This window comes from Equus caballus, chromosome 5 (assembly GCF_041296265.1).
Source record: "Equus caballus isolate H_3958 breed thoroughbred chromosome 5, TB-T2T, whole genome shotgun sequence".
Classification (NCBI taxonomy): domain Eukaryota; kingdom Metazoa; phylum Chordata; class Mammalia; order Perissodactyla; family Equidae; genus Equus; species Equus caballus.
In genome coordinates this window covers 15,540,483-15,591,622 of record NC_091688.1, presented here as the reverse complement: position 1 = coordinate 15,591,622, position 51,140 = coordinate 15,540,483, and the positions used below count along the sequence as shown (strand labels likewise).

Below are 51,140 nucleotides of genomic sequence, written 5' to 3'. Positions count from 1 at the left end.
CTTTGTCCCTCAAAGGTGCTCTCTCCTGCATGAAAAAATTACCTTAGTGGTCACTTGCAAAACGCACACCAAAAGAAAATACACCCCCATCTGGAGGAAAGTGCACAGAATCTGTGGCTTTCCCCAGTCCAGGCTGTACGACCACAGGAAATCTTGAAACCTCTCTGAACTTTTCTCATCTACGAAATGGGAGTACCTTCCTCTCAAGAATGTTGAGATAATGCGTATACAACCTTTAGCGCGTGGCCAGACACAGAGTAAGACCTACATAAAGAAGTTGGGCAATATTATCATAGTCAGATAAGGTATACGAGCAGGCTTTATTGTAAATCTAGGACAAGAGGGATTTATAAATAACACGTTATCAAAATCAAGTATTGAAAGTAGAGGAAAGATAAAAGAATTGCGCAAATCAAGCACTACTCAGTAGCCTAGAAACCTAACCGCCCTCCTAGGAGGGAGCAATCAGCTCCTCCCGCAAAATCCTTAGCGGCCAACCGAGAAAACACCAGTTCTCCTCCCCCGCCCCTAAAGCCCCGCCCCCAGTGTCGCCTGACGCGCTGCTCAGGCCTGCGGACGAGGGGCGGGGCCGACCCTGATCACGTGAGCGCGGGTGCGGAAGTGCTACAGCGGGCGGCGTTCGTGGTTGGCCGGGCCGAGGCCCCGGGGGCGGGGTCAGGCCGGCCGGACGCGCCGGGAAGAGCCGGGGGAGGAGGCAGCGCCGGAGTCAGGGATTCGGTCTGCCGAGGCGGCCGAGCGCTGGACCGGCGGCGGGCCGGTGCACCTGGCCTGCGCGCCCCCGCTGCTCCGGGTCCCCCGGGCCGAGGCGCCGGTGGCTGCTGAGGGAGGCCAGCGGGGTGTGCGGAGGGAGGCCAGGAGGGCGCGGGCGCCCTGTGCACGAAGCAGGTGTGAGGCGGCCGGGGGCCGGGACGCCATGTCCATGGAGGACCCCTTCTTTGTGGTGAAAGGGTGAGTGTCGCCGAGGACTCCGCTGGAGGCGGCCAGCCCGCACCTCCCCGCTCTGCTCTCTGTTGGGGGAGGGGAGACAAGTTGAGGCTGGGGAGGGGGCGGTGGGGACGGCGTAGCCTTGAGGGCCATGACCAAGCGTCGAGACATCCCTCCCCGTCCTACCTGGACTGTGAAACCCGTGTCCCCAACCAAGCCCCTGGGGAGGATGTCCCCTTGGCCTGTGCGCTGCGGTACAACTTATCCGGGCGTCGAGGGGTCCGGCAGCTCTGCAGGTGGGGAGGGAGACACGGGTCCCAGCCCCAACTGGGGCGGTAGCGGAGCACGGGGCCCTGCTTCGAAGGAGGGAAAACAGCATCTGGGCAGGAAAAGGGAAATGGCCCTCCTGAGCTTTGTAGTTGGCCTGGACGGGGGTGCGCTCCCATTGTCCATTGAGTTTGCAGCGCTCGCCCGCAGCCTGGTGAGACCACAACAAGCCCAGAGGCGTCTGAGCACGTTTGCGGGCGGGGAGGCGGGGGCGGTGTGGCTCGGGGAGGCTGGGAGCAGGGCTCCGGAAGGCAACTCAGTTCAGTGGGGGAGTTATTACTGAGTAATGCGAGGGGGGTAAAGCAGGCGCTCATACTCAGGGATGATGTTGGAAGGAAAACAAAATGCAATCAGCCAAACTAAACTTTCCTCAGCTTTCTATTAGCACCGGGATTTTCCCACAGTGCTGAAGGAAATGAGTGCTTTCTTGTTAACTCCAGATTTCATCCAGGCCTTTTGACAGCTTTCCCCCATTTCTTCTTCTAGTCGGAAAGACTAGAACTGCCTTAACTCATTTTTCCTTCTGAGCTGCCCTGACTCCATCTTTGATTGCTCGGTGGTTTGGAGATAGAAACTTTAATTGCACTTTGTGATATCAGCTTTGTAGCCATTAAACAAATGGAAGAAAGATCATTCTGATGCTGTTGTAGGTTGTCAGCTTTATGTTGTAAATGTCAAAGAAACGTAAAAAAAAATCCGAGAACTACGAAGTTCTCAGAAGATGAGTACTAATTATCATAAGGTGTCCGTTTGCCTTCAACTAGTTGCTGCTAGCTTCCTATTTCTGTAGTGGTAAAAGCTGACAAGTTGCTTGGGGCGGGGGGCTGTTTTTAAGAGTTCTCAGAAAATTTAAATGGTACTTTAGGTGAAATGCTTTACTATCCATGATACTGTAAAACTGTAAAACATATTTGTGTACTTCTTAATATTTCCCTAAAATGGGTTTTCTTCAGCTTCCTTGAATTTAGATGGGAAAATGCCAAGTTGTAGTTTTGTTAGTAATATGTGGCTCTCTATCTGGAAAAAGTGTTATATTAAAAGGCTTGATTTAGGGCTTAATTTTTAAATGTTAAAGCTGTGTTTTAAGCATTTTTCCCTTGAATGAAAGTTCTTAATGCTTAGGTTGCAAAGATTAACTCTGACAGTGGAGACCAGAGAATCAGATTTTTATTTGTTTGATTTTTAATGGAATTTGTGAAAATGCTAAATGCTCTGCCGTCTTGACACTTTTTTTCCTGATAGTACCCAGTACAGTCTGCCAATGCTTGCTCATTGATGAGATGTCACTGCTTTCTTTGAACATCAGTCCAGAGTCTTGGTTGACTTTTACATCACTTTAGCTCATGTCCTTAAGTTGTCTGAAGGAAAAGAGTCTCTCTCAGTACCTTCTGCTGCAGAAAAGTAAAATCGACCACGTGGGTGTCTCCAGACTGTTTGTGTGACAGCATATTTGGGGAGCCATGGACCTCCATTTATTAAAAGTACTGGAGATGAGTCACACAATGTGGAAAAATTAAAGATGCCTAAATTATGGCCCTTAGCCTAGGAGTTTATAGTCTAATCTGAGAAACAACTCTCTCCAAAATTAAGTAGAAATGACAGGTGGTAATGATTAAGTGCCAAAGGGAGTGCTGCAGAAGATGACAGCCCCGGAAGTTCGGAGAAGGGCAACATTAGGGATTGCAATGATTGAGAAAGCTTTTGGAGGTAGTAAAAGGTCTTGAATGAGGTTTTGAGATGAGTGGAATTTAGATAATTCAGGCCTGTCTTATCTGGACTCTTATCAGAGAGTCCCTTGTTTGGTCTTCCTGCTTCTGGACTCCTTCCTCTTTCATCTGCCCCTAGTTCTGTGGGATGAGTGTTATCCAGTAGAAATATAATGTGAGCCATGTATGCCATTTTACATTTGCTAATAGCCACACTAAAAAAGTAAAAGGAAACAGGTGAAATTAATTTTAATATCTTTAACCTCAAAGAGTCAAAATATTATTTCAACGTATAATTAATATAAAGATGAGACTTTTTTGTACCAAGTCTTCAAAATCTCGTGTGTATTTTACACTTACGGCACATCTCAATTTGGACGCTAAATTTTCATCAGGAATACTTGATCCAGGGCCAGCGCGGTGGTATAGTGGTTAAGTTTGCACGTTCTGCCTCAGCAGCCTGGGGTTCACAGGTTTGGGTCCCAGGTGGGGACCTACACGCTGCTCATCAAGCCATGCTGTGGTGGCGTTCCACATACAAAATAGAGGAAGATGGGCCCAGTCCTTAGCTCAGGGACAATCTTCCTCAAACAAAAAGAGGAAGATTGGCAACAGAGGTTAGCTCAGGGCCAATCTTCCTGACAAAAAAAAAAGAAATACTTGATCTGTATTTAGAGTATATTAAACTTACAGTTGAAAAAGTAGATTCACATACCCAAATTGTTCCAAACATACTTAAAAATTTTCCAATAACTGAATTGTGTATCAGTTTTAAAATTTAAATTAATTAAAATTAAAAATTTAGTTCCTCAGTCACACATACCTTATTTCAAGCCTTCACTACTCACACGTGGCTTCCATATTGGGCAGCACAGGTGTAGCTTTTCTAGAAGCCCAGTAGGCGTTCCCTACTTAACATCATTTAGTGGCTGCCTGTTGCCTACAGAATAAAGTGCAATTTTTCATGACCTCCAGCCCTCCTCTTCCCTCCACTCACTCTGCCCGCCCTCAGCTCAGGGCTCCAGCAACGCCAGACTCAGTACAGTGACCGTGAGCGCAGTACTGAATGCTCTGCTCCACAGGCGCCCACTCTGCCTCGTTCACCCGCTCAGCTTTCAGGATTCACTGTAAGCATCTCCACTGCTTCCGGGAAGTGCTTCCTTTGACACCTGAAACACATTGTCGCTCCTCTTCCTCTGGGTGTCTTTCATTGTTGGACTGTGAGCTCTGAGGGTTGGGACTGTTTTTCCAGGCCAGCACCTTAAATACATAGTGCAGATGTTGAATGAATACTCTTGGTGGTGGTGGTGGTGGTTCATGGTGAGAACACTACCAGCAAAGGCCCTGAGGTGAGCATTGCGTATTGAGAAATCAAGGAGAGCAGCCCAGGTGGAGTAGGAAGTTTATTTGGGGAAGTAATAATAACAGCATTTAAAGGCTGCCACTCCTATGCCAGGCATTCTGTGCTAAGTAAGCACTTTATACAGATTTTCACTTTATAAGTGAAGCTCTATGACATGGGTATTAGCCACATTTTAGAAGTGAGCGGCTGAGGGAGGACAGAGGGGTTAAGTTACTTGCCCGGGTCACACAGCTAATAAGGGATGGACCCAGGATTCAAATTTGAATTGCCTCATTTTACTGGTACTCTTAGCACCTCACAGCACAGATAGAATAGGCTCAAGGAGAGTCTCCTTTCCAACTTTTAAAGCAGGGGAATGACATGCAGTTAGGGTTTTAGGGATGTTGATTTGGTAGTGGTGATGGATGCTTCAGTGTGAGGAAGAGTTACAAAAAGGAGACCAGTAGAAAGCTGTTTTCATTTAAACATGCAATCATTAGTGCCTGAGTGTTTGAGGCTCATTTTCTGAGGCTCAGACATTGTCCATGTCTGGTTTAGCGCAGAATCCCAGCACACAGAGGAGAAGGAGCCCACAGCTGGGCAGCTGGGCTCTTAGGCAGAGGTGGCCCTACCTGGCGCAGACGTTCACAGTGGTATTTACACTGGTAGAACTCGGTCTCTGAAACCCCTGGCTCCACTGAATCTCCTCTGGCCTGCCTCTCTCCCCTCGCCCCTTCCTGAGTGTGGCCTCCCTAGTCGTCCTTTCTTGTGTGTTCTCACTGGGTGAGCTTTATGATCCCATTGCCTCCGATTCCCCCTGGGTATCGTGCACATCCCCTCCCCAGTCACTGACCCAGCTCTCTCCTGAGAGCTGTTCTGTGTTTTCTACTAAATATTCCATATCCCCCACCCTGTGGGGTGGATGTCTTCCCCTTCTTTTTCTTCTCCCCTCCCCCCCAACAAATGCCTGACCCACCCTCCTCCTCTTATCCCTCTTCACTCCTGACTCAGCTCTCTCCTTCAGTCCCGTGTCCACTTGCTCATCGTGTCCTATCAGTGCCAGCCTCTGGAATCTTCTCCTCCTCTCTAGTTTGGTTCCTCTGCCCTAGTTTGTGTCATCACCCTCTCCCTCCTGGACTCTCCTCTCACACTTGGGCTCTCAGAAGCAGCTTCTTCAGCAAGTCTGCTTGCTGTCAGTCTCTTCACACTGCTACCTGATGCGACCACAGAGACACGATCAGGGCGTTTGTCTATTCAGAATCCTTTATTCTAAAATATTTAGTGAGTGTCTGTTTTCTGCATGCTAGGAGCTGAGGCGACAGCAGTGAACAAACACGCCTGTCCTTAATGGAGCTTACATTCTAGGGACCAGACCATAAACGTGAAGGATATATGGTATGTCAGCTGGTGATGAGTTCTGTGAGAATAAGCTGGGCAAAGGGAAAGGAAATGCGTGTTCTGGGTGTAATTTTCTTTTGTGTGACTTCGGGAGGCAGTGAGGTTTGGTGGAAAGAACTGGGCTTTGGTAATCAGGCGGACCCAGGGTTGGAATCTCACTTCAGCAGTTACTTGGTCTAACTTTTGGCAAGTTGATTATCCTCTTTGAACCTGTTTCTTTATGTCCAAAATTGGCTAAAAAGTGCCTACTTTATCAGTTAGGAGGATTAAATGAATCGATGCATGTAAATTGCCCAGCACAGCTGGGAGAACATGTTAAGTGCTCAGTAAACATCCTCTTTTAAGTGTCTGTTTAATGTTTCCATCCAACCAGGCTGCCCTTTCTGAGAGGAGAGACCATGTCTGATCATTTTTTGAGTAACATTTAAAATAAAGTTAAACTGATAGATGCTTATTTTAGACAACTTAGGAAATAAAACTATAGAGAATAAAAACTTATTAAAATGCCACCATACAGAAATAATTAGTTAAAATTTTGGTGTCTTTTGGACCTTTGTTTCTATTAACAGTTTTATGTAATATTGTCCATCCGTGTTTGATTTCTTATTGTATGTCAGGGATTGTCCTTTTAATCCTTATGAAGTAGGTAGTAGTACTGTTATCATCATTTTACAAATGAAGAAAATGAAACATTAAACTTTTTCCAGTTCATATGCTTGTAAGTGGAAGGGTCAGGATTTATATATGTGTGTATTATTACTAATAATCATTTTAGAAATTGGGATAATACTGTTTTTATAATCTTTTTATCTGTATTTCCTTATATCCTTAAAATGTCTTTGAAAGGGAGTGCTTTTAATGACTACATTGTATTTCATCATATAAATATAACATAATGTAGCACCCAGAATGGAATTTGTGATGTTCCTAATTTTTCACTATTACAGTTAATGTGGTGGGAAGCCTTCTTGTCACAGGTCTTTATTGCTGCTTCAGGTTGTTTCCGTAGTCTGTATTTCTGTGGCAGAATTGCTAGTTCAGAGAGAATGCACATTTCAAAGCTTTTGATGCATATTACTGAATTGCCCTCCAGAAATACACCCCCAGTGCTTGAGGGGCCTATTTCCCTTGATCTCTTGCCACTACTGGGATTCTCATTTTAAGAAATCTTTACTAATTTGCCAGGTGAAAAATGCCACATTTGAATCCTGTCATTTTCATCTTTGTATTCAGTAGAGACTTATGCAGTGCTTGTTTGATGAGTGAACCCATTTTCAGTTTTTAGTTCTGTAGGTTTTTTTCCCTCTCTTGTTGGCAAGCTTTTAAAATTTGCAGCTTCTAATCGAACAGACAGCTAAGGAAACCACAGAGCTGAAGCTGTTGGAATATGAGAGTGTGGCCTCTCCTGCAGGTAAAAGGCGCGAATGCTGTGGCTCTTTCATATTCTGCTGATCTGGAGGCTTTATCTTCCTGAAAAGGGATAGTTTTATTTCCAGGTTCTTGGCCATGGATCAGTGGTGGGAATAATGGCATAAGTAAGCAGATGAGCGAGATGGTTGTGTTGTTGTATTCTCTAATCATCTCTTGTCGTATATTCAGCCTTTTAAACACTAGATTATGAGGTCCTTGAAGGCAAGCATCATGAGTTTTGTTCACAATGTTGAGAAAAGTGTTTGTTGGTACAGTCAATGTGAAAAAATTAATCCTTGTTTCCAGAGTAATTTTAGTGCAGTAAAATTGAATGTAAGTCAAATCTCATTGTCTACTTTTTAAAAATCAGATTCATATGTTTCATTGTGAAAAACGTTCCGAACATTTCTTATAAATTTATTGAATGCCTAATACTATATTTGGCTCTAGACATTGTAGTCTAGTTTGGAGAACACTATGCAGATATGTGAAAGAATGTATGTGAAAGACAGCATGCATTGTGTGTGAGATTTTGGAATAGAGTTGAGATGGTGTGGAGGCTGAAAACAGGACAGACCCACGGGGGAATGCTGGTCAAGGACACTTTAGTGAAGCAGGCAGCGTCTCAATCTGGGCCTTGAGATCGCGGGATGTCTGCTTTCCATTTGCAGAGGCGTAAGGACTCCCAGGCTGGGGAAGCAGCTGAACAAGATTCTAGAACCAAGAATGAGAAAAGGGAGGGTAGGAAGACCTCCTGCCAACTGAAACAGAATTTGTTTTAATGAGAAATCAGGTTGGATATTCAAGCTGGCCAGTTTGGGGGAAGAGGAAGTGTGGAGTACCCTGATGAGGAGTTTAAATTTAATGTTTCCTATCATAAATTCTTTATCAGGAGGCAATTTTAAGTAGCAGTTATATTCACTTACCTATGGTCAAACAACTTTTCAGGGCTCAAACCCAGGTCTTCTGATTCTCCTAAGGGAATAGATTTCCTAAGTCTGGAGGCTTAGTGAAGAGGGGATTGGATAGCTCTTCCTCGTGGAAGGTGTCTCATCCTCAGGCTCAGAAGGACTTGTGGCGAACAGCCAAAACGTCTGAGCCCCAGTTCTGTGATTTGTTCAGTGAGTGCAGACTGGTTATCTTGAAAGTTCCTTCCGGATTTGGAATCCAGTGATTGGGCTTGAGTAGAGGTTGTGCAAGGTAAGAAGTAAGAGGAAGAGTCAGAGATGACACTTGTCTAGACAAGTTTCGTAGCTTGGAAAACAGTGGCACTATTGACTAAAATGGGGAAGTTAAGAAAGCAGATTTTTTTTTTTCTGTTTTATCTTTTTGTTTGAATACTTGCTTTTTTGTTAGTTTGCTTTTTTGGTGTTAGTCCCGTCAGTCTATTCCAACTCCCAGCGACCCTGTGGACAGCAGAGCGGATCCCTGCCCGGTCTTTTTGCACTATCCTCTCACCTTCCAGCACTGTATCAGACAATGCTCTGCTGCTATTCACAGGGTTTTCATGGCCAATTTTTTCAGAAATGGGTGGCCAGGTCCTTCTCCTAGTCTGTCGTAGTCTGGAAGCTCTGCTGAAACCTGTCTACCACGGATGACCCTGCTGGTATTTGAAATACCGGAGGCATAGCTTTCAGCAACACAACAACATACAGCCACCACAGTATGACAACTGACAGACGGGTGGTGTGGTTCCCTGACTGGGAAATGAACCCACACCCTGGTGGTAAGAGCGCTGAATCTTAACCACTCGACCATCAGGTCTGGCTAGTTCAGTTTTAGACAAATGGAATAGTACTATAGGCAGCTAAAAGTGTAGAAATTAATCCTGGGTAAGTGGTTAGGGGCTGGAAATGCATTTGAGGAGCCATCATCTTCATGGGATGTTTTGAACCTGTGAATGTTGATGAGCACCTAGGAGCTGTAAAAAGAGTGCTAAGAACCATTGGGACCAAGTAGAGAAAGAGGAAAGAGAAAATTGGTAGAAAACTAGAAGTGCGCAATGTCACACATACACACAGGGAAGTGATTGTTTAAAGAACATAAATATGAGGGCTGTAGTGTCAAGTACATTGAAAATGAGGGTGACTTCAAGCCACTCAAGATTTTGACCGGCACTGTCATTGGTGGCAGTAGTACTATCCCAGAGGAGTTGTGGAAGCAGCAGCAGGTTGAGGTCAAAAATTGTATATAACTATAGGTAACTAAGTAAAGATGGTTTTTTTTCCCCCACAGGAGTAATTGCAAAAGGTATCATAGTGATGTTGAATTTGGAAATGGCAGTAAGGGCAAGTGAAGGGTACATGTGTTTTCCCCCTCAGATGCAAAAGATGTGGATGTGGAAGTCAAGCAGAAAAAGAGCTCCTCCCTTAGCTAGCCCAAGGGATTGGTGGTGCAATGAGGTTGGTGGAGTATGGGGTGGGTAGGAGGGCGATGTGGTTGCAGAGGCTTACAGAGCCTGGGTTTTTCAGGTTTCGTTACTAGAACGGAAACTATGTGCCTTTACTAGCTTTGCAATATATAATGAAACGGGGTCTCTCTGTAAAGAGACATGCAGAATAGGTGCTGCCCCAGATACAGGTGTTGTGACTCGACGTCATCCTCATTTTCAGTGTACTTGACACTACAGCCCTCGTATTTATTTTCTTGAAACTCTCACTTCCCTTTTTTTGTGTGTGACATTGTGCACTTCTTGTTTTTTACCAATGGCCTCCCCAATATATATCCTGTCCCATTTGCTTTTGTTAAATTATGAAGCTGGCATTCTGTCAAGCTGGTGTCCTCGTTCCTTTCACTTAAACCTGAGCAGACCTTTGTAACTGCCTAGACTGACAGAGTGAGGCGGAAATGTCACTGCTTGACTCCTGAAGCTTAAGTCATAAAAGACAACCAATACAGCTTCCACCTGCATTTTTCTGTCTTGGGACACAAGCCTGGGGTGTCCTGAGCTAACATGTGAGAAGTCCAACTACCCTGAAGCCCCTCTGCTGGAGAGATCGTGTGGAAAGACTACACAGAGACAGAGATGCTGCTGAGGAGCACCCACTCTTGCAGCCCCACCCCATTGAGTTTGTCAGCTGAGACCCCAGACATTGTGGAGCAGGGACACGCCATCCCTTCTGTGTCCGGTACGAATTCTTAACCCACAGAATCCGTAAACATGATAAATGGTTGTTTTACACCACTAAGTTTTGGGGTAATTGTTACACAACCACAGTAACTGAAACAGATGCCAATTCAGCATCTGCCAGCATGGTCAAAGAAGAAAGGAGAACTCAAAAGGATGGCGGAGTTTGCGGCTACAATTATTCTGCAATTTGTTGGCACAAGTGAATGACAAGTTCTGGGGAACTAAAGCTCCCTAATGGCTGAGATAATCCTTCCTCCCATTTTACTGACAAACTAGGTTAGATCCAAATAAGAAAACTTTATGATTTCATGGACAACTGGTTGTATGGCCTGTAGCCCTAAAGGTGGATTGGGATGGTGAGCCCGTCACCATGGTGGAACAGACTGGAATGTTGTATGGGAGAGGCTCAGCTAGCAATGGCAAGGGGTTAGCGTTGGGCTGGCTTCCAAAACAAACTAGGTTAGTCCTGCCAGTGTCAACCTTTTTTTATAAGGAATGGAAGAATCTGGTTTTGATAGCTTGAGTGACTTTATTTTTGCCCAAAAGATAACATTCTTCGAAGTGGACTGTGTTTTTGTTTTTGACAGTTGCTTACTGGGAAAAAGGCTGTGCGTTACAAGTGCTCCCACAGACATTAGGGTGGATTACAGTGCAGGACTTTTCATTCTGGTGTTCATAGGGAGTTCAGTCCCTGAGGATGTGACAGGTCCCGTGATTTTGATACACCATTTGGTGGACAGTGAGGGGGAAGAGCCTCATCCTAGTGTTTTCAGTGCTGTGGCTCTCTTTGCCCACGAAGTGTGTAAGACAGACTGACTTTGGAAGTCTATGCAGCAGATGTGGGAGCAGAAAGTCTGCTTGACTGCTGTGGAGATCCCTATCTCTCTCCTTTCAAGGAACTGAAAAAAACTTCTCTGGGTCAGGAGCTACACCTGTAATTCCTAGGAAAGTAATTAGCAAGTTTTCGGAGAAATGGTGCCAGATATAATTCTCAAAGCTGTCACTGAGCAGATAGTTATTTACCAAGAAGTTCGCTAAGCTGAAGAGCCCCAATACTTCAAGGTATACCTGGCTTCTCATGGAAAATTCTGGGTGTCAGGCTTTAATCATTGCCATTACATTGTTGGAAGAAAAACCTGAAAATAGCTAAAGCAGATTCTCCAGGAAAAAGAGGCAGTGTCTTGTGATTTTGACATTTCTGGAGACCACAGACAAAAGCAGATTGCTACTGCCTAAGGGGTCCACAGCTGCAGCCGCTCCCGCAGAGTGCCTCACAGGGTGTAGCGCTCACATGGGCAGACTGTGTCTGGCTGACAGCGCTGGGTGTGTGGGCGTGGGAAGTGCCAAACTAGCCAGTTCATAGGGAAACAACTCCCTTGCCTTTTCTAAGAAAGAGTGAAGAAAACTCTATGGGCTCTTGTCTCTCTCTTGTTAAAACCCTCAGATCTCAAACAGATAACGTGGTTATATTCTCCTTTGTTCTCTTAATTGATGTACTTGGAATGCCAAGTGATTATAAATATTGAGTTCCCATGTTTACACGTGGTTCTGAATTGAGTGGGTTGTCTCACTATTTAGAATCTCATACTCAGAAACCCCCCAGTTCTTTAGGAAATTCTGATTACCATTAATATTTGGCTTAAAAATAGGATTTGTTGGTGACGCACGTTGTTTTCTACTTTCCATTCCTGCTACTGTTTTCAGGTTCATGCTAAGGTGAAATGATGTTGGAAGAAGAAAGGTTGGGAGATGTTTTAAGCTTTGAGGGAGCCCTTAGCTGCTGCTAAGATAGGATACACTTGATACACTGCAGGTTCTGGCTTTTCTTTCTAGATCTGAAACATTGCTGACAGTTCCCACCTTTGTGATCCCTTAAAAGATCTGTCTTAGAAACGTAAAATAATGACTGCTTTGCCTTCCTAATGCCTGTGCTGTTAAATGAAAACTAAAAATGAAACTGCTTTTAAAAACTAAAGATTGAGAGTGGAATAAGCCAAGTCACTGGCTAGGCCTGTGGGGTGTTGAATGTTATTCTGGAATTGCTTTGTAGCATTTTTCTAATTCCTGTCATTTCTTTGGTTGCTTCCTCAGAACATGCTTAAGTTCTTGCATGCTTGAGGACTTCTTGGTTTCACTTTGTGCTACTATATCACATCCCCCTGTGGGCCCCCCTACTCCCTCAGATCTGAGTACTAATGTCTTAAGAGTTGTGGTTCTAAAAATGAGATCCTTGGATCCCAAGAGATTCTTGAGATCCTTTCGCAAGAGTCCCTCAGCTTAAAACGCTTTTTGTAATACTCAGCTGTTACTTGCTTTTTTCATTGTGTTGATATTTACACTGATGGTGCATAAGCTGTGGCAGGTAAAACTGCTGGTGCCTTAGTTTAAATTGAGGCAGTGGTGCCAAACCATCCTAGTAGTCATTGTATTCCTCCTTCACAGGGAAAAGAAAAGAGCTGTATTCTTTTAAGACTGTTCTTCACAAAACAGTAAAAATTATTAATTGTATCAAATCTTGATCCTCGAATACACTTCTCTTCGTTTTTTAAAAAGTTGTGGGGCTGGCCCGGTAGTTAAGTTTGTGTGCTCCGCTTTGGTGGCCTGGGTTCGGTTCGCAGGTTCAGATCCCGGGTGCAGACCTAGCACCACTCGTCAAGCCACACTGTGGAGGCATCCCATATAAGGTAGAGAAAGATTGGCACAGGTATTAGCTCAGGGCCAGTCTTTCTCTCTCTCTCTCACACACACACACACACAAACAAATGTACCTACAGTAATATTTACCCCTTTTAGAGTACAGGCCTGCGAAATTTGACGAACACATATGGTTATGTAACCACCCCTCCACAAATAAGAGAGGACAGATCCATCTCCCCTAAAAGTTTCTCTGTGTCCCTTCTAGTCCCTCCCACCATGCCCAGCACCTGGCAACTACTGATTTGTTTCCTGTCCCCATAGTTTTACCTTCTCCAGAATGTTACATAAATGGAGTCATACAGTATGTGGCCTTCTGAGTCTGGCTTCTTTAACTTAGCAGAATGCATTTGAGATTCGTCCACATTGTCACATGTATCAGTAGTTTATTCCTTCTTATGGCTGACTTGTATTCCATTGTGCAGACGTACCACGGTTTGTCCATTCACTAGGTGAAGGACATTTGGGTTGTTTCCAGTTTTGGACTATTATGAATAAAGCTGCTATAAGCATTTGCAGGTTGTCATATGAACATAAGTTTTCATGTTACCTAGGAGTGGGATTGTTGAGTCATATGGTACGTATACACTTAATTTTAAGAAACAGCCAAACTATTTTCCAAAGTGGCTGTACTGTTTTGCATTCCCACCAGTAAAGCATGTGAGTTCCAGTTACTCCCCCACCTGGTCAGCACTTGGCATTGTCAGTTTTATTTTTTGTTTTCTTTTTTAAACCATTCTAAGTATGTAGTGGTATCTCATTGTGGATTTAATTTGTGTTTTCCTAATGGCTAATGATATTGGGCATCTTTTTTGTGTGCTTAGTTGTCATCTCTGTGTCTTCTTTGGTGAAGTGACTGTTCAAATCTTTTGCCCATTTATAAATTAGATTTGTCTTTTTGTTAAGTTTTGAGAGTTTTTAAATGTATTCTAGATGTGTAAGTCCTTAATCAGATGTGCGATTCACAAATGTTTTCTCCCTGCCTTAGTTAATACACATTTTCGTATTCTATGTGACAAAATGAGAATGTACATAAAGCACTTTTGCTATATTGTAAGATACGATGGTTGTCTCCAGGAAAAGCACTTCTGTGATTGAGTTGTGAGCTCACAGAATCTCCCCACACAGAATCTCATTTTTGCTTGAAATAATGACTGACAAACTGGTTATTGAGACTTGCATATGTTCTCAAATCTCAAAATTATCCAAAAGTACTTGATATTTTCTTAAAAATGAGTGAGGTGAACCTGTCACTTCATGGAAAACAACTGACAGTATTTTTGCTGATGATAAAATTAGAAACTTTTTTAAAAGATTGGCACCTGAGTTAACAACTGTTGCCAATCTTCTTTTTTGTGTGTGTGCTTTATTCCCCAAACTCTCCCCATACATAGTTGTATATCTTAGTTGCACATCCTTCTGGTTGTGGCATGTGGGACGCAGCCTCAGTGTGGCCTGATGAGCCATGCCATGTCCGCGCCCGGAATCCGAACTGGCGAAACCCTGGGCTGCCACAGCGGAGTGCGCAAACTTAACCACTCAGCCACGGGGCAGCCCCTAGAAACTTTTTTTTTAAACAGAATTTTTGGAAAGCTTATCTCAACTACTATCATCTTGCAGATTCCCAGTACTTAGATTTTTCTGATGAGATTGGTGGTGAAATTATTATAAGGTTTTGGATATTGCATAATGAAAGGAATCAGCATTTGAAACATCTGTGATACTCAGTAAACTAATATTTTCCAAATGACCAGTACATGATGCTATAAAATCATACTTGGGTAAAAAGCCGTTTAGGATACAAGATAGAGCGATGGATTGTCATGTATGAGAGTTCACAAACTCTTGAATACAGCTTCACATTCCACATTGCAGCTAACCTCTAAGAAACTGCCACTTGTCAGGTTTTGCTATAGTGTCAAAAAAGAATATCCAGAATATCTGAAAAAAGTATTAAAATTCTCCTCCCTTTTCCAACTATATATCTATATGAGGCTGGATTTTCATCATATACTCAACTGAAAGTATGTCAGCACACTGAATGTAGAAGCAGATATGAGAATCCTACTGTCTTCTATTAAACCAGATAGTAAAGAGATTTGCAAAAATAGAAATGTTAAACAGCACCACTCTTCACTAAATGTTTTTATTTTAGAAGTTAGTTTTTGCAAAAATATGTTAACTTAGTAAGTTCATTGTAATTTTAAAATTAACTGATAAATATTTTTTAAATGTCTGTTTGAATTTCTAATATAAATAGCAATAGTTGTAGCCCACATCAATCCTAATTCTTTGAAATCTTCAGTAATTTTGAAGAAGGCAAAGGAGTCCTGAGACCAAAAAAGTTTATGGATTGCTACTTAAGAAAATTTAATTCCAGCATCCGAGTTAATGTACTGGTGGTGGAGAACATGGTATGCCCTAGCCTGTGGCTTCTTAGGATTGAGGCTTCTAGTTCTCAAAAAAAATTTATATTTACAGAATTGTCAAATTTTATATTCTTTAAAATGAGGTATCATTATAGATACCTCTTTAACTGTCTTCCATTATCAGCGATGATATTCAGCACCTATAAATACACCAAATACCTTGTACTATGGGAAGATGTGTCTGTTTCTCTATCAGATCAGCCAAAAACCTCAATAACAGTAAGGATAGTAAATTTACACCTCATTTATTTAGTCCTTCCCCTGGTATTTTCCAGTAGAGTTTCTCATTGACACTGAAAGTCTAAAGGCTGACGTGAGTGGAACAATGAGAGGGCTTGCCTAACCCATAAATTGGGTATGAACATACCTTGGTAGATTCATTTTGGCCATATAGTTCAATGATTTATTCCACCTGGGTCCAGTTGCTATTTCTCTATTTAATGCTCAGCCTTATAGCTCTCATCAGTATTCCACAGACGGAAAGTAAGGCACTTTTCTTCATTTTTTTTAGTATTTTCTCTTCTGGTACTTGAAATGTCAGAAGGAATAGGATGCATGCAAATCTGTCTTAAAGCTACAGAGAACAAACACCCTGATTGAGCACCCAGAAGAACTGATTAAGAAATCATAGAAAGGGCCAGCCTTGGTGGCCTAGTGGTTAAGTTTGGTGTGCCCCACTTTGGCAGCCTGGATTTGGTTCCCAGGCACGGACCTACACCACTTATCTGTCAGTGACCATGCTGTGGTGGCAGCTCACATACAAAACAAGGAAGATTGGCAGTGGATGTTAGCTGAGGGCAAATCTTGCTCAGCAAAAAAGAAAAAAAAAATTTAAATCATAGAAGGTTCAAAATAGATCTCTTAGTTTGGGAGCAGTAAGGTAATTATTTTGTACACAAGAGACCATGTGATTATAAAATGACTCTTTTTTGATTTTCATATGCAGTAATGTTAGATTATAACATTTAAATGGTGAATATTGGCCCAGTGGTGGGGAGAAAAGTTTTTAAAACCTTGTGATTATATCTAATCTAAAAGCATACTAGATCATGGCACTTAGTGGCCTAGTCTCACTCTCTAAACAATACACTAATCTGCTATACAGCATTGCTTAATCCAGGAAAGTAGATATATTTAAAGCTAATAATGTTTGGAAATCCTCTAATGAGATTTTGGGTTTAAAAATGTCTCAGATTAAAATACTTAACTTCTAGGGGCTGGCCTGGTGGTGTAGTGGTTAAATTTGCACTCTCCACTTGGGCGGCCCAGGGTTCACGGGTTTGGATCCTGGGAGCAGACCTAGCACTGCTCATCAGGCTGCACCGTGGTGGCATCCCACAGAAAATGGAGGAAGATTGGCACAGATGTTAGCAACAGCCTTCCTCAGGCAAAAAGAAGAAGATTGGCAACAGATGTTAGCTCAGGGCCAATCTTCCTCACTAAAACAAAACAAAACAAACTTAACCTCTAAAAAACTAGCTGTGTAAGAATAATGCTGCCTCTCCTTCCTCCCACCCCCCAAAGAAAAGCTGTGTTAGGACTTTTTCATCTTGGAAATTACTATCACACCATAGGGCAGCATGTGGAAATGTTAATGACCTCTTAGTTAATTTGTAGGATTTCTTCTTATACTACTTTTAAGTATCATCTGTTCAGAGAAAAATTAAATTTTGTCCTTCTCAAACAAACTTGATATTATAACTGCTTAAATAGTGGCTATTTTATTCTGAATGTCAGCTGAGAACATAATACTCAGACTGTTATTTTAAAGTTTTGAACTTTGGTACTTGTCTATGAGGAGCCTTCTATAAAGACTTAGAAACTTTTGGGAATGGTGGTTGCTGAAGATTGGGTGTGATCATAAATGTTAACTTAAGTCATGCGGTAACTTGTTCACAGGACATGTTGTCTGTGATTTCTCTCCTTTCCTTTCCCTTCACCTTGATGACAGAGAGGTACAGAAAGCAGTCAACACTGCCCAGGGATTGTTTCAGAGATGGACAGAGCTCCTCCAGGACCCCTCCGCGGCAACAAGGGAAGAAATCGACTGGACCACCAACGAGCTGAGAAACAACCTCCGCAGCATAGAGTGGGATCTAGAGGACCTTGATGAAACCATCAATATCCTTTTCTGTGGGGTCTGTGCCATTTGGGGCAAACAGGCAAATGAACAAGTTTTTATTCAGATGTCTCAAGTACATAGATTAGGCATTTCCTTTCATAATTGATGGATGTTGCTCTTATTTGTACCATGCCACACTTAAAATAATTGCCCAGTAAGCTAAGGTAGAGTAGCAAATTCTTCCACAGTGCATGGCAAGTCCTGCAGTTTAGAGGCAGCGTGTGCAATGGCTTTGAGCTCGGACCCTGGAGTGAGACTGAGTGTTCAAGCCCTGGCTGCACCAGTTAGACTGTGTGACTTTGGGCACGTTGCTCTGTGCTTCAGTTTCCTTTTCAGTAGAAAGTTAGGAGAACAACCAGTACCTAGCTCGTAGGTTGTTGAAAGTTTAACACATAAAGAGCTTAGAATGGTGCTTGACACACAGTGTACCAACCCTCATGGATTTTATGATGGTGGTAGAGAAGGGTTCAGGGGGCAGAGGAACAGACATTAATCAAATAGTACAATGTGTGCTTGCGGACTGAGAGAAAAGTACAGAGAGCCATGCGAGTGTCTGACATGGGGTGATAGGACCAGGCTGGGGGTGAGGCCATCTGGGGAAGCTTCACTGAAGAAGCATTTCGATTAAGAAGCAGTTAGTTTCTTGATGTAAGTGGAATGGTTTAGAACGGCAAATGAGAAAGGCCTGCAAAAGCTGTTAAAGGTGATCTGGAGTCAAAAAAGAATAGATCCAAAGTGCCCACAGGCATCTGGAAGAGCCCAGCTCAGCTGTGGTCAGACAGCTGCGGATTTGTAGTGAACCCCGTTAGCAGGGGCTCTTTCTGAACCTGGCGGGTCATTTGCACCTTGGGCATAAGGATCTTCATATAGCTGTGGGCAGAGAAAGTTTGAGCGTGATTTGTGTCAAGTTGACTATGGTTTCAGAAACGTTGGGCCAGATTTTATTGCTTGCCTGTGAGAGATTCTCTCGTTTAACATGATGTTGTTTGTTAGGCTTTTGATGATGAAATTGCTTTACCTTGACTTTTTGACCCACGCATAGTTGAAGCAAACCCTAGAAAATTCAATCTCGATGCAACCGAATTGAGTATAAGAAAAGCCTTCATCACTAGTACTCGGCAAGTTGTCAGGGTAAGAACTATGATCTTGTGTTATTTGTGTAAGAAATAGCCAAACTTCTTAGAACTCTTTCCCTTACTTGTAAACTAATAGGTCAGCTCTGAAACCACTTCTTAGTATGAATTAAATGCCAGTTTCTCACATACAATTACTCTGATTGAAAAAATATCTATCCTTAGTCTTGTCAGGCTTATTTCTTAGAGCAGAAATGAGAGCGTTTCTTGCTGGCTTTGGGAAGGTTACTTTAATGGTATCCTACTTGTCCATACCTCTCCTTCCTCCAAGCTAGTTATCTTTTTTCCCTCTTTGTTTCTTAGTGTACTATATTTCTGGACAAAAGGACGAGTTACTGTTGTAGAAACCATTTGGTTTCTTGATTGATTGGTAATCACTTTGCATTGTGAGGAGTGACTCTATTGGGTTTGGATGTCGGCCCCTTCCACCATCTGAATTGCTTCTGGAACTCTTGCAACCCATGTTACTGACATTTCCATATACAACTGCTTGACAGCCTTTCGGGAGTTATCCAGAGCAAGCAGACATGTATCAGAGTGTAAAAACCCAGTCCAAGTGAACAAATATTTAGTCTCCAATTATTTAGGTAATAACCTATTATTTAAAAACCTGAGAAAATTGCGTTTAAGTAAAACCTTGTATCATTAAGATATGTTTGTATTTTGAAACTATATGGCTAAGCCATTTGATTAGCATAACTAGATATAGGAGAACCAGCTGTCTTTAACATATGTACTAGAAAGCAGCTTCCTTGAATAAAGAGACTTGGGATCATACCAGTGCTAACATATGGCTTTTTAAGAGTCATCTTAGGCAGGAACCTTGGTATATGTTTGCCAAAGACTTTATGTCGTGTGATTTCTTTTTGAAATTATTTCAAATGGTAGATTATCACTGAACTTTAAATATTCTTGTTCCTTGTTTTATTCATCAGTTGCCCTTCTACATACATATATCTAAATTGTTTATGAATAAACCCACATTTTGATGGGGCGGTGACCCTTTTTGGTCCTCGGGTGCCCCGTCTATACAATGAGCATTTCGATTAGACACTCCTAATTTCTAGCTGGTTCAGAATGTTATCCTGATAAGGAAACATGTTGTTAGGTGACATTTTTTGATAAGGTAAATGATTCCCCAACTATTTATTTTATAAATGTAGTTTGCTTTTTAATTTTTTGTAATAGATTTCCAGAAGGAGACTTCTGTAGGTGTTGGTATTTAAATCCTACCAACCTCGCAGTGAAGCATTTATTTTTGACCTTAATCATTATATTTGTTCTTTCTGTGATGTCATGCTTGTAAATTTTGCACAGTGAAATTCAGAGGTCAATATATTGAAAGTTGTTAGTTGGTATAATTGGAAGTAAAATCCAAAGTTCGTTTTCTAATATTGGAAAAGCATTTAAAAATACTTCTTTGAGAGAAGTATTCTAAATCAAATCTGTGCTTCGAAATGTTACAGTCCTTCTAGAGTTGAGATCTGAACCATGCTCAACTATATGATCCAACTGAATATTTTGGGGGTTTTCATCATTCTTGTTTTAATTTACGACTGTTTGTTGGAAAGCTGTTACTGTTTGCCACTGGTGGGGTAACAGTAGCACCTAACTGAGCTTTTGCACATCTGATCTTAGTAAATTCTAATTGAAATCCTGTGGAAGAGAAGGAAGCGGTATTGATGCTAACTTGATTTTTAAACAATGAAAAGCACGTTGTATTGATTCAGTATTACTGCATTCAGTTAAACAGTACTTGTCTGCAGAGCTCTCTGGGTTCCAGGTGGAGGAGATTGATAGAGAGGGGTCAGAGAGTTCGCAGATTGGAGAAATGAGACGCAGGACTGAACTCAGGTTAGAGATTTGGACATCACAAGTTTATGTAAACTCTTCTGTTACTGTTGTCAGCAGGTTTTCGTAATGTTGCTCCAAAAGGGATACATTTTGATCCACAGTGTATGCCAATTGTCCTTTCTCCTTCTTAGAAAGGGAAGTTGGTGATACACTCTGTGTGTGTGTGTGTGTGTATTTATATATATTGTTGTTGTTGTTCTACCTGAAGAAATCTTTCTCCCATGTTTCTTCTCAATGTTCATTGGTTTTGTGTTTAGTAAGCCCCTTTGTTTAAAAAGAGTCTTATTGTGTATGTTTTTCCAAGCATCTTTTAAGTTTGTGCAGTTTTTTTTTTTAAAGATTTTATTTTTTTCCTTTTTCTCCCTAAAGCCCCCCGGTACATAGTTGTATATTCTTCGTTGTGGGTCCTTCTAGTTGTGGCATGTGGGACGCTGCCTCAGCGTGGTCTGATGAGCAGTGCCATGTCCGCGCCCGGGATTCAAACCAACGAAACACTGGGCCACCTGCGGCGGAGCACACGAACTTAACCACTCGGCCACGGGGCCAGCCCCAAGTTTGTGCAGTTTTTATTATCTTTTGCTGGCCATTTTTACTGAAGAGAGCAAAATATTTTTGTTTTTCTGTAAATAGCCTTGAAATTTTTGAGGTAATCATTTTTACATTTGCGGAGTTGCCTGTACATCAGATTTTGCATATGAAGTATTTGTATTATGGAAATATATTTGAGAAGTAAGGTCGAGTGACTTTAATAATGGAAGCTTTTGTGGTATATGGCAAAAGAACAGTGATTGAGAGGTGAGGAGACCTGAGTTCTAGGCTCAGCTGCGTGACCCTAATCCAGTTTCATCGCAGCGAGTCCTTTAGCCCCACTGGTTCTTAGTTTTCTTTATCGATGACCTGATCCTCACTAACATTCTCTGACTTATTTTAGCTTTCGAGGGCTATCAGAACTATACCCCCCTCCCAAAAAATCCACCCTGTTCCAACCCAAGAATTGTGTATAGTTAATTATGCATCAAGATAGAAGTGACTTTGGTTAATCAAGAAGGGTGAGGTGTTCAGTGTAGCCACAGATGATGTTGGGATGTGAGGCCTATGAGCAGGATGCCCTGGGGTTTATACTGTCCTGGTCACTCGGCTTGGAAGACAGTGTGAAATGGGAACAGGAGCATAAATAATCAGGACATTTGTTGTTCTTTTGGCAGATGAACCATATTTTATTCGTACTAACAGCTTCTTGACTGCTGTTTCTAAATTTCATATGTTAGGAAGAAGATGAGTAATTATGTTTTTGTCATGACAGGTTGTTACATAATGCTTAAAACTGTTTAAAACTGTTTAGTGACATAGCTTAAAATTCCAAATCCTGATATGAAGGTGATGTGTCTTATGGTATCTGGTGACTTTTAACCTGTGTAGGAAAAAGGCCATCCTAGAGGGGAAAGCCGTAGCTCCTTAATTGCAGCCATGGCCACATGCAAGATGCACACCACACAGCTGTTGAAGACTTCACTGACCATCAGGGCCGATGCACACACATGTGCATGCTCACTCGCACACATCCCCACCCCACATATTTTTTATTAAGGAGAGAGCATTAAAAATGAACTTGTGAATATTTATTTCATTAAACTAGTGCTTGCTCATTAAAGAAAATTAGGAAGACTTTACAAGAGGAAAAAATAGAAAAAGAAAACTAAACTCAAAATAATACACAAACACAAATCTTTGTTGCATTTTCTTGTAGTTTTCTTCTCAATATATGACAGTTGTGGTTTTACATGATTGTGATGATACTGTTATGCAATCATAAGCATTTTTTATTTTACTTTTTTAAGTTAAAAATCTATACTTATTTTTTAAATGCAAATAATTTTGATGTATGAGAGGTGAAAATGACCCTCTATTCTATAATTCCACTCCCCAGAAATAATTGCTGACAGGTTTCATATATTTTTTCCAGCCATTTTATGGACATTGGAATACACTCTTAAAAGAACTGGCATGAAGTTCTATAATTTTTTTCTATGAAAGTATATTGTGGACGTAGTCTTATATCAGTATAGACACATCTAGAGCAGTGCTGGTCCAGTAGAAGTGTACTGCAAGCCACATGCATCATTTTAGATTTTCTAGTAGTCATATTGAAAAAGGAAAAAGAAACAGGTGAACTTAATATATCTGTATTTAACCCACTATATCCCAAAGATTATCATTTAACATGTAATCAATACTATAAAAATATTAATGAAATATATATTTTTTTAATTTCTAATTTTTTTTGTGCTGAGACTTCTAAATCTGGCATGTATTTTACACATAAGCACATCTCACTTCAGACATGAAGTTTTCATTGAAGATACTTGATCTGTATTTAGAGTTTATAAAACTTACAACTGAAAAAGCAGATTTGCATACTCAATATTTTCCAGATATGCTTAAAAGTTTCCCCGTAACTGAATTTACATATCAATGAATTAAAGTTGAATACAGTAAAAAGTTGGATTCCTCAGTTGCACCAGCCCTACTTCCAGTGCTCAATCACTGCAGTCGGCCAGTAGCTGCTGTATTGGACAGAGCAGATTTAGATTATCCTTTTTAATGGTTGAGTACTTTTGTATGGGGATAATAGTTAATGTTTATTGAGTGTTTACTATGTCATTGGCCACTGTTATTCACTCTCTGTTTTATCTCTGTTAATCCCTACAGTGACCCTATAAGGTATTATCTATACAGAAGAAATGGGCACTGAGAGAAACTGAGTAATCTGCCTAACTTGGCACAGCTATTAAAAAGCATAGCTAAGTCTTGAACCCAGGTCTTTGGCGTAAAAGACCATGCTCTTAACCTGTTCTCTTACCTGGCTCTGTTATGATTTGCTTAATCATTGACCCTGTTGGTAGATACTTAGATGACTGATAATTTTTGGCAATTACAAATCATATGTCAGTGAACATCTTTGTGAATATAACCTAGATATTTGTTTAAGTAATGAAGAGTTCATTGAGAATACTCATTTTAAATACTGGTTAATATTATTAAAGTATCCTACAAAAAGACCTTATCAATTATACTTCTAATAACAGTGTCAGATTCTGTATTTCTTAATACCTTCACCGTTGCTAAGTATTACCAGTCTTTTTTTAATCTTTCCCAATCTAAATTGGGAAAAATATCTCTTAGCTTGCATTTCTTTGATTATTAGTGAGTTAGTGTGTCTTTTCATGATTGATCCTTTGTGTTTTTCTGTGAATTGTGTGTGAATATGTATGTATGTACCCCAGGTATGTACCTGCATGTATCCCAGGTGTGCAGCTTGAAGAGTTGATGAACTGATCACAACCATGGAAGCAGCACCCAGAGCATTCCAGAGCACTCCCAGCTCCCCCCACCCCTGTGAAGCCTCCTTATGCTCCTTTACAGTCGTTACTCCCCCCCCACTAACTTCTAACAGCAAAAACACATTCTACAGATAATGTTCAAAGTTCAGTTGAACTTCAAAATGACTTTTCCATACATGTGTGTTGATATTTTTAGTTATGCAAGTAATGTTCATTGTTTAAAAAAAAGACTATTAAAAAATATATTAAGTCCATTTTAAAAAGCATATGTTATCCCACCAGTGAACATTTCAGATATTTGCTCTGCATAGTTATTAAGATATATTAAACAGATGGGATTATACTATTTATATTGTTTGATTGAATATCAGAATGTCATCTTAAACTCTATAGGTAAGCAGCAAAGGAATTCTGCAGTCCAGGAGATATTAGCGTAACGGTCTCACTTTGAGGCTTCTAGAATTTGTGTGGACCAGAGCTTCTCAGACTTCAGTGTTCATGAGCCTCACCTGGGGCACTCGTTAACTGCACCTTAGAATCTGACTCAGTAGGTCTGAGTGGGGCCTAGGGATCTGCATTTTTAACACTTCAGGTGACTGAGGTAAATCTCAAACATTTCAGAAACATGCCTTATAGCACTGAGTTTCCCTTCTTTTAAATATACCAATATCTATATTTTTACAATGAATACCTGTTTTTACTAAGAATATTTTTCTCAGTTTCTGTGGGTAGCATTCATTTATTTTTTGTCTTTTGAGGTTTGTGAGCAGGTGAAATAAGTAGAGAACCCTAGAATTTCTGGGTCAGCTGGACCCTAGATGGAGCACCCCCCTGCCTACCCAGTGTCATTTCCAAGGGCTCATGGATGCTCTTGTTGAAGGCCCCCAGAAGCAGGGAGCTGGCTCCTGGGTGTGCTCTTTCTCGTCTTGAGCAGCACAGTTCCTCTTGACAGGTTCTAATAAGGTGATCTGCTCTGCTTGATTGCCAACATTTTTTCCACGGAATAACCAAAGTGATCTTTTAAAACATGAACCAGAATACTCCACGGCCCTGCTTAAAATACTTTTAAGGGCTTCCCATTGCCTTAGAACAGAGGCCTGCAGTCTGTGGCCCATGAGATCTAAGAATGGTTTGACATTTTTTAAAGGGTAGTTTAAAAACAAAGAATATATGGTAGAGGCCAAATATTTACTATCTAGTCCTTTATAAAAAAAAGTTTGCCAACCCGTGCCTCGGAATAAAATCTAAGCAGCCAAAGGCCCTGCGTGTTTTGGCCAACCTTACCTTCTGTCCCTGCACTCCGCACACACAGTTGGCTCCTTCAGCCACACTGGCCTTCCTTCTTAAAATCTAAAAAGCACTAAGCCTTTTCCTGCCTCCAGGCTTTTGTACTTGCTGTTCCCTTTGCCTGGAATTCTCTGCCCTTCGTGCTTTGTGTGGGTGGCTCATTCTCATCCTTCAGGTCTCGATTCACATGTCACCCCTGTCCTTCCAAAGCGGCATTCACCCACTCGATTCCAGCTTATGCCCTTCCTTCCCAGCCTGGTAATGACCTTCTTGACGTGTTTGTGTGATGACTGTGCCTCTTCTCAGCCATGGGCGAGCTCCATGAAGCAGGGGCTGGGTCTGTGGTGTTCACTGCTGCATGCCAGGCGCGTGTCAGGCATCAGGGAGTATTTGCTGAAGGAAGGAATGGGCACTTTGAAAGTTGAAGCAAGTGGTTGTTATTCATACTTAGCACAGAGGAGTCATGGAAGCTGTGGCACTGTCTGGGCTACCATTCACTTGTCATAGGTCTTGGGAGAAGTTTCTTAAAGTCTAATACCTTAACATTTGCCTCTATAAAATAGTCTACTTGCCAACAGAAAGTTATGAAGTATTTTTGCAACCTTTTTTTTTTTTTTTAAGAAAAATTGTACTATAGTAATCATGTACTCAGTTCAAATCATTTTATAGTATATGGGGTTGCGGTTAAACATGATAAGCAAAATGGCTCATATTTAATAAAGTGTTTTGCCTCAAATTAAGTAATGGTTCCATTCATTTTTCTTTCCATACAAAATTATTTTTGGTACCACTCTGGAGATTCACTCTGACATTAGAAATAGTCTAGATTTCACATGAGTCCAACTCAGAAGTAAAAGAAGTGACCTGTTGCGTCACAGTTGGAAAGCATTCTCTAATGGTAAATGTACTTTATCCTAAAGTACATGGTTTTCATATGTATCATACTCGAAGATGCTAGCCCTTGAGCACAGGCTTGTGTGTTTGAAGCCCAGGGTTGCCATTTATTGGCTGTGTGACCTTGAGAAAGTGTCTTAGGCTTTCTCGATCTCGTTTCCTCAGCTGTAAAATGGAGGTAATACCAGCTTCACAAGGTCATTGTGAGAATTCATTGCTGCTGTGTGCACTTGTTTAACAGTATTTCTGGCTTGTTAGGTACCCAGGAAATGCTAGTTCCTTCCTCTTAATTTAGTATCCAGCTTACCTCTTTTTAAGGGGGTGTCATTCTTTATTTCCTTTATTTTTGAAATAAAGCCCAAAGAATGCTCTTTCTGTAAAAAAATAATAATAATAATAATTGTGTGTATTTTGCTAGTGTGCAAAATATTAACCATGATTTTGTTTAAAGTAAGTATGTTTTTTATTTGTTTTCTGGTCTTCTACTTATTAGGACATGAAGGATCAGATGTCAACTTCATCTGTGCAGGCATTAGCTGAAAGAAAAAATAGACAGGTGAGTAAACATCACAATATACAATATCATCAAAGAAAATACACAGTTTGGATATTTGGAATTTAAAAATGCTGACCATTCGTGTGTCATGTGATCAAGCAGAAGCCCTGTGCATGCTGAGCCCGGAATGATGATGGCAAGTTTTATGAAGGTCTGGTCAGCCTCCTGCCCCAGCACCACTGTCAAGTGTCCATCTGTCCCCACCACCCCCTACTCCCCTACTCGCTTCTCTCCTCTGGACTCCCATAGCACCCTCTGCTGACCCTCAACAGCCCTTAGCACACAGCCATTTATTCCGCACCTCTTGAGCACCTTCTGTGTGCCAGGCTCTCTGTTAAGAGCTGTAATTGCTTAGTTTCTTGTCTTTTTCTCTGCTGGACCCCAAACTGCGTGAGAGTGAGGAGGGATTGTCATAGTCTGTTTGGTTTTGTTTTTAAATCTCTAGCTGCTGTTACACTGCCTACCCATAGAACTCACTAAACATTTAATGATTGAAGTTTTGTGTAAAGAATTTGAGGAACCTTAACTGTGTGTTAATTTAATGTGTGTTAAATTAAATCTTTCATTGTTTTAAGTATCTCTTTTTTTTGAGATGAGGTCCAGTTTTTATTAGTTATCACAAATAACTTATGAAACCTAATAAGTTTCAGAAACCAAAGCACAGATATTGACACATCAAAAATAAAAGCTACAAGAGGCCAGTCCTTGAATTTTAAGTATCTTTTTAAAATTAGACATTTTGGTGTATGATAGAAATTCCTTTCCAAATGATAAAATACAGTCCTTTTTAAAAAATGTACAAGTCGAAATTTAGACTTGATTTAGATTCTGTTCAGACTCCATAAAGTTACCAATATTCCATTTAATGGACTTTTATCTCAAGAAAGCAGCTCACTATTTTTAACTAACTGGGAATCAGTTCATAATATAAATCCTTACTTTATACCTGTGGGTGTTCATTGACCCTCTTAAGTTTGAAAACAAGTATTATAAAAGCTTGAAGAAGGGAAGGGGGCTCTCCACATATCACCTAACTTATTTTTCCTTTCCCTGCGTTTCATTTTCCAAGTCGTCGTCATTTTTTCGTCCTGTCTGCCTCCCTTGCTCTGACAGTGCAGCTAGGAAAAGCCATGAGCTAGCCCTTTCCACGTGGCACTCCCTCTTGAAAGAAGCTAGTGAATGGCCACAAGCTGGCTAGTTTGAGAGTTCCCTTTTCGTTTCCACCCCAGCTTGCGGAAGTTGAGTGGCAGTGCCTGAAGTAGTTGTGACAGTGAGGTGGGTAACACCTATCTTTTATCACTCCTCACTTGCATTTTTTATTCTCTAGGTAGTGTAGTTGAACTAACATAAATAAAATGTGTATTTATACACTGCCGTTTCAAGTATGGCTTGGAACTTTGTTTAGGGTGGTGAGTGAAATGTCTTAGAGTCACAGACTTTCCAGGAGTGGCAGGGCCAGGGTTCCCTGAGCACTGAAGCTGCCAGAGTCGGCCTCCTGCTTCGTGTCAGACCAGGTGCTGTGCTACTCGCTGCTTGTCCAAGACCTCTGCTCTGGCACCTCACACAGGCTGGTCTTTAGTGCACTGGGCCCTCTCCACATCTTCTTTCCCATTAAAACAGAATTCTCCTGGAGGTCAGACTGATGAAATCTGAGCTACTTCACAGTGAAGCATAGATGACGCTCAACAGTGTGACATGTGTCCACCATAGATAAGCTAGAAAAAATAGCCATGGCTGTGGTCCCAGGAGCACACAAGGCCCTGGCAGAGTCCCAGTTCTCTGTCCGTAGCCTAATGATGCACTATAGCCTTTTTCTGACCTTGAAAAAATTGTCACTAAGCCCCAGGGCCCTCCACAGAGGTCCTTATAGTCTTTCCATCAGAAAGAACAGGCAGGATCTTTTAAATGTTTACAGCCCTCAGGCCAGGTTGGGGCAAAGCCATCCACAAAAAGCCTTGGGTCTGCTTTATACCAGAGACAGTCACCGTCCAGCCTCTCGACTGGGCTGGAAGCTCTCAGGCGTTTCTGATCCTCTTGTTGTAACCACCTCAGAACTTAGGCTCCGCATCCTGAGCCCCGCTGAGCCCAGGCCCTAAAGTGTGGCCGTTTGACTGAATTCATCTCCGAAAGCAGGGCAAGGCAGACAGTGTCATATAGAGGGGCTTTTGGAGGGCTTTTCAGACAGAACCAGGTCACCAGTTAGGCTTTTAACAGTTACAGAGAGATAAAGTACTGGTAAGAAAACTTGGCAACCCTACAAGGAAGAAGAATCTTAGTCGCCAGCATCTTCTGGTTCTTTGTGCAGGCCTGGTGTAAGAATTTACTTTGACTAGCAGCTCAGAAAGGTTCGTGGGATCCTTGTTGGAGCTGGCCGCCTAGACGGAGCTCTCACATTCCTGGCTGGCCTCTTCATGCAACACAGACATTCCCAAACTTAGCCTTTTCTGGCTACAAACTTCCTTGAATTTGTATTGGGAAACCTGACCCTGGCGTCTGGGGGCCCCAGTAGAGAACTCTGGCTTTGGGGCCAGCACCTGCCTGGGTTGTCAGGGTCAGGCACCCATTGAGGCCATACCTGCCTGGTGAAGCAACCCCCAGTTCCCATCTGGGAAGCCTGTAGCCTTTTAGTTCAACTGAAGGACATTGGGATTTATTCATGGGTTAAATTGAACAGACGTTTGTGGTTCTTGTGCCTTCTGTACGTAAGGGGCTATGACTTAGCTTCTTGTCATTCTAGGGAACTCTCCCCTCCCCCCTCCAAAAACACAGAAGCTTTCCTGGGTCATACTTAAATAAAAAGAACTCTAGATCTCTGGAGTCAGGCTAGAACCTGTGGGGGTCTGGTGAACTTCCAAGAGTGCTTAGGAAGAGCTGGCCTGAAGAGACCAAGTGCTTGTAGATTGTAAGGCAGTACACAGATGGGCATTTGTTGATTTGAAGTTGACATTTATTTGCAGTTTAGTGGGACAAAGCCCATTTGTGAGTCCCTTTGGGAGAGTTGGAGACAGAGAGTGCCTTTCCTGGCATTCCTTAAACGTACCACGCAGGCACCAACCTACTCCACTACATGAAAGGCTGAGCCGGGGGAAGATAGGTCATGAGCAGTATGAGAACTCTTTATGTCACTGCTGGAGTGCTGGTTCAGAGATAGTAACTGTGTTCCTCCTGGCCCCGCTCTCCCCTGTCCCGTCCCGCAGGCACTGCTGGGAGACAGTGGCAGCCAGAACTGGAGCACTGGGACGGCGGATAAATACGGACGCCTTGACCGTGAGCTCCAGTTGGCCAACTCCCATTTCATCGAGGAGCAGCAGGCACAGCAACAGGTACCTGAGAACCCACCAGCTAAAGACCAGGAGGTGGGGGGCAGGGCCCTTCCCTCTGGTCCTCTGCCAGCCATGGGGCTTCGCTGCTGATTACAGGCAGGCGGGCCAGAGCTTGTCCTGCGGCTGCCTGTGTCTCATGTGTAATGATTGCATCTATAGAGGGTTGTTAAAACCTCCTTCAGAACACGACTGTTTCAGGAGAACCAAGCTTGATTAGGTCCCTTAGGAAAAGCTGACCAGACATCCAAAACTGACAGACAAGGCCGTTGGTTAAAAAAAAAACAGCCTCTTCCCCAGCCTCTGTTTGTATACTCAGTTTTTGTTCGTTTCATCAAACCCATTTTCAGAAAAATTGTCATTGTTTTTTCATTGAAAATTATTGTTGATTCCATTATATAAACATGATTGTTTTGGTGGAGGTTAAGAGGTAGAAGGAAGGTGAGGTCGACTATGTCTGCATTGTTGCTTTTGATAGGTAGTTGTATTAAGAAAAGGAAGCTAATAATAGTGTGTCTGGGGACTTGAGGATCATCTATCCATTGAAACGATTGGTTCATAAATACTGTGTTATGTGTACGTGTAAGTTATGTATTCTTTTGTTCTTTTTCCACTAGCATGTCTAGACAATTATCTACTTAAATTGCTATTTACCAAGCAAACTTTTTTTTGTAAAATGTGAGGAGGCTACAACAGTAAAAAGTAAATATTTCTCACTCAGTAGTTGTCCTTGAGGTAACTTACTGCCGCAGGGCTGTCTCTGGTTTGTCCTTGAGGACGGAGGAAGGGAGTCTGTGGGCGTAGTTTTCCCGCATCTAGAGATTTGCCAGACTCTCGTATTTAAGCTGTGGCAGTCTGTTGTGAGTTGAGACCTTGACCCTGGCACTGGGCTTCCTCTCCCCAAGCACCCCGTGTGCCGGTGGTCGCTGCACAGGTGCTTTCAGCCATTGTCTGTTCCTTTGTTGGGCCTCCGCCGGCCAGAGTAAAGCTCTCTCGGTGGTTTGAAGCCCCGCTGACTGTTCACAAGTGGGATCAGCAGGAGACATCAGTAGCTTGACAACCCAGCCTTTTGAGCAGCGTGTTCTCGGAGGCGACGGTCTGGTCCTTTGATTTCTGGGCTTTGCTTCTGAATGCGAATTGTCCCAAGTTGGCAAAGAAGCTAGCAGCTGCTAGAGTGCTGGGCTCAGAACCAGGTAAGATGGATTTTAATTGCTTATTTCCCGTTTCTCTGGCACCAGTTGATCGTGGAACAGCAGGATGAGCAGTTGGAGCTGGTCTCTGGCAGCATCGGGGTGCTGAAGAACATGTCCCAGCGCATTGGAGGGGAGCTGGAGGAACAGGCAGTGTGAGTACCAAAATGCCCCTTCCACTGCAGCAAAAGTGAGGGGAAAGCCATCTTATGGGACCCCAAAAAGCCTGACAGTTACATGGCTAGTAAAACCAAAAGCTGTTTTATTTATGGCTGCATCTTTATTCTGCTCTGCAGACTAGCCTCTCCAAAAGATTTATCAGATAAAATGTTCAACAGGGTTTAGGCAAAGTTATTATTATTACCATTATTTTTAAACACCTACAAAAACAGATATGAATTCCTCTGAGTAGATACTTGAAGTGTAGTTATGATGTGAAAGAAATGGCTGCATAACCTCTGTGGAAACTTTTGTCCCAAAGAGGATAGGACGTGAGCTAACTTAACTTTATCATCCCGTGACTCTCCCGCTACATTGAACACAACTTTTTGTTCTGCCTTAAATTTTAACTTTATGAAAAAAACTTATAAATTTAACTCCAATTAATAAAAATATCCCCCCTCTAAAATAAAATGTAAAAACACACAAGAAAATATAACTGGGTTTATTTGCTGTCTCCTTTTGCTGTCTGATGTATAACACCAGAAACAGCATTCTTAAATGCTGCTACATAACACCTTTACCATTTTACAAGGTTTTTTTGAAAAAAATAAGACAATCCACTAGGATATTTCAGACACTCTCCTATCTCAATCTCATGTTCAACGTTATACATTCATTCCTTGTAAATTCAAATTGGGCGTCTAGTCTACTGGGAGGCGCTGGGTGTTGATAGAGGAGTGAACAGAACAGACTGTCTCTGCTCTCAGAGTTTACCGCTTACTGAGTAGAATGGACATGATATAAATGAATGCGAGTCATTAAGTGGCGATGGCGAAGTGGAAGGACTGCTGTGATGGGGGAAGTGCACGGTGCTTTGAGGGCCCTGGCTTAGCCTGATCTGCAGACCCAACTTAGTCTAAGGCCCCTGAGGAGAGAGGTTTAACTGGAACCGGACGGGTGAGTAGAAGATGGTGAGCCGAGAGTCAAGTCAGGGGGAGGGGGTACCAGGAGGAAGAAAGAGCCCTTGTGCAGATGTAGAGGTGAGAAGGTGCCTGGAACAGAAAGCTTTAGTGTGTCTGGAGCATGGGGATTGAGAGGGGAGTTCCAGAATCAAGACAGGGAGGCAGAGAAACAGATCAGGGAGGCCTTAGAAGCCATTTTAAGGAGTTTTAGGACTCTTTATTCTAAGGGTGATGGGAAACAGTGAAGGTGGCGTTAGGAGTAATGACGTGGTGGGGTTTCCATCTTTGGAAGGCCATCTGTCTAGTTTAGATGAAGAAAAACAGTAGAGCAGGAGTGGAAGCAGGGACCCCAGGCAGGAGGCTGGAGTAGCAGGAATCTAGGCAGACATGTTTAATTTCTGTAAAATGCATTCTTACCCTAAAGTTCCAGTGTGGTAATGGGAAAGGACTAATTGCCTGAGCTGCTCCTGTTTGGGTAGATGATACAGCAAACCTTGGAGACTTCCAGTTAAAGATGGTGAATTAAACACCCACTTTTTTTTTTTTTTTTTTTCAAGATTTAAAAAAATTTTTCCTTTTTCTTCGCAAAGCCCCTCAGTACATAGTTGTATATTTTTAGTTGTGGGCCCTTCTAGTTGTGGCATGTGGGGTGCCACCTCAGCATGGCCTGATGAGCGGTGCCATGTCCACGCCCAGGATCCTAACTGGCGAGACCGTGGGCCACTGAAGCAGAACATGCGATCTTAACCATTCAGCCATGGGGCCAGACCCCTGAACAGCCAGTTTTATCTCATTTCCCTTTCTAAAGCCCAATAGAACAATAGCAAAGGGATTTTTTTTTTTATGGCATAAACCCGTGGGGACATACAGCATGGAATAAGAGACAACGGTAGCACTTTAGATCCTGGAAAGTAGAAAGATGAATGGTTACTGACTCAATAGACCGGAGAAAGTGAACCCTCAACCAGCAGAGGGGGGAGCCAAGCAATGTGATTCATGCCACGAACCCCCCAGCTTGGAAGAGTGTGTCACTCATGACAGTGTAAACCCCGAATAGTGACCTCATCAAATTGTGACACAGTTACTTTGGAAGGAAGGGGAAAGGGAAGTAGGAAGGATGCTGGGGTGGGAATGAAATGGGAAGAGAGCTAAGCCCTAGCCTTTCACAGTGCAGAACCAGCGGGGTCAGGATCCTGAGGTGCAAGTCTGTTACTGCGGCACAGAGGAGAGCACCAGGGGCAGTGCGAGGGGTGGAAAGCCGTCGCCCGAGGAAGTGGGAACAGCTGTGGTGTTTATAAAACGCCTTATAGGACTTTTTAGTTCTTTAAACGGTGAATGTGTATAACTGATAAAAATAATAAGTAAATTAAAAAGAAAACACATGGGTCTAGACTTAGACCTGTGCCGTGCAGTATTATCGCCGCTAGCCACACGTAGCCATTGAGTACGTGACATGTGGCCAGTCTGAATTGAGACATGCCCTGAGTGTAAAACATACACCAGAGTTTGAAGACTTAGTTTGAAAAAAATGTAAAATAGTTTGTTAATAATTTTTGTATATTAATCACATTTCAAAATGATGGTGTTTTGGACTAAATAAAACAGATTATTAAGGTTAATTTCACCTGTTTCTTTTTATCTTTTTTAATGTGGCTACTAGAAAATATAAAGTGGCATATGTGCCTCCCATTTTTCACATTCCTATTTCTTTTGGACAGCAGTGAGGTACATAGATCTGAGCTAGAGACTTGGTTAGTGGGTTTCCTTGGGCTGGAGGTTAGATGACTTGCTCATGTTATCTTCAGGAAGAAAAGTCATGCCCAGCGCACAAAGGTAGCTCTGTTTGTCAGCGCTTGCCCTGCCTGGATAGGTCTGCGACCTGCACAGCCAAGATGCCACCAGGATCTAAGATGAGCTAGAAATATTTTAATTTGAAAATTCAGTTAAGGGACAAAGACTTGTTTATTTAGTTGTCAGCAGGGAGTTTATTTAATAATTGACTTAATGAGGAGTCGGTTGCCCTGAATCCTATGGAGCTGTCACGTGCCTTGTGTGGGCACAGACCAAGACCAGTAGTTTCGAGCTGCCATTGATACTGTCAGAGTAATAAACCCTTTGTAGTAAGACCTCTGCTTCTAATTGTTATGTTGCATTCTATCCTCAGAATAGTCATATGTTAATCAAAAGTTGAAAAGTCTGGAATGTTGAATAATTTATGAAATAAACACTATTGGAATAGCAGTATTTTGGTGTTTTCTTTGCCACCTGCACCTTGGACAGCAAATAGTCTGAGCCTCCTGGAGCCAGTTCTCTTAGTGGGGAAACACTGGCTTCCTGTGGCTATAGACAAGGAAGAGCACATACCGTCGGGAATGTCAGTCCTAAGGCCTCTGGCTTTATGATAAAGTACAGACTGCTTTAAAAAGGAGAGATTATTTGATTAAAGTGCATTTCCTAACTCATCCTGCGGTAGAGTGTTCTGTATGCTACATGGTGCTTACAAGACCCTGGTGGGGAAGCTGGGCTGACAGGATTGCCCCACTGCACAGGTGAGGAAGCACTCCCAGCAGCTGTAGGATGCCTTGTCCAAGGTAAGCAAGTGGCAGAGGATAGTTGTCTGACTTCACATCGCCTTTCTACCACATTTCACTGACACTTAGTTTGTCTTATTGTATGGTCAGGTCTACGCTGCCTTGTCCGTAATTCTGAAATTTGGAAAGTTGAGAAATGTAAAAAGGATTTTTTTTTAAGTTTGCAGTAAATTCATGTTACAGAGAAACCTGACCTGAACAGAGTGCAACTATGATTCCTCGTAGTCTTCTCTGCAGAAGTGTTCATGTGTTTGATTATGGGGTTGGCCCCAGACCCTGCTGAGGCTGTTGGCTAAATATACAGCATGTTATAACATTACTTTTTTTAAATTCCCAAAATTCTGAAATCAAAAACGTATCTTGTCCCAAGGATTTTGGGCAGTAGACTGGGGCTTGAATCCCAATATGGCCTGTTTTATGTTCGCTAACACTGAAGCCTAGACCCTGATTTAGTTCCAGGAGCGATGCATTGCTGAGACTTGGTGCTTACCAGCCACCTTCTCTGTCTGCTGCTCTTTCTAGTATGTTGGATGATTTCTCTCACGAGTTGGAGAGCACTCAGTCTCGGCTGGACAATGTGATGAAGAAACTTGCAAAAGTATCTCACATGACCAGTGGTATGTATGGTGTTTAAAGCTTAAGAATTCTTTCTTACTTCTAGAAACACAGTCTTTGGGGGCTCTCTCACAGGTGTGCCTATTTGGATCCCTCTCCTGGGGCACACTTTGGTCATACTTTCAGGTCAGAGCAGGAAAGACTTGTCTGCGCTTGTGGCCTTCGTTCGGCTCTGTGCTGCCCCTGCACGAGGCTGCTGGTGGTTGGTGGCTTTTCTCTTGGTGAGGCAACTTTCTTTGCAATTACAAAATCCCTTTTTATTTTATTTTTTTTCCTTGCCAAAATAGGGAACTTATTTTAAAGAATAATTAAGAGCCATTACTGTTTCTCCTAGACTGACTTTCTTTTATTGAAAGAAAAACGCCTACCATTTCAGAATAAGATGACCTTGCAGATCTAATTTAAGTTGTTTTTATTTAAATCCATAGTGAAATGTTCCGGGAAATTTGCTCCAGGATGGGGGTGAAGAAGTAACAATTTTCAGATTAGTTGCTATGTAGGAAGATGTGTTCCACTGACTCTGTTTTTAAGTTACTACAGCCCACCTCCCCTATTACAAGAGACATGATATATTTTAAATTAAAAAAAATTCAGTATCTCCTTTTTTCGTGATTTGGTCAGGGTGGCTTTGTGAAGGGAGGAACTGAGATACCCCTTGAGGCAACTTCAGTGTTCCTGGACCATGGCACCCCTCCTCCATTAGAACATCTCTTGTTTCTTGACACCTCGTTCCTCTATTGGTTTCTTCCTGTCAGGTGCACGTTATAGGGTCTAACAGTTTAGCCTTTTGAGGCAAGATTTAAATACATACGTATATTTGCTTTTCAGCAGTTTAACTCGTAGTGAAGTTACATACATAAAAGCTCTCTGGAGCTTAGTTTCTTATCTGTAAAAATAGGTTGATGCCAACCTCTCAAGGTCATTGTGAGGATTAAATAATATTATTAAATAATAATAATTAATGTACAAGTGTTTACCAGTATCTCCCATGTATTAGTACTTAGTAAATGTTTCTTTAAAGAAAAAGAGTAAGATGGGCAGAAGTTGACCTTAAGGGGCAAAGGACCTGTATATCCAAAACGGAGAGAAACTTGTAGCTGGACTGAGTCCTCCTTTCTTCTCAGGGGCATGTGTCTTCATGCTTCCAGCAGGCTCTTCATTGCCTGGAACAGGCACCACCTTAGTTCATCTTTCACTCCCTTAGAGAAAGGTTTGCAGAGTCTTGTTCCTGATTCCCTCTGTTCTCTCCTCTTCCGCTCTCACCCTTCTGCTTAAAAAAAAAAAGGCTTTAGATGTGGAAGCAACCCAAGTGCCCATCAATGGGGGGAATGGATAAAGAAGATGTGGTGAGCGCGCGCACACACACACACACACACACACACACACACACACACCCACCCAATGGAATACTACTCAGCCATAAAAAAAAACAAAATTGTGCCATTTGTGACAACATGGATGGACCTTGAGGGTATTACACTAAGCTAAGTAAGTCGGATAGAAAGAGACAAACACCGTATGATTTCACTCATGTGAAAGATAAACACACACACAGATAAGGAGAACAGATTGATGGTTACGAGAGGAAAAGGGGGTCAGGGGAGAGCAGAAGGAGTAAAGGGGCACATATTTATGGTGACGGATAAAAACTAGACTGTTGGTGGTAAACACGATGCAGTCTATACAGAAGCTGAAATATAATAATGTACACCTGAAGTTACCCAATGTTAAAAGCCAATATGACCTCAATAAAATAAATTTTTAAAAATCTACTGAAAAATAGATTCATTAAAAACAAATTAAAGCTTTAATGAAGTATCATATAACCCAGTTTAAACACAGGGCCTGTCACTAGTGTATGTATTAGTCCCAAAGTCAAGTAGCTGCTTCAGCACCAGTTTGTCTGGGGAAGAACAAGTGCACAAAGACGCACTGTGTCCTTGTCTCCCAGCATCCGGGCACGAAGAATTTAGAAAAGGACTTGTGTTGTGATGAGTGGCATAGTGTGTGTCAATAGCACTGAGCCTGCCTTATGCTTTATTCTACTTTCTCCTAAAAGAAGAGTTTGGGGAGCAAAGTAAGAACTTTAGTTATGTTTGTCTAAGAGAGCCAGGAAACAGGGCATTTAGCCTGAAAGGCCCCCCAGTTGGACAGCTTGCCTGTGCTCCCCAAACAAAGATTCCCCGGGGCCTCCTGCTGGGTGGTGTCGGCTTCAATTTGATGACAAAGCAATTTGTATTTAGGTCTTTTCTCCTCTGTAACTTTCAGGAAAGTTCACTGCCTTTTAATCAAACCTGTACGTAAAGAAAGTTTATCAAGATACACTGAGGTTTGATTGGGCAGTAACTGAACGCACACTTCTCAATTCCTGAGAGGCAGCACGTCTGCTCTCCCCATGCCTGGCTGCTTTGTGGGCAGTAATCAGCCAAGACATCACACTTATTTTTTTGAATGACCCAACAGCGATGCTAGTCTCCTCATTCTCCTACAAAGAAGGTATCTTCTTTTGAGTAGAAGCCAAGGTTTTCTTCTGCTCACTTTCCAAAATTCTGTTGTTCATGTTTTCTCTTTGAGGGAGGAAAATATATTGGGAGGAAAAAAAACCAAATGACCATGGAGTTCCCTTTGTTTCCCTCTTGACTTTTTGAGGCTGGTCTTGAGCTTGCAAAAAGCTGCTTAGGACTTTTCACTTGAGGTCACAAAAGCCCTTGTGGTTAGTACCCGCCCCTTCTGGGGAGAGCCTGCTAGGAAAGTAGTTCCCTGGGGTTGCTTAGTTCATGCTTCACAGAAGCAACTCACCACTTCAAAGATTTCAGCTTTAAAAGAGTGTTCCCGGGTTGTACTAGCGTGTGTGAGAGTGTTCTCCTTGATGAAAACGCCTGTTGAATGCAATTGCAGAAGAGAAAGCGACTGGAGGTGGGGAGGGGGGTGGGTACAGACTGAAAGCCAAAAAGTGGAAAGCTGGTTCCGGGTTTGAAATTCGGGTTTGAAAATGGCTGGACCCCAGGGGGTGGAGGTTAGCAAGCAGTTACCTTTACTGCTTACTCCTGGAAGAATGCTGACTAATCATCTTAACGAGAGGGGTTTTAAATTATTGTAAACATTTTTGAATAGATGAAAGAATGCTAGATAGCCGAGTTTTCTTGACCATTGAAGTCATAGTTAAACAGATTCAAAACATCATCTGGAGTAGCCAGCTCTGCCTCCCCGTGCCCTTTGGAGCAGTCCTGTTTCAGAAAGGGAACGGAGAGCAGGGGTCCCTGCCCTAATCGCAGTTACTACCTGAGTTTCTGGCGTGTCTGAGGTAGGGCAACATGGCCACCGCCAAGAAGGTGCTTGCTTTAGTGACTGTCATTTGGTGGCAGTTCTCTTGGCTGGGTCTAAGACTGCTACCCATGACATTTACCCGTGTTTTGTGGACTTAGCATTTCTTTGTGGAAAGTTCTGCAATCTATTTTCCTAGATTCAGACCTTTGTATAATGTGATTCTCAATAGCTAAAATCTGATAGCTAATGATGTGCTAAAACCTGCAGGCTTTCAGATAAACTTTTGATGAATCAGTATACCTTTATATTTGTATTTAAATAGAACACTAGGGGCCAGCCCGGTGGTGTAGTGGTTGAGTTTGTGGACTCCGCTTCGGTGGCCTGGGGTTCACAGGTTTGGATCCTGAGCGTGGACCTGCGCACTGCTTATCAAGCCACGCTGTGGCGGTGTCCCACATACAAAATAGAGGAAGATTGGCAACCGATGTTAGCTCAGGGCCAGTCCTCCTCACCTGAAAATAAATAAAAATTTAAAAAATAAATGGAACTCTGATTTCTAGCAGTTAAACTACACTTTCATAGTGAAATTCTTTTGTATGAGTCTGACCCTTTGTGGAAAACACCAGGACTCACCTACAGAAAGACTGCGTGTTCTGTCTCCGTCTCCCTGAGTTAGGGAAGCGTCCTGTGCCCCGGACACAGCACAGCATGTGTGTGAGGCCAGCTGTGTTGTTCAATTCCCTCAGCAGCCTGTGAGGCCGCTGCTGTTGAGTCAGGATTGTGGGCTGGCACAAGATTCCCCCGGGCCTGTGTGGGCCCTTCTGTCCCTCAGGGCTTCCTTGTTCTTGGCCATTTAGATGGACTGGAGCCACTGTTTCCTGTGCCTGTTCTAAGTTGTTGGTAGGGCAGAAAGTCTCAGAAAAGACATTCCACTTTCCTTTAGATATAAGCTACTTTCACACGGTCACTGGTTAAATAGTCTCATTTCTTCCTGATGAGGTGTGGTGTAGACCCATCATGCCAGTGATCACTGGAGCTTGCTTTTTCAGCCCTTCGTTTCCTGAAGTCGCTTTCATCTCCGTGCCATCCTCCCTTAGTGCTCAGTGAGAAAAGCACATGATTACTGTTGCACTGACTGATGTGACTTTCGTGGGGGATTAAAGCAGACAGGCTTTGATCTGTACCACCAGTGCCAGCGCCTTTTCCTGGGACAGGTAACCACCAGCAGAAAGCTGAGACCCACAGAGCCTAATTAAAGACTTGAGACACAAAGCCCGTACTTACTCCCAGGCTCACTTGCAGGGCCCTGGCAGAATTGCAACTGCATATCAGTGTGGGCCAGGAGCGGAGCAGCGGGACAGTCCCGGACGCCTCGGCAGGTTCAGGACCCTTTCTGCCCCGGGCATTTGCATGGTCTGTCCATTTTCTTAAGGGTGTTACCTTAAGATTCATGTAACTGTATCTTGGGGAATGGAGAGTCCCAAGAGAGCTGATCCTCGTGTCCTGCCTTCCAGATCGGCGCCAGTGGTGTGCCATCGCCATCCTCTTCGCCGTCCTGCTGGTCGTGCTGGTCCTCTTCCTAGTGCTGTGATGGGTGCTGTTCCTCCCGCACACACAGCACGAACCCAGGGGGAGAAGGAGAGGCGGCATGCCGACGTTGCCATCTCCTCACGGTCCTCTCCGGAGAACAGCCTGCACTGACTTTTCTCTTTGTGATCCACAATTGAGACAGCTCCTCCGTCCCCGCGCTGCGGGGCCCATGGGAAGAAGAAGCAGACAACTGCACACTCCTGGCACCGCCTGTCCTGTTCTGAGGACAGCTGGCCACAGCTTTGCCTCCCCGGACCTCGTTCCGCCTGGAGGGCCTCTGAGGAATCCAGAAAAATTCGCAGACTCAGTGTTCGCTGTTGCTCGTTCCCTCGTCTCTGGCAGCTCTCTCCTCCTGCTCAGCCCCTTCCCCCCGCTCAGCACACCGCTGTTCCTCCAAGAGAACCCTGTCGACCTGCCGCTCCGGGTAGGTTCCTATCCTGTTGTGGTAGCATTCCTTGGCCCCCGAGAGCTGGCTATTAACGGGGATAGAGGGCTCAGTGGTTTGTGACAGAAAATGGAGTGATTGATTTTTCAGGGATAAGTGCTAGGATGAAGTTGCTTTTCCTGGCACGTTTTTCTGTAGTAGGAATAACTAATGGAAACAAATGAAAAGCACTGGGCTTTGGGGTGCTGACTTGTGGCTTGAATTGAAGGGGAGGAAAGGGCAGCAGGACCCTGAGTGCACAGCCCAGGGAAGCACGGGCAAGGTCGCCAGAGGTCAGTCTTGCGGAGTTCCCATCCCTGTCCTACAGCCTTCTCCCCAGAGGAGCAACTGGCCTTTGCAGGGTGACCCCTAAATGTCTGGCTGCTGAGCAGCTCGGCGGTCCCCTTGAGTGGATCAAGACCTGGGTTAGCCTCGCTGACAGTTATTTTATTCCTGGGTCACTCCACGCAGGGGGATGGGGTTGGGCATGGTTAGCACATTTATTACATTTACTCAGAAACTAATGACAGGAAAGGCTAGTTCTGGACCAGACTTTCTTACCACTGCAAGGATTGGTAGGTGAACTGGGTTCTGTTTTCCCTACGATGACCACTCAATCTTACCATCCATTCAGATAACTGAGCCAATCCAAAGTTAAATGACCGGCGCTTTAATTGAGTTTTAGTAGCTGAAACTGCTGAGACACTAAACGTCAAGCTTCTCACGACTTTAAAATGCCTCTGGCGTATACCTGTACACACGGTATTTTTATAACCCCTGAGGGAGCACCTAATGCTGAAGTAGCAGCGGAACCCACAGCCCGAGCTTGGCGCGGATGCTGCGCGTGTCCCCTCCCCGCTGTCGTTTGCGCTTAGAAAGCACAGCAGCCTTGGACAGAGTGCTAGCTTTTTGTCTTCTTTCCTCATCTTTTGGAGTTCATTCCTCAGCACAGTTTTTTTGTTTTTTGTTTTTTGTTTTTAACTTTTTTTCTTGTTTTGTTTGTATTTTTTTTCTTTGTTTTGAGCTTCCCCCCCTTGTGATTTGCAATGATGTACTTGCCCAGCTAACTTTTGAATTGCACTTTTTAATAAATATTTGTAACAAATTTTAAAAGAAGGGTATTTTCTCATGTTTAGGATCATGATAGGTAACAGTCTGCCTGTTGATGAAGCTAAAAGCAGATTTAGAAAACTAAAGGGGTGGCTGACATCCACGTTTACACTCAACTGTATTTGAGATATAGATAAGTTATTTCTTTTGAAATTAGCAAAAACAAGTGATTAATACAAAGGGCTTCAAATGTAGGGTACTAGATTATTTGTTTTACAAAGTTTTGAGACTTATTCAAATAGTCTTCTATAAATAGAGAACAGAGGTGGTCCTTAGCTTTGCATTAAAATATACAAGTCTGTGTTAAAAATAAATGTGGACCTCATCTCAGTACTGTACTCCACACTCTCCACATTACAAGAAGCACTGGCATCTTAGTGGAGTCTGCGGTCGCCGTAGTTAAAAGCCAGGCTGTTGCCCTGCTGTTACCAGATTTACTGTGCCCTGCGGAACTGCTGTGTGTGTCAGTGGGGCCTGTTGGGAACACGCATGGTCATTAACGAGTAAGATACTCCCCTCACTTCAGGGACCAAGTATTGTGACTAAATGTTGGCTATATTTAGAATCAGCATGCTGGCCTCACTGACTTCAGGGGTTTGCTAGAGGGCGGCTATTGTGGACCAACCACGGGCTGAAGCTGAGGACGGAAATATTTAGAGAGCGCAAGTTTTCTTAAAACTAGCATAGCATGCGTTCTCCCTGTAGGGCCGCCATTCTCTCCACTGCTCCAAGGAGCTGTTCTTTGAGAGCCGGCCCCGCCCCCAGCATAACTTCTGGCCCCGCTGGCTTGATCCCAGGTCTGACCCTGTTGTACCCGGACTGGGCAGTCACTACAGACAGTATTCATTCGAAGGCCCTCCTCTCAGACTCCAAACTGTGGCCGTCAAAGAGAGCAGACCAGAGGCCTGGGTTTATTTTTAAGGACAAATATTTCCTCATCGGTGATGTAGAGGGCACCCAGGTGGTCCCTTGCCCCTGTGTCGTAGAACGAGCAGAGCATAGACCCCATTGACCCCACGCTGCCTAGAAGCACATCCTGTGGTATTTGGGCTTTTTTTCTCCTTCAGCACCTCATCCCATAGTCATTTCTTCTAAAGAACTGGCAGAACGTGATGGATACCAGAGAAAGAGCTCAATCCATGTTTATCGGAAGAACGTTTCACTAATCAGCTGACTTGGGGGTAAAATGGGGAATGAACCATTGAGAGAGTTTGCCAGAGTGGGAATCCAGCTGGAAAACCAAAATACCTTTGGTTTTCCGTCCCAGTTTGTTATCTCGTCTTTGCGTGGCCTGTGAACAGTCACAGTGCGCTCTGTGCGCCCGCTGCCGTGCGGCAATTGGAAGCCGCAGCGTGTGTGTTACAGGAGGATCTTCGCGCCAGAGCCGGAGCGGGGAAGCTTGGTAACTTGCCCATTATTCTCTGCTTTTAGCCAGAGTTAAACAGACTGATGGGTCTGGTAGCCAACAACTTGGCAACTTCCACTCCTTCTCACCTCGTGAGATTAAGGGCTGTGAAGAGAAATCTAGTCGAACTCCAACAGAAATCTGTCTCTGTGAAGTGTTTTACCTTCTGTACGTGAAGGTGGCAGAGCCAAGATTTTTCTTTTGGTAATTTCCCTGGCTGTGAAGTGAGACCGTTACCTTTCGAGAGAATTCATAGCTTTTGAAGATCTAAAGACTGAATGATAAATATGAGCTGCTTTTCCCCTGTGGATGGGGACTGTTTGGCTTCACCTTGTACCATGGGATGAATTTGTAAACAAAACAAAATTCGGGCGGTCTGGAAAGCTGAAGTTCCGAAGGAGGGAATGCACCACCTCTGATGTTGCGTCTTCCTCCCACTGGCATTCCTTTCCTTCCCAGGTTTTCTAAGAGTAATTTTTTTAAAGTATGTTCTTTGTCCATCAAGAGCAGACAGAAAGTGAAACCAAAGAGATCGCAGACTTACGGGCCCCTCCTTACAGTCACACTGTGCCGTCCTGACCAGGGTCAGTCCATGAAGACAGGGCCCCATCAAAAGGCCTGGGGGCCGTCGGAGGCGCAGCGCGCGCTTCTTCTCAGCCTCTGCTTCTGTGTCAGGGACGGTCTAGTCCCCTGGCTGGCCTGATAAGAGGAGGTGGTCTCTCTGTAATGTCCAGCTGCCCTTCCCAGCTCCCAGCCTTCAGAAGACGTGCTTATGCTCAGAATAAGGCCGTCCTGTTCTTATCAGGCCTGCATCTGTCTGCCATGCGTAAACATGCATGCCCTTCTCACCTGTGTTGACTTAAGAATGCTCACTGGGGAACTGCTGTTTGGTGTCGAGTCCAGAAAGCCCAGAGAGTTCTGAGTCAGACAGCCCTCCAGACAAGAACGGCACTGCTGTGAACCTTCCAGGCTGAAGCCTGGCACTGGGGCATCCAGGGCAGGGCCAAAAGGCCAAACTCGCTGACTTCTGGGGTCAGCATCCCTAACAGCAGACTCACTTGGCTGAGCCCTGCTGTTTTAGAGATGAAATGGTTACAGCCCCCCCACAATATGGGAGTCACTTGGCCTGCTGCATCCTGGACTTGGCCCCAGGCTGCCCACATCCTGTCTGGGACAAGCTTAAGGATGTAAAGCTGACCTCAGTGACATAAAAGACAGGCTGATAGTAACTTGTACTCACCCCTCCCCGCGCCGTGTGATGTTTGTTGCTTCGGGAAGAACGCTGGAACTCTGGATGTGTGGTGGCGCCCTGCTGGTGTTGCTGCAGGCTGCATACAGTGGGGAGTGCTTTGTTAGGTTACGGCCTCTTCACCAACACAGACACTTGGGGAGGTGAGGCAGAAAGAAAAAGAACTTGGTGTCGCTCTGACGTGAGCCAACATGTTGGTGCTGTCTTCCTTCTGACGTGCCCTTTGTCCAGAGATGCCCTTCCTGAGGCTGTGTAGATGGGACCGTGCTTAGAAGTGGTGGTCCGTTACTGCCCCCTGCCTTGGGTTTCTCATGAACGTTTCATGGGCCTGGTTTGCCAACTGCAGCCAGACCCTTGTGCGACAGTGTATTTTAGCATTTTTTTGTTATGGTTATGAGTCGTAAAGCCCAGAAGCCACTTGATTATCCAGGAGGTGTTAGAAATAAGACCACCCAGCCTCATTGTTCGCTGACCAGAGCTCTCGGGCCCTGCTTCCTGGTGGCAGCCTGGTGCCAGGCTTTCTGTCAGCCCCAGGGTAGGACCAGGTTCACGGTGGTTCTTCCTGCTCTGTAGAAAGTAGGTTTTAGCTGAGACCCTGCTGCTGAAGGGCAGTTGTGACCCTGTGGTTAAGGTCTGTTCTGGGAGAGGCAGACGTCCTAGTCCTCAGGAAAAGAGTACCTGTGCCCTGTCGTCCGAGCGGGTGAGGAGGGTCAGCCAGGTGTCCCACTAGTAAGTTCTTGGAACTTCTGGTAAGTGCCATCTGATTGCGTCCTAATGGGCTTGGGCTGCGCGCTGCTGTCGAGAAAGCTCAGAGAATGCCCAAGGGTGGCCTGGAAACCACGAAAAGGCCAGAGACAAGCTGTAAACGATACGCATTGAGTTTTTGTATGTGGAAATACGCTTTCACTGCCTCATTTGTAATCAGAAATTTGTGTCATTAGCAGAATGTGTAATACACGGCAGTACTCAGCAGGACTAAACTTGCATTTTTCTTCCAAGGATAAATAACCCACAGTGTTTTATTTTTAAATAACTAGAAGGTACAAGCTAAAGAAGTGAGATCAAGGATTAGAGTTGCAAATGCCTGGGTGATTTCCAGCTGGTGCTCCCCCGACCCCCATGAGGAGAGCGCCAGAGCCCTGGTGCCAGAAGTTTACCGCCCTCGCCACGGGGGAGAGATTCTTGCTTCCTCTACACGCTGGGCCTCCAAGTGCAGTGTGGGACCAGTGGCAGCAGCGTCCCCTGGGAGCTCATTGGAAATGCAGATTCTCAGGCCCCGGCCCAGACTGGCTGAGTCACACACTGTGGGGCTGGGGTCAGTGTGATGCCCACTGTAGTTTCAGAACCACTGCTACCACCTCGTGGGGTCTAGGGTGCAGTAACCCATCCTCCAAAATAGAACATCTTCCACAGCTTTGATTGTAATCTTGACATTAAACAAACTTTGATGACACTATAAACTTGAAAACTTTTAAAAAATACTTGTGTAAAAGAAACCTCAACTAGCCATCCTAAAAAGTGATATTTTTACACCCTGAAGTTTATCAGTTATGTTTCTTACTTCTGCTCTTGAAATCATGTTACAACTGTATAAAGAATACTGTTCAGTATTAAAGAGAAATGGAGAGACCATGAGCTTTTTTCTGGGTTGGTTTTTTTCAGTTTGGTTGTTTTTTGTTTTTCTTTTTTTAGTTCTTTTCATACCTAAACGCGGCTCCCTCCCCTCCTTCCACCAGCACTAATAGATATGGGCACACCCCTGTGCCTGGGGTGGGGAAAGTTTGTGGCTGCTCGGAGATCTGAATTCTAAATTGTGCTTTCTCTAGTGAGCAAGTTTTATAAATTCTTAAACCCCAAAATAACCATACTGTGTATTCAAAGTGTTATAGTGTTTCAGTTGGGACAAGGAGTTACAGGGGAGCAGAGAGACTGGAACACAAAAGGAATCGAGTCCTTTAGGTCCGCCCTCACTGATGTGTTGGCAAACAAGAATACTGGCCATGTGAATCGCTAGTTAAGAGCCTGCCCTCAGATCTGTGTGGCACAGGGTGACAGAGAGCAGGAGTCTTCACTCCATTCCCCATCATGTCCTCACTCCAGGAATTGAGCGCCTTCCATGTGCCCAGATCTGTTCTCAGTACTCTGTATTAATGCATATCATCCTTAAAATGACTGCATGAAACTGTGGAGTTTCCACTCTAATATTATCTTGAATTGACCAATGAGGAAATGGGGACACAGAAGTAATTTCTCAAGGTCACACAGCTGGTGAGAGGCAGAGCCGCTTGCCCCCAGCGCCTGGCACAGAACTTGGCACATCAGTGCCTCCTGAGTGCTCAGCATGGTTCCCCCCAGATGTCGTCATATCTAGCTGGAAGGGGTACAGGCAGATCAACGTACAACCAGCCTTGCTTGAGGAATGAGGGCGTGCTTCAGAGTTACAGTTAAGAGTTGAGAAGGAAGGGATTTAGGCAGAGGAAATGGTTACGTGTGTCCCCTGATGAGAGCAGATCACCTCCTGCCACCCCAGGGGGAAGCGTGGACTGTGGTGTGGACGGGGAGAAAGTGCGTTTGCAAGGCTGAGGCTTCCCGGTGTGCCGGCACCTCAACTCCACTCGCAGCTGCTGGGCAGCAGAGTGCCAGCATCAGAAGGGCCCCACTGGCTGCAAGTCGTACATAAGACGTGGAAAAAGGCAAGACCTGAGGCACAACTGGAACCACAGGAGTGGAAGATCCACCCACGCTGCCACAATGGGATACATTTCAAATCGGTAAACCTTGAGCCTTGGCACCTCCGGGATGTGGGCGCTCTGGGAACAGGGCCCCTCCTACCAAGGTGCTGACACCTGGAACGTTAGCAGTGGCTCCTGTTTGGTGCAGGCCAAGCACAGCCTGAGCACAAACGGCCCACCGGGACGCCTCTCAGAGAGTGACCTGCTCCACAAGCCCCCTCGGGATTGGTGGTTACTCCCAAGTCTGGCCTCTGACCTTTGCGATGGTGTCCCTCCCTCCCCCCTCCTCATCCCCCTTCCTCACGCACACCATTAAGTGCTTTCTCTCTCCGCTCACTAAAGCTCACATCAAGATTGCCTGGCCTTTGGGAAGGGGTCCTCAACTCTTCAGGAGCAAACTTCTCAGGTTTTCTGTTATTAGTAGCTAACACTTCTGGCCAACGTTTCATGAGAATCTGATGTGCCAGGCAGGTCTTTGACCAAGGCATTAGGGACCCGGTGAGGAGCAAAACACCGTTCTCATTTAATTCCCACAACCCCATGAGGGAAATACTGTTGAGGCCCATTTTATACAGGAAAACCGAGGCATAGACCAATTAAGAAGCTTGCCCAAGGATACAACCAGAAAGTGGTAGAATCTGGATTAGAACCCAGGTCTGACTCGACCATTATGTAGGCTCTCTCTAAAAAAAAAAAAGACACCCTTCAGATTTTAGTGGCGGCAAGCAGGTGTTTCATTAAGCCATCTTTCCAACCACAGAAATGGTCCAGGAAAGCGGAAGAGGGGAGGAGGGTCGTACAGGGTAGCAGTGGGTTAAAGCACTGAACTCAGAAGTGCCGAAGAAAAACACGGACACCAGTTGCCTTAGACTTGACCATGTCTCAGACCCTGTGGACCCACTGTGGGGTTCAAGAAATCTGGTCAGGGACCTCAGGCGGGTCAGCCTTGCTGATCAGATGTTTTGGAGCTTTTGTTTATTTGGCTGGTAATGTGCAAAAAGTCAGCCAGCCAAGCTCCTTTTTGCATAAACTCAGAAAAGCCTGGAGACTCAGTTTGAGCCGCCCAGGATGAGAACCAAAGTTGTAGCATCTGAGCTGCTGTGAGCTCCCGTGATTGCCATCATTCCTGTTCCCGAGTTTAACCCCAGAACTGGATGGAGGCTGGCGAGCCTGGGACTGGCCTTTCTCACCGGGTGGAGTGGAGCCTCCTGCCTGGGGCTTCCACCATCGCCCTTGGCACACTGGCTTGTCTTTTTTCACAGCTGTAGCTATCCCCACCCTGGGCACATGGGCATCTCAAAGGCAGAGCAGACCTCTCCCCAGTGCTGGCACCTGGCCAGACCCCTAAGGGCAGCTCCACACTGTGAGTCGGAGCCTGAGGCCAGACTGCAGAAGGACAAGACAAAGGCAGGCCCAGTGGGCAGCCAGGCATCCACAGGAGAGCCCGGATCCCTGCAGGCCTGGCAGGGCAGCTGTTAAGGCCTGGCTCCATGGGCAGCGTTTCAGAGCCAATCCCAGCAGCCCCTTCCTCGGGGCCCAGCTCTCCGACCTGGCCAAACCCACAGCCTGAGAGAGCTGGGCAGAGCTTCTTGCCAAGGAAGGCTGTTGCCATGTCTGAGCAGGTGCTCTGGCTCTAGCGGAAAGAGGGAAACTTCAGAGATGATGGGGAGGGAGGGAGCAGATGAAGGAGATCGGTGACAGCAGGGCCTTTTGAACAGCTGCAGAGCCAGCCTGGGGATTTATGGTGGGGAACGGATTGGGCAGATGGACCAGGGAAGTCCAGTTGTTGCCAGGTAAATTCGGTAGGGAATAAACATGCAATTCTATAGAGAGAGAGCTGCCATACAGAGCCCTGGGTACCAGATTCTATGGTGGTGAAGGGGAGGGGCCGAAGTCAGCATGCAGGTGTCATGGAACGCTTCCCAGGGTGGGTACTTCTAATATCTTTGAAGGCTGCTAGGGGGTCCGTGGGTGGACAAGGAGAAGGGCCTTCCAGCAAAGGCCCTTGTAAGGCATAAGCTTAATGAATGGGTGGGTGGATGCAGGCGTGGAGTTGGGGCCTGCCGGCATCAGGGATCAACAGCGTGAAGCTCCCGCCAATAAATACCCGTGTGGGAAGCCTAGAGGCCAGTTTGCAGGACCTGGAAGTCCAGTCATGTCATTGCACTTTGCCTCTGGGACACAGGTCTCCTCTTGGCCACAAGGATGTTAGATCAAGGATGCCTCTTCTCCCCAGGGGCCAGGCACACAGACCAGCCACCAGGCCGGAAAAGTTTTCCAGCAGCCTCCGCAGGCAGCGGGAGGGCAGAAGGCCGGGCAGAAGGCGAGCGCGGGGCGGAATGGAGGCGGGGGCGTGTTTTTGCTTCCCTCCAGGGCGGGGCCTTAACAAGACTAGACATTAGCACTCAAGACACACACATCTGAAAGCAGCGTGTCCCCAAAAAAATCTGCCCCTGCCTTGTGCGGGGCACTAATACTTTCTTCTTTTTTCTCAAATACTGGATTCAACCCACAAGATAAGTTTTTGTGACCCACGAGCGGGTCGTGCCTGCAGCTCGGAAACACTGTTCTGGAAAGTGCTCTGCCGTCCGTCTCCCCTTCCCCGGCGGGGAGTGGGGAGGCCCAGCCCATGGCATGTCTTGGCTGCGAAACGGAAGCGGGGCGGGCGGCTTGGCAGGGTTGTCGCACGGCCTCCGAGTGAGGTAGGGGAGTCCCCCAGGGTCCCAGGAGGGTGCAGGGCCGCAGGCTGGGAGTCACAGAGGGCCGGGTTCAAATCCTCCGCGAATTATTCGCTGTGACCTTGGATGAGTGATTTAACCTTTGAGGCTCGGGCTCCAGTTTGTAAGCCGGGGCTCAGTAGTCCCTCCCTCGCAGAGTTGCCCTGAGGATTCAGGATTGTGTCCTTAATGTCCCTATCAGAGCTCTGGAACGTTGGCGGAGCAGGGGGGTGACGGCACAAAGACTGCACGTCCCTGAATTCCCAGGTTAAGCTCGATTCCCAAAATTTGAAAGTTACCCGCGGTTCCTGCATCGCGCGCGAAACCTCGGGCACTGCGCCCCCGCCCCGCGTCGCCTCCTTGCCCCTCCCGCCCTCGACGGCGCACTCCTCCAGGGCTCGGCGAGGTCCTCTTCATGTCGCCTCCGGCGCCCAGCCGGGTGTCGTGCGTGTGTGTGGCGGAGGTAGGGAGTGGGGGCGGGTAACCCCGGGACCCCAGGCCATGTGAGCCCTCGGGCTCCTGCATCCCCGCTCTCACCGAGCCGGGGCCGGAGGGACCTCCGGGGAGGGCAGGGCGCCCGCAGGCGAGGAAGGGGCGGCGCGGAGCCGGCGGCCGAGGGGGAGGGGCGCGCACCCAGGCTGGAGGACACCTCCCGGCGGCCGGCCGCCTGCACCTCCCGGACCCGCAGGGCCACCCCGATTTGCAGGCGACACCCGCGTCGGAGTGAAGGAGCCTCTTGGGGAGGTCGCGGGGCTGCTGCCCGCGCACAGTCGCCTCCTGGTCCCTGGCCCGCGACAGACCTCCGTCCCCCCTCCCAGGGCTCTCGCCTCCCCGCCCCCCGGGCTGGTCTACTTCACACACAGTCCCCAGTGCCTCCCTCCCTCCCCCTTCCATCAAGCCTTTTCTGGCATGGGGGGGGGGGGGGGGGGGCGCAGGAGGAACAGTGGCCCCAAGTCAGAGGGTCTGGATCTGAATGTCCTGTCATTGTCACTGGCCTTGGTTCTCCATCTGTGTAAATGAAGACAATAAACAGGTCATACCTGGCAGGACGATTTTAAGGATGAAATAACATGTGTCAAGAGCCTGGCCCCGCACCTGGGAGGTAATAGAAGCAGATGCTCTCTCTCCCTGGAGTCCTCCCCCTGCCCTGTCCTGACCCTGCCTGAGCGCCCCACCTTCTTCCTGGCCAGGACTGGAAAAGCACCATACTGGGAAAGCAGAGGTGCCTTTTGCCCCTA

At 44.8% G+C, this 51,140-nt stretch overlaps 1 protein-coding gene across 3 annotated transcripts; it reads left to right on the top strand.

The window, feature by feature from the left end:
• Positions 1 to 677: 677 nt before the first annotated feature.
• On the top strand, positions 678 to 46,088 carry STX6 (syntaxin 6). 3 transcript variants are annotated; one of them, XM_001488916.7, is made up of 8 exons: positions 678 to 969; positions 17,333 to 17,502; positions 18,540 to 18,634; positions 26,506 to 26,568; positions 29,766 to 29,891; positions 31,127 to 31,233; positions 35,316 to 35,410; positions 40,190 to 46,088. In XM_001488916.7, exons 1-8 carry the CDS (start codon positions 935 to 937, stop codon positions 40,264 to 40,266), a joined length of 768 nt encoding a protein of 255 aa, XP_001488966.2. In that variant the 5' UTR covers positions 678 to 934; the 3' UTR covers positions 40,267 to 46,088. The 3 variants fall into 3 exon arrangements, with proteins under 3 accessions (XP_001488966.2, XP_070123940.1, XP_070123939.1); XM_070267838.1 differs by lacking the exon at positions 678 to 969 and having other exon boundaries at positions 17,336 to 17,502; positions 23,775 to 26,568; XM_070267839.1 differs by lacking the exons at positions 17,333 to 17,502; positions 18,540 to 18,634 and having other exon boundaries at positions 691 to 969.
• Positions 46,089 to 51,140: the final 5,052 nt, after the last annotated feature.

Coding starts and splice junctions, on each gene's coding strand:
- STX6 (XM_001488916.7), top strand. CDS start 935: ATGTCCATGGAGGACCCCTTCTTTGTGGTGAAAGG. Junction 18,635..26,505: donor GTACTCGGCAAGTTGTCAGG/GTAAGAACTATG, acceptor TCTACTTATTAG/GACATGAAGGATCAGATGTC. Junction 31,234..35,315: donor GAGCTGGAGGAACAGGCAGT/GTGAGTACCAAA, acceptor TGCTCTTTCTAG/TATGTTGGATGATTTCTCTC.